Below are 72,089 nucleotides of genomic sequence, written 5' to 3'. Positions count from 1 at the left end.
ATTGATGATCACAATTTCGTGCACCAAGTTTTTTGGCGCCGTTGCCGGGGATTGTTCGAGTTTGGACAACTGACGGTTCATCTTGTTGCTCAGATTAGGTAATTTTATTTTATTTTTAAGCTTGTTATTCTTTTAATTTTCGAAAAAAAAAATATACAAAAAAAATTTATTATTTTGTTCTTCAGAATTTTTAAGAATGAATTCTAGAGTTTCATGATGATTTGTTGAAGTCTGGCTGGCTGTGAAGCCATGTCTAATCTTTTGGACCGAGGTTTCAACTTATCATCACAAGGGCTTATTGATTTCTATCAATCTTGCTGTTGAACGTAATGATCTGCTAAAGCTTGGCTGGCCATTGGCCATGTCTATTGTTTTGGACTGAAGCTTTCACTGAAAGCTTGGCTGGCTAGTAAGCCATGTCTAATTCCTGGACCGGAGTTTTAGACTAACATTGCATGATTCCGTGGAATTCTCATTAAAAATTTTGAATCTCTTTATTTTCTTTTCCATATAATTTTTGAAAAATCACAAAAAAAAATTTATAAAATCTTAAACTCAAAAATATTTTATGTTTCTTGTTTGAGTCTAGTGTCTAATTTTAAGTTTGGTGTCAATTGCATTCTTCTAATTTTCGAAAATTACATGCATTATGTTCTTCATTGATCTCAAGTTATTCTTGATGATTTTCTTGCTCTGATCTTTAAATTCTCTTGTTTTGTGTCTTTTGTTGTTTCTCATATGCATTTTCAAATTGTTATAGTCGTTAGTATACAAACTTCTAAGTTTGGTGTCTTGCATGCATTGTTGATTTAATCTTAGTTTTCCATGATTAGTTGCATTTTGATTATTTTTCATCATTAAAAAAATTTCAAAAATTTTCAAAATTATGTCTTTTCAAGTCAATAATACAGAGAATTGAAGATTCAGAACAGACAGCAGAGGAATTACACAGAAAAAGCTGGGCGTTCAAAACGCCCAGTGAGGAAGGAAAACTGGCGTTTAAACGCCAGCCAGGGTACCTGGCTGGGCGTTTAACGCCAGGATGGCACAAGAGGGAAGGTTTTGTTTTTAAATCAAATCTTTTTCAAATTTTCAAAATTTTTCAAAATTAAATTTTTTCAAATCATATCTTTTCAATCATATCTTTTCAAAATCAATTTCTTTCCATTTTTTTTCATTTTCAAAAATCTTTGCTACAATTAATGATTTAATTCAAAATTTTCAAGTTGTTACTTGCCTATTAAGAAAGGATCAAATTTTAAATTCTAGAATCATATCTTCTAATTTCTTATTAGTCAATTAATCAACTTTAATTTTAAGACATTCTTTTTTTTAATTTGATTTTCAATCATATCTTCTCAATCACATCTTTTTCAACATAATTTTCAATCACATCTTTTTTATTTCTAATTTCAAAATCATCTCAATCACTATTACCTCAATTTCAATTTTCGAAAATTATCAACCATTTTTTTTAAATTTCTTTTAATTATTTCAAAATCTTTTTAATTTGTTTTCGAAAATTCTTCCCCTCTTCTCGCATCTTTCTATTTAAGGACTAACACTCCTCCACTATCAGCAATTCGGACTCTCTCTATATGTTCAAATTGTCTCCTCTCTACCTCATCCTTCCATTCTTCTTTTCCTCTAACACCTCAAGGAATCTCTATACTGTGATATAGAGGATTCCATACTTTCCCCTTCTTTCTTTCATATGAGCAGGAGCAAGGACAAAGGCATTCTTGTTGAAGCTGATCCTGAACCTGAAGGGACCTTGAAGAGAAAGCTAAGAGAAGCTAAAGTACAACTCTCTGTAGAGGACCTAACAGAAATTTTCAAATAAGAAGAAGCCATGGCAGCCAAAAACAACAACAATGCCAATAATGCAAGGAAGGTGCTTGGTGACTTTACTGCACCTACTCCCGACTTCTATGGGAGAAGCATCTCTATCCCTGCCATTGGAGAAAACAACTTTGAGCTTAAGCCTCAATTAGTTTCTCTAATGCAACAGAATTGCAACTTTCATGGACTTCCATTAGAAGATCCTCATCAGTTCTTAGCTGAATTCTTGCAAATCTGTGATACTGTTAAGACCAATGGGGTTGACCCTGAGGTCTACAGACTTATGCTCTTCCCTTTTACTGTAAGAGACAGAGCTAGGATATGGTTGGACTCACAACCTAAAGAAAGCCTGAACTCTTGGGAAAAGCTAGTCAATGCCTTCTTGGCAAAGTTCTTTCCACCTCAAAAATTGAGTAAGCTTAGAGTGGAAGTCCAAACCTTTAGACAGAAGGAAGGTGAATCCATCTATGAAGCTTGGGAAAGATACAAGCAATTGATCAGAAGGTGTCCTTCTGACATGCTTTCAGAATAGAGCGTCATAGGTATCTTCTATGATGGTCTATCCGAACTGTCTAAGATGTCATTGGATAGCTCTGCTGGAGGATCTCTTCATCTGAAGAAGATGCCTGCAGAAGCTCAGGAACTCATTGAAATGGTTGCAAATAACCAATTCATGTACACTTCTGAAAGGAATCCTGTGAATAATGGGACAAATCAAAAGAAAGGGGTTCTTGAGATTGATACTCTGAATGCCATATTGGCTCAGAACAAAATATTGACTCAGCAAGTCAATATAATTTCTCAGAGTCTGTCTGGCATGCAAGCAGCAATAGGCAGTACCAAAGAAGCTTCATCTGAAGAAGAAGCTTATGATCCTGAGAACCCAGCAATGGAAGAGGTAAATTATTTGGGAGAACCCTATGGAAACACCTATAATTCTTCATGGAGAAATCATCCAAATCTCTCATGGAAGGACCAACAGAGGCCCCAACAAGGCTTCAACAACAGTAATGGTGGAAGAAATAGGTTTAGCAATAGCAAGCCTTTTCCATCATCTTCTCAGCAACAGACAGAGAATTCTAAGCAAAGCTACTCTGACTTAACAACCATAGTCTCTGAACAAATTAAAACCACTCAAAGTTTCATGACTGAAACAAGATCCTCCATTAGAAATTTGGAGGCACAGGTGGGTCAGCTGAGTAAGAAGGTTACCGAACTACCTCCTAGTACTCTCCCAAACAATACAGAAGAGAATCCAAAAACAGAGTGCAAGGCCATAACTTTAACCAACATGGCCGAACCTGGAGAGGAGGAAGAGGCAGTGATTTCCACTGAGGAAGACCTCAATGGACATCCACTGGCCTCCAAGGAGTTCCCTAATGAGGAACCATGGGAATTTGAGGCTCATACAGAGACCATAGAGATTCCATTAAACTTACTTCTGCCATTCATGAGCTCTGATGAGTATTCTTCCTCTGAAGAGGATGAAGATGTTACTGAAGAGCAAGTTGCTAAGTACCTTGGAGCAATCATGAAACTAAATGCCAAGTTATTTGGTGATGAGACTTGGGAGGATGAACCCCCCTTGCTCACCAAAGAACTGGATGACTTGACTAGGCAGAGATTACCTTAAAAGAGACAGGATCCTGGAAAGTTCTCAATACATTGTCCCATAGGCATCATGACCTTTGAGAAGGCTCTGTGTGACCTAGTGTCAAGCATAAACATCATGCCTCTCTCTGTAATGGAGAAGCTAGGGATCCTTGAGGTACAAGTTGCAAGAATCTCACTAGAGATGGCAGACAATTCAAGGAAACAGGCTTATGGACTTGTAGAGGATGTCTTGGTAAAGGTTGAAGACCACTACATCCCTATTGATTCCATAATCCTAGACACTGGGAAGTGTATAGATGAATCCATCATCCTTGGCAGACCCTTCCTAGCCACAGCAAAAGCTGTGATTGATGTTGACAAAGGAGAATTGGTCCTTCAAGTGAATGAGGACTCCTTTGTGTTTAAAGCTCAAGGATTTCCTTCTGTAACCATGGAGAAGAAGCATGAAGAGCTTCTCTCAATGCAGAGTCAAATAGAGCCCCCACATTCAAACTCTAAGTTTGGTGTTGGGAGGTCATCATCATGCTCTGAGTATTTGTGAGGCTCCATGAGAGCCCACTGTCAAGCTATTGACATTAAAGAAGCGCTTGTTGGGAGGCAACCCAATTTTATTTAATCATATCTATTTATTTTCCATTGTTATTTCATGTTCTCTGTAGGTTGATGATCATGTGAAGTCACAAAAACAACTGAAAAAGTAAAAACAGAATGAAAAATAGTATTAAAAATAGCATACCCTGGAGGAGAAGCTTGCTGGCGTTTAAACGCCAGTAAGGGTAGCAGAATGGGCGTTAAACGCCTAGTCTGGCACCATTCTGGGCGTTTAACGCCAGAAATGGGCACCAGACTGGCGTTTAACGCCAGAAAGGGGCACTAAGCTGGCGTTTAACGCCAGAAAAGGGCACAGAGCTGGCGTTTAAACGCCAGAAAGGGGAGAAAAGCTGGCGTTAAACGCCAAAAATGGGCAGCAATCTGGCGTTTAACGCCAGGATTGGCACAGGAGGGGGCGTTTACATGCCAACATGGTGCAGGGATAAGAAATCCTTGACACCTCAGGATCTGTGGACCCCACAGGATCCACACCTACCTCATCTCTCTCTCTCTTCTTCATACCTTTCCATAACACCCTTCCCCAAATACCCTTCACCAATCACCTCAATACCTCTTCCCCAAATACCCCTCACCTATCAAATCCTACCCTCTTCTCCATAATCTCTTCACCAATCCACATCCATCCATCATAAAGCCCCACCTACCTCACCATTCAAATTCAAACCAATTTCTCTCCCAAACCCACCCATACATGGCCGAACCCTACCCCTCTCTCCACTCCTATATAAACCTATCTTCACTCCTTCATTTTCACACCTCATACACCCTACTCACCCCCTTGTCCGAAACACTAACCCCCTCCATCTCCTCTATTTCTTCTTCCTCTACTCTCTTCTTTTATCTTTTGCTCGAGGACGAGCAAACCTTCTAAGTTTGGTGTGGTAAAAGCGTTGCTTTTTATTTTTTCATAACCATTTAATGGCACCAAAGGCCAGAGAAACCTCTAGAAAGAGGAAAGGGAAGGCAAAAGCTTCCACCTCCGAGTCATGGGAGATGGAGAGATTCATCTCAAGGATGCATCAAGACCACTTCTATGAAGTTGTGACCAAGAAGAAGGTGATCCCCGAGGTCCCTTTCAAGCTCAAAAAGGGTGAATATCCAGAGATCCGACATGAGATTCGAAGAAGAGGTTGGGAAATTCTCACCTACCCCATTCAACAAGTCGAGATCTTAATAGTTCAAGAGTTCTATGCCAATGCATGGATCACCAAGAACCATGATCAAAGTGTGAACCCGAACCCTAAGAATTGGCTTACAATGGTCCGGGGGAAATGCTTAGATTTCAGTCCGGAAAATGTAAGGTTGGCATTCAACTTGCCCATGATGCAAGGAGATGCACGCCCCTACACTAGAAGGGTCAACTTTGATCAAAGGTTGGACCAAGTCCTCATAGACATTTGTGAAGAGGGCGCTCAATGGAAGAGAGATTCAAGAGGGAAGTCGGTTCAACTAAAAAGGCATGACCTCAAGCCTGTGGCTAGGGGATGGTTGGAGTTCATCCAACGCTCAATCATTCCCACTAGCAACCGGTCTGAAGTTACTATAAACCGGGCTATCATGATTCATAGCATCATGATTGGAGAGGGATTAGAAGTTCATGAGGTTATATCCCTAGAACTCTACAAGGTGGCGGACAAGTCCTCTACTTTGGCAAGGTTAGCCTTCCCTCATCTCATTTGTCACCTCTGCAATTTAGCTGGAATTGACATAGAGGAAGACATCCTCATTGATGAGGACAAGCCCATCACTAAGAAAAGTATGGAGCAAACAAGAGATCCCACTCATGGACAAGAGCATGAGAAAATTCCTCATAATGAAATCCCTGAGATGCCTCAAAGGATGCATTTTCCTCCACAAAACTATTGGGAGCAAATCAACACCTTCCTAGGAGAATTAAGTTCCAATATGGGACAATTAAGGGTGGAGCACCAAGAGCATTCTATCCTCCTCCATGAAATTAGAAAAGACCAAAGAGTCATGAGGGAGGAGCAACAAAGGCAAGGAAGAGACATTCAGGAGCTCAAGCACTCCATAAGATCTTCAAGAGGAAGAACAAGCCGCCATCACTAAGGTGGACTTGTTCTTTAATTTTCTTGTTCTTATTTTTCTGTTTTTCGAAAATTATGCTTTATGTTTTATATATGTTTGTGTCTTATTACATGATCACTAGTGTCTTAATGTCTATGCCTTAAAGCTATGAATATCCTATGAATCCATCACTTTTCTTAAATAAAAAATATTTTTAATTGCAAAAGAAAAAGAAATACATGAATTCTGAATTTTAAAATAGTTTAATTATTTGATGTGGTAGCAATACTTTTTGTTTTCTGAATGAATACTTGAACAGTGCATATTTTTTTGAATTTGTTGTTTATGAATGTTAAAATTGTTGGCTCTTAAAAGAATGATGGAAAAGGAGAAATATTATTGATAATCTGAAAAATCATAAAAATGATTCTTGAAGCAAGAAAAAGCAGTGAAAGGCTTGCAGAAAAAAATATATATGCGAAAAAAAGAGGCAAAAAATAAAGAAAAAAAAAGAGAGAAAAAAGAGAAAGAAAAAGCATGCAGAAAAAGCCAATAGCCCTTTAAACCAAAAGGCAAGGGTAAAAATAAAAAGGATCCAAGGCTTTGAGCATCAGTGGATAGGAGGGCCCACAGGAATAAAATCCTGGCCTAAGCGGCTAAACCAAGTTGTCCCTAACCATGTGCTTGTGGCGTGAAGGTGTCAAGTGAAAAAGCTTGAGACTGAGCGGTTAAAGTCGTGGTCCAAAGCAAAAAGAGTGTGCTTAAGAGCTCTGGACACCTCTAATTGGGGACTCTAGCAAAGCTAAGTCACAATCTGAAAAGGTTCACCTAGTTATGTGTCTGTGGTATTTATGTATCCGGTGGTAATACTGGAAAACAAAATGCTTAGGGTCACGGCCAAGACTCAATAAGTAACTGTGTTCAAGAATCAACATATTGAACTAGGAGAATCAATAATACTATTTGAATTCTGAGTTCCTATAGATGCCAATCATTCTAAACTTCAAAGGATAAAGTGAGATGCCAAAACTGTTCAGAAGCAAAAAGTTAATAGCCCCGCTCATCTAATTAAGACTGGTCTTCATAGATGTTTTTGGAATTCATTGTATATTCTCTTCTTTTTATCCTATTTGATTTTCAGTTGCTTGGGGACAAGCAACAATTTAAGTTTGGTGTTGTGATGAGCAGATAATTTATACGCTTTTTGGCACTGTTTTTAGGTAGTTTTTAGTATGTTTTAGTTACTTTTTATTATATTTTTATTATTTTTTAAATAAAAATCACATTTCTAGACTTTACTATGAGTTTTTGTGTTTTTCTGTGATTTCAGGTATTTTTTGGCTGAAATTGAGGGACCTGAGTGACGAACGAATTTTTTTGCCGGTATAGAAATTATCAAATGATCAATCGTAGTATAATCTAAACCGACGCAAAATCCTTCATCAAACAAATCTACAATCTATATCCGAGAGTACTAGTCTCCCGAGTCGTTCTCCCTTGGAATTGCCAAAGTATGCATCTTATTGATTTAGTAAGCCTTGTTGGAATCCTTTGTAGGTTTTAGCAAGTAATGAGAAACAAACAATCAATTATCAAAAAGACTTGGCTTAGGGTTGGCATTGGAATTTCTATCCTTATAGTCCTTTCAATGTTGATACAATTAGGCTTTGCTTCATTTAGTTATCCCCTAGGTATGGAGGAAAGTCAAATGAAAGCAATCAACTTGAGTCACAAGTCCTAGCTTCACCTTATGGGAATCTAGCTTTAGTGCACTCCAAGCCAACTAGCAATCCCTAATTCTAGATCAACTATTGATACAACTATTCAACTTCTTCCAAGGACCAAACCCTATGCCAAGTGTGAAAATTCTACTCCATGACTAGTGTTGTCATTTTATCAAACATGTGATGAGCAAGAAGGAAAGTCATAGTAAAATGAGAAGAAAAGTTGAATTGAAAGTATTGCAACACAAAGATCTAACAACAAGTCTCAAAGAGTAGCAATGAAAATCCAAAATAGAGATGAAATCCAAAATTACAAAGTTGAATTCTAGATCTATGAGAATTGATCAATTGTATCTACTACTTGAAATTGGAGAAGGAAATCTATGACATGAACAAAGTGGAGTGAGAATTGTAATGGATCTCACCAAAAAGTCATTGAAAATTCAGAAATTAGAAGAGGATGAACCCTAGTGAAGCTTAGAATCTCCCTCTTCTTCTCCAAAAAAGTGTAACTAACTCTCTCTTCTCCAAAAAAAGGAAAATATCTAAGTTTAGGAAAAATGAACCCTTGCTCCTTTGGTCTTCTTAAGCTTTTCCCGCCAAGGTGCTTCTCCAAAAGTGGGATCCTTAACTGCCTCCATGCCTAAGTCACGTGACTTCTTAAAAATCATGTTCGCAAATCGGCGCGCACGCGCAAGGTACGCGCACGCGCCGTTGAGACGTCTTGCAATGTGCGCGGAGACGTGATGTACGCGTACGCGCCCATGAAGATCCTGGCTTAGCCGCTTCTCAAGCCGGCTCTTGGCTTCGGCTCCACGTAGCCCTATCCGCGCGGGCGCGCAAGGTGCGCGCACGCGCCCATGCAGAAATTCCCAAGGCTCAATCCTCATGCTTCCTTTCTTCGTACCCGTCTTCTTTCTCTCTTTCGGTCCATTCCTACTCTATATCCTGAAACCACTTAGCACACAAGTCACGGTATCGAATGGCACTAAGAGAAGATTAGAAATGTATCTGTTTTAGTGCGAAATAAGCATGTTTTCATTCATGAGGCGAAACTAAGAGAGGAATGCAAAATCTTGTATTTTCATATAGAAAGTGTGTGGAATCATTGATAAAACCCCTGAAATCAGCACAAGATAAACCCTCAAATTGGGGTTTGTCAACCTCCCCACACTTAGATTCTAGCATGTCCTCATGCTTAGAGAAATGCAAGGAAACACAGAAGACCGAGGGATTGCAAGAGTATAAGACTCACGAAGTGCAACCTACTTATATGCATGCAACTATGACTAGTGCCACTATCCACTTGGTTGGGAGCAAATTAGCCTTCTTAGGGCATATGCGAGCACATGGGGTACAATGATGGTCAAATCGTAGGACTTGCCACTTTCCAAACATCAAATGCAATATGTGCAACTTTGCATGAGGAATGCTCGCGAGAGCCGGGAATCAAAGGATTGAGCATCGAACCCTCGTCGGAAGTGTTTGCACTCTACTCACTCGGTGTTTGGGGTTTATTCTCTCAATTCTCCCCTAATCATGCTTTCCAAGAATTGTTTTTCATCTAACAATCAACAATTATTCAATGCATGCATACAATTATCATGAGGTCTTTTCCTTAGGTTGTAATGGGGCTAGGGTCAAGGCAGGGTCATATATGGCTAGTGGACTTAGGATTTGAATCTTTGATTAACTTAAACTTTTCCCACCTAACCTATATAATGACCTATACAATTAAGTACTAACCTAACTACCCATTCCTCACTTTTCCGCATACTCATGCATTTTCTTTTCGTTTCACAATACTTATGCATTGATTCCTCTCGAGCTTCACTTTGGGGTATTTTGTCCCCTTTTTATTATTTTTTTTCTTCCCCTTTTTTTTTCTCTTTTTCTATTTTTTTTTCTTTTCTTTTCCATATTGTTCTTCTTTTTCTTTTGTTCTTTTGTTTTTCTCATCATTTTTTTTTCTATATACAAGAGCGTCAATGCATAAGGTTTTACATTTGATCAATTCATGAGTATGTACCCAATTCCCAATATTCTCGATAATAATACAAAATACCCTTTTATTCACCCAATGTCCCAAGGTTCCCACACTTGAATGATACTCACACACACTAGCCTAAGCTAATCAAAGATCCAAATAAGGACTTTTATTGTTTTCCGCTTTAAGGCTTGTAATGTGCTAAATTAAGAACAAAGTGGGTTAATCGTAGGCTCAAATTTGGCTAACAAAGGAAGATAGAAGGTAAGGCCGTTTGGGTGAGTGAGCTAATGGAATGATGGCCTCAATCATATAAATGCATGAATACACCAAATAATGGACATAAAGAGTCAAACAAATCAAAGATCACAATCATAGAAGGAGAATAATGCACACAAGAAGGAAAAATAAGTGGTTATAAGACGTAACCACACCATTAGGCTCAAATCTCACAAGCTTGTGTTCTTAGCTCAAAACCATGTTCCAAAATATAATTCTTCATGCAACTTTGGCATCAAAGCATTTAAAATTTTGCAATGCCATGGTTGCCCCAAAGTGTTGGTTTTCCTAAGAAAGAATTTCATTGTTCCAACCAAGCGGACTTATCATGCGAATGGTGCTAACTAAAACCTAATCATGCAACCTATCCTAATTTATTCAGATTTATTTAGATGTTACCTACGGAGATCGGTCGGCCGACCTCCCCACACTTAAAACTTAGCACGGTCCTCCGTGCTAGAGGTTAGGTGCAGTGGTTGATTGAGCTCCGAGTGTGCCACATCTCCAATGCCATTGCTATCACCGCTTGAAGTTGCGGTGGAGGTGGAGATATCGGGTTCCTCCATAGGTGGGGTGATTATGCCTAGAAGCCTCTTCACATGAGCATAGCAGCGTTGGTTGCGCCTCTCATAACGGTCTAATTTGTTGTGAAGGTCTTCAAGGCGTTGGGCGGCCGATTTTTGTGATGTAGATGAAGTGGTAGCGTGGCCAGTTGGTGTGGGCAGTTCAATGTCCTTGGTGACTTCCGGAGGCTTGAGGCATCTCTTGGTCGGAATGATATCGCCATCGACCGGTATTGAGGTTCGCCTATCTTTAGTCTCCCGGTTGACGCTGGCTTTCGCAACTAATGCCGTCACTAAAGCGGGGAATGGTAGATTTCCCTTGGCATGAATGCGCCCCATGGATTGGCGGATGGCATGCGGAACGTCGACCGGTTTCTCGGTCAAGATGCACCATATCAATAAGGCAAGCTCGGCGGTGATGGATGACCCATGTGTGCTTGGGAGCACGTAGTGAGCTAGAATTTGGGCCCATGCCGTGGCTTCTTGAGTGAGGTGGCGGACATCTAAACCCTTGGGTCTTCGCTTTATGGTCCCCCGAATCCAATATGCGTCGGGTAAAGCAATGACGCGGAGGATTGCGCTCCAATCGAATGCGCGGTCAACGCATGTAGCCAAGACTTCTTGGTAGGCGTCATATGCATCCGTTGACGGTGCAATTCCAAGGACTTCACGGATGATTTCCACGGTGACCGACACTTGTTTTCGGCGCACAAATATTGATGTGAGATGAGGTGAGTGGAAGTTGGAGTAGAATTCCACCACCCATGAGAGATTGGCCTCCGTTGGTTGCCTCAAGAGGAATCTCCAATGCCTCCGGTCAATATGTGGCATCACAATCGGACTGAGGTGAGCCGGTAAGACTAGGAGGGGTTCCGGATGGTAATTCCTTTCAATCATTCTGGAGTAAACAAGTTCGCAGTAACGGTTGGGAAACTTGTTTGAATCCTTAGGAGGGTTGTCCTTCTCTAGAACGTCAACGGGGCCCTTAGTCTTCTTCAGGAGGGGCTTGGCCGTTAGTTCTTGGCGCGCTTTATTGGAAGCCGGCTTCTTGGGGCCTTTCCCGTTGTCCCTTTTGATGACCATCCTGTAGAAGCAAGAAAGGAAAATATCAAACCCAAAGAAATGGAGGTACATGAGCTCTATGTAATGAAAGTTATGCCATAGAATATGAGTATCTTTGTTACATGACAGCTGCAACATGTAACTAGGATAATGTGTGAAGAGCAAGGCAAATAATTTTCATGTGGTGCAAGGGTAGTTTAAGCATGCAAGGAAGAGGCATGGGAGGCACATACCCTTAGGGACCATAAGTGGAAGGCAAGCTAAGAAAATGGGGATGAATGGTTTGTGGAAAGTGGGGATGCACTCAAAAGTACTTGGTTGAGAGGCAAGGTAGTCACAATAAGTCTAAAATTCAAGTGTGCCTTTCATCGAACACTTGGTGTGCATCCCTCAAGTAGTATGTGATTATGTGAAAATGAGAGCAATGTAACTTTCCACAATCCATTATTAATGAATGTAATGCATATTGAGTGCAAGAAAAGTAAGTAACACCATTCATCTATGCATGTAAGTTAGTTTGAGACCCAAATGCTCATGAAGAATTGGATTGAGAGAGAAGAGGGAGCAAAGACATCCCAAGGGAGGAACTAGAGAAAGAGGGAAGAGAGAAGAAAAAGAAGAAGGAAGCTACCTAAAAGATGGTGCAATTAAATGACAGATTAATGGACTAAGAGGGGGCCTAGTATAATACCTTGTGAGATGTAGAAAGATATGGAAAAAGAAGAGAGGTGGAATGAGAATGAAAGGGTGAGTGTGTCCCTTTTAATTTTAAGGCGTCGATCACCGGCGCGTGCGCGCGCGGTGCGCGCTCGCGCAGGGAGCGAGGTGGGCTAGGGGTGCGCGCGCGCGCAGGTCGCGTGCGCGCCCATGCGCTTGGGCTGGGGGCACAGGAGAGGCATAGGGGTGGCCTAACTCTCTGGAAGAAGTACCAGAGATGGCATCAGCGCGTTTTGGCGCGCGCGCGCACAGTGTGCGTGCGCGTCCTCGTGGTTGTGCCCCGGGCATGAGAGGGGCCTGGAGGGGGCTCAACTCTCTGTGAAATGGCCCAGAGAGGAGTGCAGAGTGAAAGGGCGCGTGCGCGGCTGTGGCGCGCGCGCGTATTCCGTGCTTGCTTTGGATGGACGCGTGCGCGCCAGGTGCGCGCACGCGGCAAAGGTGTTGGGCTGGTGGCTTAGTGTAGGCTCGAGAAAGGCTTAACTCTCTGTAGAATGTACTAGGGGGGCAGCAAAGCAATCGGCGCGGGCGCGCGCCATGCGCTTGCGCGTCGATTGGCGGATTTTGCTCATGTGCGCGGACGCGCCATGTGCGCGCACGCGCAGAGGGGTGGTTTTTCTAAATTTGCAAGTGGTTACACCATTTTCAACATTTCAAACCCCCCTTTCCATACAGCCACTTAAGCACTACAGCAAATGAAGTCAACAAATGAAGGGGAGTTGTCATTAAAATCTAGCTAACAAACATGAGGTCAAGTGTCTATGTACAAGTCTCAAAGGAAGATCTTACCATGGTGGGGTGTCTCCCACCTAGCACTTTTGTTTAATGTCCTTAAGTTGGACTTTCAGCAGCTTATAGTGTTTATTCAAGAGTTGCATCCCTCAAGAGGAACACTTCAAATTCCTTGGCGTTCTTTCTTTGCTCACCATGATGCAATTTGAGACGGTGCCCGTTTACCTTGAAGATGTCCGGGCTTGATGGGTGGCGCAAGTGATAGACTCCATAAGGTTCTACTTTCTCCACTTGGTAGGGCCCATCCCACCTTGATCTAAGCTTTCCGGGTAGTAGTCTCAACCTTGAATTGTAGAGAAGGACTAGGTCACCGGGTCGGAATTCTCTTCTCCTAATGTTCTTGTCATGGATGGCTTTCAACTTTTCCTTATAAAGTCTGGAGTTGTCGTAAGCTTCCAATCTCATACATTCTAATTCAGCCAATTGAAGCTTTCTCTCTACTCCGGCCCCACCCAAGCTCATATTACACTCCTTTACGGCCCAATAAGCTTTATGTTCGATCTCTACCGGTAGGTGACATGCTTTGCCATATACAAGCCGGAAGGGGCTCATGCCAATGGGTGTCTTGTAAGCCGTTCGATAGGCCCACAATGCATCGGAGAGTTTAATGCTCCAATCTTTCCTATTCGGCTTTACAATCCTTTCCAATACATGCTTGATTTCCCGGTTAGAGACTTCGGCTTGGCCGTTTGTCTGAGGGTGGTAAGCCGTGGCGACTTTGTGGATGATGCCATATTTTCTCATGAGGCCGTCTATTCTTTTGTTACAAAAGTGGGATCCTTGGTCACTTATGATTGCTCTTGGGGCGCCAAAGCAACAAATGATGTTGTTCCTCACAAAAGAATACACAACATTAGCGTCATCCGTTCGGGTGGGGATTGCCTCAACCCATTTTGACACATAATCGATGGCTAATAAGATGTAGAGAAAACCATTGGAGTTTGGAAATGGTCCCATGAAGTCGATTCCCTATACGTCAAAGATTTCGCAAAAAAGCATATTTTGTTGGGGAATTTCGTCCTTCTTGGAAATATCTCCAAACCTAATACATTGGGGACAAGATTTGCAATAGAGAGAAGCATCTTTGAGAAGAGTTGGCCACCAAAATCCGCAATCAAGGATTTTTCTTGCCGTTCTTTGGGGCCCATAGTGACCACCTCCTTCGGAAGCATGGCAAGCGTCCAAGATTGCTTGGAATTCGGTTTGAGGTATGCACCGTCGCACTATTTGGTCCGCTCCACACCTCCACAAATAGGGATCATCCCAAATATAGTATTTGGATTCGCTTTTCAGCTTATCCTTTTGGTGTTTGTTGAGATTGGGAGGGGAAGTGCGTGAAACCAAATAGTTTGCTATTGGGGCATACCAAGGAACCACTTCCGAGATTGCATGCAAAGCATCTAAAGGAAAGGAATCATTGATAGGAGTGGTGTCGCCTTTTGTGTGTTCGAGGCGACTTAAATGGTCCGCCACTAGGTTTTGGGCACCGCTCCTATCTTTGATTTCCAAATCAAATTCTTGTAATAAGAGCACCCAACGAATTAATCTCGGTTTGGATTCCTTTTTTGCCAACAAGTACTTTAGTGCCGCGTGATCCGAGTACACTACTACCTTGGAACCAAGAAGATAGGCTCGGAACTTGTCCAAAGCAAAAACAATAGCTAGAAGTTCCTTTTCGGTAGTGGTGTAGTTGGATTGGGCTCCGTCTAATGTTTTGGAAGCATAAGCTATGACATAGGGAATCTTACCTTCGCGTTGTGCTAACGCGGCTCCTATCGCATAATTCGAAGCATCACACATGATTTCAAAGGGTTGAGTCCAATTGGGTCCTCGTACAATAGGGGCTTGTGTCAATGCTACCTTGAGTTTGTCATATGCTTCCATACATTCCTTGCTCATCTCAAATTCGGTGTCTTTTTGTAGTAATCGAGAAAGAGGTAAGGCCACCTTGCTAAAGTCCTTGATGAATCTCCGGTAGAATCCTGCATGTCCAAGAAAAGAACGGACTTCCCTCTCGGAGGAGGGGTAAGGTAAACTAGATATGACATTTATTTTTGCCGGATCTACGGAGATGCCTTCCTTTGATACTATGTGTCCCAAAACAATGCCTTGTTTGACCATGAAATGACATTTTTCAAAATTTAAGACAAGGTTTGTTTTGGTGCATCTTTCTAAGACTTTTTCAAGGTTACCTAAGCAATGCTCAAATGACTCACCATACACGCTAAAATCATCCATGAAAACTTCCATCGATTGCTCTAGAAAGTCCGCAAATAGGCTCATCATGCATCTTTGAAATGTTGCCGGTGCATTGCATAGGCCAAATGGCATACGCTTGTAAGCATACGTTCCAAAGGGGCAAGTAAATGTGGTTTTTCCTTGGTCTTCTAGAGCAATATGAATTTGGAAGTATCCGGAGTAGCCATCAAGAAAACAATAGTATGATTTACCGGCTAACCGATCAAGCATTTGATCGATAAATGGTAGTGGAAAATGGTCTTTTCTTGTGGCCGCATTCAATCTTCGGTAGTCTATGCATACTCTCCAAGAATTCTGCACTCTTGTTGCTATAAGTTCACCACTTTCGTTTTTGATTGTTGTCACTCCGGACTTCTTTGGCACTACTTGGACCGGGCTTACCCATTCACTATCCGAGATAGGATAGATGATGTCCGCCTCAAGTAGCTTAGTGACTTCTTTCTTTACCACCTCAAGAATAGTTGGGTTGAGTCTCCTTTGAGGTTGTCGGACCGGTCTTGCTCCTTCTTCAAGAAATATGCGGTGCTCGCATACTTGGGGGCTTATTCCCACTAGATCCGCCAAACTCCACCCAATTGCCCTTTTGTTTTTCCTCAATACATTCAGCAATTTTTCTTCTTGTTGAGGAGTTAACTCTTGTGCAATTATCACGGGTAGCTTTTGGGCTTCATCAAGGTATGAATACCTTAAGTGAGGTGGTAGTGGCTTCAATTCCATCTTCTTGTCATTCCTTGAAGTTTGAGTCTCCGGATGGCTTGTATGATGTGTGGTATTTAGTTTGCTTGACTCTTCATTTGCCTCTTTGACCATGTACTTCTCATCTAATCTTGCAAGATGCACTTCGGCTACTATGTTATCGATTGGGTCACACCGAAATAGAGAATGGTTCTCCTGTGGATGCTTCATTGCTTCCTCTAGGCTAAAGCTTACAATTCTTCCATCAATTTCAAATGAGTAGTTCCCCGAGTAAGCATCAAGTTTAAATCTAGAAGTTCTCAAGAAGGGCCTTCCAAGTAGGATAGAGGATGCTCTCTCGGTTTCGCTTGACGGCATTTCAAGGACATAGAAGTCAATCGGAAACACCAACCCCTTTATATTCACCAATACATCTTCCGCAACACTCGCTACGGTTATTATGCTTTTATCTGCTAGGACAAATCTTGCCGTCGACCTTTTTAGTGGGGGCAAGTTCAATACCCGATAAACGGAGAGCGGCATGATGCTAACACATGCTCCGAGGTCACACATACAATCTCTAAATTGAACTCCATTGACGGTGCAAGTGACCATACAAGGGCCCGGGTCATCACACTTCTCCGGTAATGTTCCCATCAAAGCGTAAATAGAACTCCCCAATGGGATGGTTTCCAATTCAAGAATTCTATCCTTGTTTATGCATAAATCTTTGAAGAATTTAGCATATCTAGGAACTTGATGGATGGCATCAAAGAGGGGGATGGTTACCTCAACTTTCTTGAACATTTCTACCATTTTGGGGTCGAGTTCCATGCGCTTTTTAGCTTTCTTTGCAAGTGTTGGAAATGGAAGTGGTTGAGCAATTTCTTCTTCCAAGGTTCTTTTGGCCTTGGTTGTCTCCCTTGTTGGTTGGGCTTCATCTTCAACTATGGCTTGTGGTGTCTCCTCTTCCACTACCTCTTCTATATCTATTCTCTCTTCCCCTTGGGCGGTTGTGATAGGACTTGGGTCCTTTGCTTCCTTCTCTTTTAGTTGTGTACCGGATCTAAGGGTGATGGCATTGATGCCCCCCTTTGGGTTTGGTTGAGGTTGAGAGGGAATGACACTTTGGATTGGGGGTTGAGGAGTGGGGGTCGATGGTGTGTCCATGCGTGCAAGAAGAGCTTGTAGTGTAGAGGTGAGGCCGGTAAGGCCGGAAGCAAGTGTGTTTTGTAATTCCTTTTGGCCTTGGATAATGGTCCGGAGTGTTTTGTCTTGGTTGGGGGGGTGGTTGCATATGTGAGTTGAGGAGCTTGTGATTGATTGGGTGGTGGTCTTTGATGTGGCGGTTGATATGTTTGGTAGTTTCTTTGTGGGTTTTGTTGATTGTATGGTCGATTTTGTAAGTTGTATGGTCGGTTTTGTGAGAGATTTTGCGAGTTGTTGTTCCATCTTTGACCTCCTCCATTGTTGTTGTTATCCCGATTCCCTTGTTGATGATTGTCTTTCCAATTTTGATTATTGTGTCCACTACCTTGGTTGTAGCCTCCGCCTTGATAAGGGTGTCCTTGGTTATGATTACCTCCTTGGTAGTACCCTTGATTAGGGCGGTCATAGAAATTATGGGTGGCCGCCAAAGTGTTGTCTTCTTGAAGGTTTGGTGATGAGCGGATATTTTATACGCTTTTTGGGGATAATTTCATATAGTTTAGAGTATGTTTTAGTTAGTTTTTAGTCTATTTCTAGTAGTTTTTAGGAAAAATTCATATTTCTGGACTTTACTATGAGTTGTGTGTTTTTCTGTAATTTCAGGTATTTTTCTGGCTGAAATTGAAGGAGCTGAGCAATAATCTGATTCAGGCTGAAAAAGGACTGCTGATGCTGTTAGATTCTGACCTCCCTGCATTCAAATTGAATTTTCTGGAGCTACAGAACTCGAAATGGCATGCTTCCAATTGCATTGGAAAGTAGACATCCAGGGATTTCCAGCAATATATAATAGTCCATACTTTGCACAAGGATAGACGACGTAAACTGGCGTTCAACACCAGTCCTCTGCCCAATTCTGGCGTTCAGCGCCAGAAAAGGATAAAAAACTGGAGTTGAACGCCCAAACTGGCACAAAAACTGGCGTTCAACTCCACAATTGGCCTCTGCACGTGAATTGCTTAAAGTCTCAGCCCCAGCACACACCAAGTGGGCCCCAGCACACCAAATGGGCCCCAGAAGTGGATCTCTGCATCATCCATCATAGTCCACTCATATTTTGTAACCCTAGGCTACTAGTTTAGTATTTAAACAACTTTTAGAGACTTATTCTGTATCTCATGACATTTCAGATCAAAACTTTGTATTCTCTGACGGTATGAGTCTCTAAACCCCATTGTTGGGGGTGAGGAGCTCTGCTGTGTCTCAATGAATTAATGCAAGTATTTCTGTTTTCCATTCAAACACGCTTGTTCCTATCTAAGATGTTCATTCGCGCTTAACTGTGATGAAGGTGAGGATCCATGACATTCATCACCTTCCTCAACCCATGAACGCGTGCCTGACAACCACCTCCGTTCTATATCCGATTGAATGAGTATCTCTTAGATTCCTTAATCAGAATCTCCGTGGTATAAGCTAGAACTGATGGCGGCATTCATGAGAATCCGGAAAGTCTAAACCTTGTCTGTGGTATTCCGAGTAGGATTCAAGGATTGAATGACTGTGACGAGCTTCAAACTCCTGAAGGCTGGGCGTTAGTGACAGACGCAAAAGGATAGTAAATCCTATTCCAACCAGATCGAGAACCAACCGGTGATTAGCCGTGCTGTGACAGAGCGCGTGAGCGTAGTTTTCACTGGAAGGATGGACGGTAGCCATTGACAACGGTGATCCACCAACACACAGCTTGCCATAGGAGGACGGGCGTGCGTGAACAGGAAGACAGAGGAAAGCAGAGATTCAGAAGACAAAGCATCTCCAAAACTCCAACACATTCTCCATTACTGCACAACAAGTAACTTTTAATTTATGCTCTACTGGTTATTCACAATTCAACTGATAAACATAATTGACTTCCTGACTAAGATTTACAAGATAACCATAGATTGCTTCAAACCAACAATCTCTGTGGGATTCGACCCTTACTCACGTAAGGTATTACTTGGACGACCCAGTGCACTTGCTGGTCATATGTGTGAAATTGTAAGAGAGTCACAATTCGTGCACCAAGTTTTTGGCGCCGTTGCCGGGGATTGTTCGTGTTTGAACAACTGACGGATTATTTTGTTGCTTAGATTAGGAAAAATTTTCTCTTTTTGGTTTAGAGTCTTTTATTATTTATCCCTTGTTAAAACACTTTAAATTTATAGCTCAGTTATTTAGAACGTGGTGTTTATGTTCATGATAATTGGCTATCATATTTTTTAAAACCTTTTTCAAAAATAATTTTTCTATTAAATCCTGTGCCAAACTTTAAGTTTGGTGTTTTCAAAAATAATCTTTCTTAAAATTTCTTTTTAAGGTCCCATAACTCATTTGGCTAGAGCGTTAATCTGTGTTTTTGGTAATTGGGTTAGAATCTTTTATACTCTTTTCAAAACCTTCTTTTTCAAAAATATTTTTTTTCTATTAAATCTTGTGCCAAACTTTAAGTTTGGTGTTTTCTTGTTGATTTCCCTTTGATTTTCGAAAATTTTGGTTTGGTTTTCTAAAAATTTTAAGTTTGGTGTTCTTCCTTCATGTTCTTGTGTTCTTGTGAGTCTTCAAAGTATTCTTGAGTTTCCTTGTGTCTTGATCTTAAAATTTTTAAGTTTGGTGTTCCTTGGTGTTTTCCCTCAAAAATCTTCAAAAACAAGGAGCATTAGATCTAAAAATTTTAAATCTTGTACTATCTTATTGTTTTTCTCTCTCCTCACTAAATTCAAAAATATCTTTTCAAAATATCTCTTCTAACTTCCTAACCTCTTATCTTTTCAAAATTTGTTTCAACTAACTAACTAACTTTTTGTTTGTTTCTTAACTTTTTCAAAACTACCTAACTAACTCTCTCTCTCTCTAATTTTCGAAAATATCTTCCCTCTTTTTCAAAAATTTCTTTTTTTTTTCTTTTCTAATTAATTTTTATTTTTTTTTTTTACGAAAAAAAATTTTAAAATAAAAATATTTTTTAAAATTCAAATTCTTTTTAGTTATTTTATTTTATTTAAGTATTTACTTCTTATAAAATAAAATAAATAAAAAGATAAATCAGTCCAAGTTATATCCATAGATCCATCATGGACATAAGTGGAGATGGACAGTCCAGGAGGACTTTGGGGTCATATTCTAACCCCTCTACTGCTTCATATGGGAGTAGCATCTGCATACCCTCCATTGGAGTTAGTAGCTTTGAGTTGAATCCTCAGCTCATTATCATGGTGCAGCAAAATTGCCAGTATTCCGGTCTTCCACAGGAAGAACCTACAGAGTTTCTGGCACAATTTTTACAAATTGCTGACACAGTACATGATAAGGAAATAGATCAGGATGTCTACAGACTATTACTGTTTCCATTTGCTGTAAAAGATCAAGCCAAGAGGTGGTTAAATAACCAACCTAAGGCCAGCATAAGAACATGGAAACAGCTGACAGAAAAATTCCTGAATCAATATTTCCCTCCAAAAAGGATGACACAGCTAAGGCTGGACATCCAAGGCTTTAAACAAGGAGATAATGAATCTCTTTATGACGCCTGGGAGAGATACAGAGAGATGCTACGAAAATGCCCCTCTGAAATGTTTTCAGAGTGGGTTCAGTTAGACATCTTCTACTACGGGCTTGCAGAAGGAGCTCAGATGTCTTTAGATTACTCAGCTGGTGGATCTATCCATATGAGAAAGACAATTGAAGAAGCTCAAGAGCTCATTGATACAGTTGCCAGGAATCAGCATCTGTATCTAAGCAGCAACCCTTCCATGAATGAAGAGGTTAAAACAGTAACTGCTGAATTCAGTACTGTAAAACAAGCTGCTGAATTCAATCAGCAATTAGATTTTCTAACAAAGCAGCTAGCTGAATTCAAAGACAGGTTACAGGAGACAAGGATAGCTAATATAAATATGGACGAACAGTTTAAACAAACAAAGCAGCAGCTATCAAGGCAAATAGCAGAAGAATGCCAAGCAGTTCAATTAAGAAGTGGGAAAACATTAAATACCCCACCTCAAGGCATCAAAAATTCAAGAAATGAGCGACCCACCAAAGATTCACCTGAGGACAGTAAGAGCCCAAGAAAAAATAATTCTGGCACTAAAACGCCAGAAAATAGGTGGAAGGCTGGCGCTGAACGCCCAGACCATGCCCAAAACTGGCGTTCAGCGCCAGAAACAAGGCAGGATTGGCGTTCAACGCCAGAAATGGGCAAGAATCTGGCGTTGAACGCCCAATTGGTGCAAAATCTAGCGTTGAACGCCCAAAATGGGCACATTTCTGGCGTTCAGGCGCCAGGAACAGACAGTGATTTGGCGTCTAACGTCACTCCAGCTTCTGACTCTGGTACGCAATTGCCAGTGAGGGATCAGACACACATAAGTGCTGATAACAACCCCTCTAAAAAGGCTTCTTTAACCACTAAGGTTGAGGAATATAAAGCCAAGATACCTTATCCTCAAAAACTCCGGAAAGAGGAGCAGGATAAGCAATTTGCTCGCTTTGCAGATTATCTAAGGACTCTTGAAATAAAGATTCCTTTTGCAGAGGCACTTGAGCAAATACCTTCTTATGCCAAGTTCATGAAAGAGATCTTGAGTCATAAAAAGGAGTGGAGAGAAACAGAAAGAGTTCTCCTCACTGAAGAATGCAGTGCAGTCATTCTGAAAAGCTTTCCTGAAAAGCTTAAAGACCCTGGGAGTTTTCTGATACCATGCATATTAGAAGGTGATTGCACCAAGATAGCTTTATGTGATCTTGGGGCAAGCATCAACCTGATACCTGCATCCACTATCAGGAAGCTTGGCTTAACTGAAGAAGTTAAACCAACCCGGATATGTCTCCAACTTGCTGATGGTTCCACTAAATACCCATCAGGAGTGATTGAGGACATGATTGTCAGAGTTGGGCCATTCGCCTTTCCCACTGACTTTGTTGTGCTGGAAATAGAGGAGCACAAGAGTGCTACTCTCATTCTAGGAAGACCCTTCCTAGCAACTGGACGATCCCTCATTGACGTCCAGCAGGGGGAAATAACCCTGAGAGTCAACGATGACGAGTTCAAGTTGAACGCTGTCAAAGCCATGCAGCATCCAGACACATCAACAGACTGCATGAAAGTTGACCTTATTGACTCTTTGGTAGAAGAGATCAACATGGCTGAGAGTCTCGAATCAGAGTTGGAAAACATCTTTAAAGATGTTCAGCCTGATTTGGAGGATTCAGGGGACATGAAAAAGCCTCTGAACTTTCTTCTGAAAGAGGAAAAACCTCCTAAACCAGAGCTCAAGCCACTGCCACCATCCTTGAAATATGCATTTCTAGGAGAAGGTGACACTTTTCCAGTGATCATAAGCTCTGCTTTAAATTCACAGGAAGAGGAAGCACTTATTCAAGTGCTAAGGACATACAAGACAGCTCTTGGGTGGTCCATAGGTGACCTTAAGGGCATAAGTCCAGCTAGATGCATGCACAAAATTCTATTGGAGGATAATGCCAAACCAGTGGTTCAACCACAGAGGCGGCTAAATCCAGCCATGAAGGAAGTGGTGCAGAAAGAGGTCACCAAATTACTAGAGGCTGGGATTATTTATCCCATTTCTGATAGCCCCTGGGTGAGCCCTGTTCAAGTCGTCCCAAAAAAGGGAGGCATGACAGTGATTCATAATGAAAAAAATGAACTGGTTCCTACAAGAACAGTTACAGGGTGGCGCATGTGTATTGACTACAGAAGGCTCAATACAGCCACCAGAAAGGATCATTTTCCTTTACCATTCATAGACCAGATGCTAGAGAGACTAGCAGGTCATGATTATTACTGCTTTTTGGATGGCTACTCAGGCTATAACCAGATTGCAGTAGATCCCCAGGATCAAGAGAAAACAGCATTCACATGTCCATCCGGAGTGTTTGCTTATAGAAGGATGCCCTTTGGGCTATGCAATGCACCTGCAACCTTCCAGAGATGCATGCTCTCTATTTTCTCTGATATGGTGGAAAAATTTCTGGAAGTCTTCATGGATGACTTCTCAGTATATGGAGACTCATTCAGCTCCTGTCTTGATCACCTGAAACTTGTTCTGAAAAGATGCCAAGAAACCAACCTAGTTTTAAACTGGGAAAAGTGTCACTTCATGGTGACTGAAGGAATTGTTCTTGGGCATAAAATCTCAAACAAGGGAATAGAGGTGGATCAAGCAAAAATAGAGGTAATTGAAAAATTACCACCACCTGCCAATGTTAAGGCAATCAGAAGCTTTCTGGGGCATGCAGGATTCTATAGGAGGTTTATAAAGGATTTCTCAAAAATCGCAAAACCTCTAAGCAATCTGCTAGCTACTGACACGCCATTTGTGTTTGACACAGCATGCCTGCAGGCGTTTGAAACGCTAAAAGCTAAGCTGGTCACAGCACCAGTCATTTCTGCACCAGACTGGACATTGCCATTTGAGTTAATGTGTGATGCCAGTGATCATGCCATTGGTGCAGTATTGGGACAGAGGCATGACAAGCTTCTGCATGTCATTTATTATGCCAGTCGCGTTCTAAATGATGCCCAGAAAAATTACACAACCACAGAAAAAGAACTACTTGCAGTGGTTTACGCCATTGACAAGTTCAGATCATACTTAGTAGGATCAAAAGTGATTGTGTATACTGACCATGCTGCTCTTAAATATCTACTCACAAAGCAGGATTCAAAACCCAGGCTCATCAGATGGGTATTGCTTCTGCAAGAGTTTGATATAGAAATAAGAGACAGAAAAGGGACAGAGAACCAAGTGGCTGGTCATCTGTCCCGGATAGAGCCAGTGAAAGGGACGTCCCTCCCCTTTCTTGAGATCTCTGAGACGTTCCCTGATGAGCATCTATTTGCCATTCAGGAAGCACCATGGTTTGCCGATATTGCAAACTATAAAGCTGCAAGGTTCATACCCAAGGAGTACAATAGAATACAAAAGAAGAAATTAGTTACTGATGCAAAGTACTACTTGTGGGATGAACCCTATCTCTTTAAGAGATGTGCAGACGGAATTATCCGTAGGTGTGTCCCTAGAGAGGAAGCACAAAGAATCCTATGGCATTGCCACGGATCTCAATATGGAGGCCATTTCGGAGGTGAGCGAACAGCCACCAAGGTCCTCCAATGTGGCTTCTATTGGCCCACACTCTATAAAGATTCCCGAGAGTTTGTACATAATTGTGACAGTTGCCAAAGAGCTGGTAATCTGCCTCATGGTTACGCCATGCCTCAACAAGGAATCTTGGAAATAGAGTTATTTGATGTATGGGGAATTGACTTCATGGGACCTTTCCCACCATCATACTCAAACACTTATATTCTGGTGGCAGTTGACTATGTATCAAAATGGGTTGAGGCTATTGCCACACCCACCAATGATACTAAAACAGTGCTGAAGTTCCTCCAGAAACATATCTTTAGCAGGTTTGGTGTCCCTAGAGTGTTAATCAGTGACGGGGGCACTCACTTCTGCAATAAACAGCTTTACTCTGCCATGGTTCGGTATGGAATTCGCCACAAGGTGGCCACTCCATATCATCCACAAACCAATGGGCAGGCTGAAGTCTCTAACAGAGAATTAAAGAGAATCCTGGAACGGACAGTAAATACCCGTAGAAAGGATTGGGCAAGGAGCTTGGATGATGCTCTGTGGGCTTACAGAACAGCATTCAAGACCCCTATAGGGACCTCTCCATACCAACTCGTGTATGGTAAGGCATGCCACTTGCCCGTGGAACTGGAACATAAGGCCTACTGGGCAACCAGATTCCTAAACTTAGATGCCAAATTAGCAGGAGAAAAACGATTGCTCCAGCTAAATGAGCTAGAGGAATTCAGATTCACAGCTTTCGAAAATGCCAAGCTTTATAAAGAAAAATAAAAAAAATGGCATGACAAAAAGCTGTCATCTAGAATCTTTGAACCAGGACAAAAGGTCCTGTTGTTTAACTCTAGACTCAGGCTATTCCCCGGGAAACTGAAATCCCGGTGGAGGGGACCATACGTGATTACAAGTGTGTCACCATATGGTTATGTGGAGCTTCAAGATATTGATTCTGATAAGAAGTTCATTGTCAATGGACAGAGAATCAAGCATTATCTTGAAGGCAACACTGAGCAAGAATGCTCAAGGCTGAAGCTAGATTAAAAGCTCAGCAAGGTCCAGCTAAAGACAATAAAGAAGCGCTTGCTGGGAGGCAACCCAGCCATGGGGCAACAATCCTCTAAGCCTTTTGCCCTATTTTTATTTTTATTTTTATTTGTTTATATAGAGTTCATTGACAACAAGGTAAATAATCATTTACAGAAGACCTCGTCACACAAAACAGAGTAAAAGAGCTCAATGGCAAGAAAACGCCAGTAAAGGGGCATTTTGGGCGTTCAGCGCCCAAAATGGGCATCCACTGGGCGCTGAACGCTAGTAATGGCAGCATTTGGGCGTTGAACGCCAGAAATGGCCACCCACTGGGCGTTGAATGCCAGGAATGGCAGCAACTGGGCGCTGAACGCCCAGGAGATCAGCATTTGGGCGCTGAACGCCCAAAACAGGCAGTGTTTGGGCGTTCAAACGCCAGAAGGACAGGGAGGAGCCAAATCCAAGTAATCCCACACGTATTTCCATTTTAATTTCAAAATTTATGCTTCAATGCATGATTTTTACATGAACATATCAAGAACCCTGATTTCTAAAATCCTTAATTTCTAAAAATCCATCTTTCCAAATTCAATCCGACTCTTTTCAAAATCTATCTTTTTCACTCAAAAATCTTTTTAACTAATCCATATCTTTTTCAATATCTTTTTCATATTATCTTTTTCAAAATCCAGAATTATCTTTTTCAAAAATCTATCCTATCTTTTCAAAATTCAACTATATCTTCTATCTTATCTTTTTCAACTCAATCTTTTTATCTTATCTCCTCCAATTTTTCGAAAATCCACCCCTCCCCCCCCTTTAAATTGGGTTCGGCCTCCCCCCTCCTTCATCAACAAGTGCTACTCAATCTCCTTCTATCCCTCTCCTTTCTTTTCTTTTGCTTGAGGACAAGCAAACCTCTAAGTTTGGTGTGTTTTTCCGAGATCACTAAGATCATGGCTCCCAAAGGGAAACAATACACTCCTAGAGGCAAGAAAGAGAGCGTTCCAAAACCACTTTGGAATCAAGGGAAGTTCTTATCTAAAGAACATTCAGACCATTATCTTAAAGTAATGGGTTTGAGATCAGTGATCCCGGAAGTTAGATTCGATCTGAAAGAAGACGAATATCCGGAGATCCAGGAGCAAATTCGAATCAGGAACTGGGAAGTCCTAGCTAATCCTGAAACGAAAGTAGGAAGGAACATGGTCCAGGAGTTCTATGCTAATATGTGGCAGACTGACAAGCAAAGACTATCTGGAACAGCCTGCTACGAATTTCGGACCATGGTCAGGGGAAAGATTGTTCATACCACCCCTGACAAGATCAGAGAAATATTAAAGCTACCTCAACTAAAGGATGATCCAGACTCCTTCAACAGGAGGATGATGAGAGTAGACATTGGTCTGGATAAGATTCTAGAGGACATATGTATCCCTGGAGCCAGGTGGACCACCAACACAAAGGGCGCCCCAAATCAACTCAAGAGGGAGGATCTCAAACCAGTTGCCAGAGGATGGCTGGACTTCATTGGGCGTTCTCTGTTGCCCACCAGCAACCGTTCTGAAGTCACAGTTAAAAGAGCAGTGATGCTTCATTGCATCATGATGGGAAAGGAAGTGGAGGTTCATCAGCTGATTTCAACAGAGCTCTATAAGATCGCTAACAAAAATTCAAGAGAGGCCAGGTTGGCTTATCCAAGCGTGATTTCTCTACTCTGCAAGGACGCTGGAGTCAAGATGGGAATAACTGAATATATCCTAATTGAAAAGTCAATCACCAAAGCATCAATGGAGAGACAACAAGCACAGGAGGATCCTATCAAGAAGAGAGCACAGGAATTCCTCCCAGAGATTCCTCAAGCAGAATATTGGGAACATCTTGAGACGTCTGTCACCAAGCTACAGGAAGCTATGGAGCAAATAATAAAACAACAGAAGGAACACAGTCAAATGCTGACCCATATGCTTAAAGAACAAGAGGAGCAGGGACGTGACTTAAGGGAACTGAAGCGCCAAAAATCTTCTGTGATACCAAGTCTCCCAAGGATCAGAGGAACCCCCATACCCCCAGAATAAAGGTTGTTAATTTCCAATTTCTGCCTTAACTCTGTGACAGTGTCCTTATAAAAGTACCTTAGAAGTCATATAATAGTAGTTAGTATCTATTTTGATTTTATCTCCAATTAAGCTTTGGTTTATTTTTCTCATCATCATTAAACATGAATAAAATAGTAGATCTTTTGAATAAGAAGCAATAAAATCTCGAGTTTAAATAAAACAAATTCTAATTGGTTAAATGTGGTGGCAATGCTTTCTGTCTTCTGAATGAATGCTTGAACAGTGCATATGTCTTTTGAATTTGTTGTTTAAGACTGCTATATATGTTGGTTCTTGAAAGAATAATGAACATGAGACATGTTATTGATAATCTGAAAAATCATAAAAATGATTCTTGAAGCAAGAAAAAGCAGCAAAGAACAAAGCTTGCAAAAAAAAAAAAAGCAAGCAGAAAAAGCCAATAACCCTTAAAACCAAAAGGCAAGGGCAAATAAAAAGGATCCCAAGGCTTTGAGCATCAGTGCATAGGAGGGCCTAAAGGACTAAAATCCTGGTCTAAGCGGCTAAACCAAGCTGTCCCTAACCATGTGCTTGTGGCGTGAAGGTGTCAAGTGAAAACTTGAGACTGAGCGGTTAAAGTCAAGGTCCAAAGCAAAAAGAAGAGTGTGCTTAAGAACTCTGGACACCTCTAATTGGGGACTTTAGCAAAGCTGAGTTACAATCTGAAAAGGTTCACCCAGTTATGTGTCTGTGGCATTTATGTATCCGGTAGTAATACTGGAAAACAAAGTGCTTAGAGCCACGGCCAAGACTCATAAAGAAGCTGTGTTCAAGAATCATCACACTGAACTAAGAGAATCAATAACACTATCTGAATTCTGAGTTCCTATAGATGCCAATCACTCTGAGCTTTAATGGATAAAGTGAGATGCCAAAATTGTTCAGAAGCAAAAAGCTACTAGTCCCGCTCATCTAATTAGAATCTGAGCTTCAATAAAAAAAAAAAAAAAAAAAAACTCTGAGATATTATTGCTTCTCAACCTATTAGTCTTCTATTTTATTTATCTAGTTGCTTGAGGACAAGCAACAGTTTAAGTTTGGTGTTGTGATGAGCGGATATTTTATACGCTTTTTGGGGATAATTTCATATAGTTTAGAGTATGTTTTAGTTAGTTTTTAGTCTATTTCTAGTAGTTTTTAGGAAAAATTCATATTTCTGGACTTTACTATGAGTTGTGTGTTTTTCTGTAATTTCAGGTATTTTTCTGGCTGAAATTGAAGGAGCTGAGCAATAATCTGATTCAGGCTGAAAAAGGACTGCTGATGCTGTTAGATTCTGACCTCCCTGCATTCAAATTGAATTTTCTGGAGCTACAGAACTCGAAATGGCATGCTTCCAATTGCATTGGAAAGTAGACATCCAGGGCTTTCCAGCAATATATAATAGTCCATACTTTGCACAAGGATAGACGATTTAAACTGGCGTTCAACGCCAGTCCTCTGCCCAATTCTGGCGTTCAGCGCCAGAAAAGGATCAAAAACTGGAGTTGAACGCCCAAACTGGCACAAAAACTGGCGTTCAACTCCACAATTGGTCTCTGCACGTGAATTGCTTAAAGTCTCAGCCCAGCACACACCAAGTGGGCCCCAGCACACCAAGTGGGCCCCAGAAGTGGATCTCTGCATCATCCATCATAGTCCACTCATATTTTGTAACCCTAGGCTACTAGTTTAGTATTTAAACAACTTTTAGAGACTTATTCTGTATCTCATGACATTTCAGATCAAAACTTTGTATTCTCTGACGGTATGAGTCTCTAAACCCCATTGTTGGGGGTGAGGAGCTCTGCTGTGTCTCAATGAATTAATGCAAGTATTTCTGTTTTCCATTCAAACACGCTTGTTCCTATCTAAGATGTTCATTCGCGCTTAACTGTGATGAAGGTGAGGATCCATGACATTCATCACCTTCCTCAACCCATGAACGCGTGCCTGACAACCACCTCCGTTCTATATCCGATTGAATGAGTATCTCTTAGATTCCTTAATCAGAATCTCCGTGGTATAAGCTAGAACTGATGGCGGCATTCATGAGAATCCGGAAAGTCTAAACCTTGTCTGTGGTATTCCGAGTAGGATTCAAGTATTGAATGACTGTGACAAGCTTCAAACTCCTGAAGGCTGGGCGTTAGTGACAGACGCAAAAGGATAGTAAATCCTATTCCAACCAGATCGAGAACCAACCGGTGATTAGCCGTGCTGTGACAGAGCGCGTGAGCGTAGTTTTCACTGGAAGGATGGACGGTAGCCATTGACAACGGTGATCCACCAACACACAGCTTGCCATAGGAGGATGGGCGTGCGTGAACAGGAAGACAGAGGAAAGCAGAGATTCAGAAGACAAAGCATCTCCAAAACTCCAACACATTCTCCATTACTGCACAACAAGTAACTTTTAATTTATGCTCTACTGGTTATTCACAATTCAACTGATAAACATAATTGACTTCCTGACTAAGATTTACAAGATAACCATAGATTGCTTCAAACCAACAATCTCTGTGGGATTCGACCCTTACTCACGTAAGGTATTACTTGGACGACCCAGTGCACTTGCTGGTCATATGTGCGAAATTGTAAGAGAGTCACAATTCGTGCACCATTTGGGCACTCATCCGTGTAGTGAGAGTAGCAAGAGCAAATACCACATACTCTTTGAGGGACCAATTGTTGTTGGTTGTGTTGTTGAGATGGTGGGGGTTGTTGTTGATATGATTGAGGTTGTTGTGGTTGTTGTTGATTCAATTGGAGTTGCCTCAAGACGGATGTCATCTCATTCAAGGATTGAGTTAGAGCGGTGGCTTCACTACTAGTTGATACCTCGTTCACGATCCTTGGACGGTTGACTCTTCGCCTCATATGTTGATTGGATTCGGCTAAGTCAATAATAAGTTGCCATGCCTCCTCCGCGGTTTTATATTTGGACAAAGAACCATTGCTAGAAGTGTCCAAGAGGATTCTATCTTGCTCTCGCATCCCTTGACATATGTATCCAAGCAATACTTGAGTGTCGAGCATGTGATTAGGGCACGCATCTAGTAGTTTGCGAAACCGTTCCCAATACTCATATAGTGGTTCCGTCTCACCTTGCACAATACAAGACATTTCTTTCCTTAGCCTATCCATCTTTTCCGGGGGCAAGAATTTATCCAAGAACCCCCTTCTAAGTAGGTCCCAATCGGAGGTAACTTCACTAGAGAGAGTGTAGAACCATTCTTTGGCCTTGTCCTCAAGAGAGAAAGGGAAAGCAAACAACCATATAGCAACTTCATCGGAACCTTCCCGTCTAGTAGTTGAGCATATGCGATGAAAGTCCTTGAGATGTTGAATAGGGTCTTGTGCGGGAAGTCCGTGAAACTTGGGTAGGAGATTGATCAAAGCGGTCTTCAATTCAAAGTTCGCATTCAAATTGGGGTGAGTTACATGAAGGGGTTGAAGGACATAATCCGGTGCACCCGCTTCCTTGATAGTAACTCTCCTTGGAGCGTCCATGGTATTAGTACCTAAAACAAAAGAAGAGTTGTTAGTGATATTGGTGGGAGTATGATTAATGCCTTCTTTGAGTGACGGTTCAATGTTCACTTGTAGTAAGGTGGTTGAGGTGGTGAAGACCTCTTCACCTTTTCCAAATCTTAGCCGCCTCCGAGCTTGTCTAATATGAAACAAAGTTCGTTCTATTTCCGAATCAAAAGGGGCTAAGCTCGGATTCGGTTGTGAACGCGTCATTCAATGAAGGGGAAATGGAATTCATTGTAACGATGAGAAGTTAATCAATTGAGCAATTTACAATGAAGTGCAACTATGTACATATATACACACTTAATCCAAAATAATAACATGGCACACTAAGCAAACTCCCCGGCAACGGCGCCATTTTGACGAACGAATTTTTTTGCCGGTATAGAAATTATCAAATGATCAATCGTAGTATAGTCTAAACCGACGCAAAATCCTTCATAAAAAAAATGTACAATCTATATCCGAGAGTACTAGTCTCCCGAGTCGTTCTCCCTTGGAATTGCCAAAGTATGCATCTTATTGATTTAGTAAGCCTTGTTGGAATCCTTTGTAGGTTTTAGCAAGTAATGAGAAACAAACAATCAATTATCAAAAAGACTTGGCTTAGGGTTGGCATTGGAATTTCTATCCTTATAGTCCTTTCAATGTTGATACAATTAGGCTTTGCTTCATTTAGTTATCCCCTAGGTATGGAGGAAAGTCAAATGAAAGCAATCAACTTGAGTCACAAGTCCTAGCTTCACCTTATGGGAATCTAGCTTTAGTGCACTCCAAGCCAACTAGCAATCCCTAATTCTAGATCAACTATTGATACAACTATTCAACTTCTTCCAAGGACCAAACCCTATGCCAAGTGTGAAAATTCTACTCCATGACTAGTGTTGTCATTTTATCAAACATGTGATGAGCAAGAAGGAAAGTCATAGTAAAATGAGAAGAAAAGTTGAATTGAAAGTATTGCAACACAAAGATCTAACAAGAAGTCTCAAAGAGTAGCAATGAAAATCCAAAATAGAGATGAAATCCAAAATTACAAAGTTGAATTCTAGATCTATGAGAATTGATCAATTGTATCTACTACTTGAAATTGGAGAAGGAAATCTATGACATGAACAAAGTGGAGTGAGAATTGTAATGGATCTCACCAAAAAGTCATTGAAAATTCAGAAATTAGAAGAGGATGAACCCTAGTGAAGCTTAGAATCTCCCTCTTCTTCTCCAAAAAAGTGTAACTAACTCTCTCTTCTCCAAAAAAAGGAAAATATCTAGGTCTAGGAAAAATGAACTAAAAATCCCCTTAACCCTTGCTCCTTTGGTCTTCTTAAGCTTTTCCCGCCAAGGTGCTTCTCCAAAAGTGGGATCCTTAACTGCCTCCATGCCTAAGTCACGTGACTTCTTAAAAATCATGTTCGCAAATCGGCGCGCACGCGCAAGGTACGCGCACGCGCCGTTGAGACGTCTTGCAATGTGCGCGGAGACGTGATGTATGCGTACGCGCCCATGAAGATCCTGGCTTAGCCGCTTCTCAAGCCGGCTCTTGGCTTCGGCTCCACGTAGCCCTATCGTGCGGGCGCGCAAGGTGCGCGCACGCGCCCATGCAGAAATTCCCAAGGCTTAATCCTCATGCTTCCTTTCTTCGTACCCGTCTTCTTTCTCTCTTTCGGTCCATTCCTACTCTATATCCTGAAACCACTTAGCACACAAGTCACGGTATCGAATGGCACTAAGAGAAGATTAGAAATGTATCTGTTTTAGTGCGAAATAAGCATGTTTTCATTCACGAGGCGAAACTAAGAGAGGAATGCAAAATCTTGTATTTTCATATAGAAAGTGTGTGGAATCATTGATAAAACCCCTGAAATCAGCACAAGATAAACCCTCAAATTGGGGTTTGTCACTGAGCAAAAATCTGATTCAGAGGCTGAAAAAGGACTACAGATGCTGTTAGATTCTGACCTCCCTGCACTCGAAGTAGATTTTCTGGAGCTACAGAAATCCAATTGGTGCACTCTAAATTGCGTTGGAAATTAGACATCCTGGGCTTTTCAGCAATATATAATAGTCCATACTTTTCCCGAGATTTGATGGCCCAAACTGGCGTTCCAATTCAGCATAAAAATTCTGGCGTCAAAACGCCAGAACTGGCATAAAAGCTGGAGTTAAATGCCCAAACTGGCATAAAAGCTGGCGTTTAACTCTAAGAAAAGTCTCTACATGTGAAAGCTTCAATGCTCAGCCCAAGCACACACCAAGTGGGCCCGGAAGAAGATTTCTGCATTAATTACTTATTTCTGTAACCCTAGGCTACTGGTTCTCTATAAATAGGACCTTTTACTATTGTATTTTCATCTTTTGATCATCTTGGAATCTTTAGTTCATCTTTTGATCTCTTGATCATGTTTTGGGGGCTGGCCATTCGGCCATGCCTAGACCTTTTGTTCTTATGTATTTTCAACGGTGGAGTTTCTACACCCCATAGATTAAGGTGTGGAGCTCTGCTGTTCCTCATGAATTAATGCAAAGTACTATTGTTTTTCTATTCAAATCAAGCCTATTTCTTCTCTAAGATATACACTCGTTCTTCAACTTGATGAATGTGATGATCCGTGACACTCATCATCATTCTCACCTATGAACGCGTGCCTGACAACCACTTCCGTTCTACATGCAAACAAGCTTGAATGTGTATCTCTTAGGTTTCTAATCTAAGATTGGAACCTTCGTGGTATAGGCTAGAATTATTGGCGGCCATTCTTGAGATCCGGAAAGTCTAAACCTTGTCTGTGGTATTCCGAGTAGGATTTGGGAAGGGATGACTGTGACGAGCTTCAAACTCGCGAGTGTTGAGCATAGTGACAGACGTAAAAGGATCAATGGATCCTATTCCAATATGATCAAGAACTGACAGATGATTAGCCGTGCGGTGACAGCGCATTTGGACTATTTTCACTGAGAGGTCGGGAAGTAGCCATTGACAACGGTGATGCCCAACATACAGCTTGCCATGGAAATGAGTATGAATGATTGGAAGAAGGAAATAGGAAAGCAGAGGTTTAGAAGGAACAAAGCATCTTCATACGCTTATCTGAAATTCTCACCAATGAATTACATAAGTATCTCTATCTTATTTTATGTTTTATTCATATTTCAATTATCTTAAACTCCATAACCATTTGAATCCGCCTGACTGAGATTTACAAGATGACCATAGCTTGCTTCAAGACGACAATCTCCGTGGGATCGACCCTTACTCACGTAAGGTTTATTACGTGGACGACCCAGTGCACTTGCTGGTTAGTTGTGCGGAGTTGTGACAAAGAGTTAAAATTACAATTGTGCGTACCAAGTTGTTGGTGCCATTGATGATCATAATTTCGTGCACCAAAGACACAGAGCCATTCGGGATGGCATTGAACCACTTAATTGCTGGGCCAGCTAGGGTTGCCGGAAAAGCCCTACACCAAACAGCGTCGACCACCCCTTTTAGGTTCATTCTGGTCTCGAAGGCCGTTAGGTGTTCTTGCAGGTCCTTGGTACCATCGTACTTTATGTCAATCGATTTGTGGAAGCCCTTTGGTAGCTTGCCCTTCAGGATTCTCTCGGTGAATGGGATAGCTCCCATTATCATGTGTTCGCTCTTTCTTCGCTTGAGATCTCTCCGGTATCTCCTTTCCTCATTGTCATGATGACATTCGGGTTCCCGGGACTTTCTGCGGTTTCGGTGCCTGCCGTGTTGTTGATTTGGTGACCTATCGTGCCTTGTATCTCTCCACAACATGGTCCATAAAATTGCCTCGCTGGTACATTCTGGTTGGTACCATTCTTTAGAGGTGGCCTGGCCTTCCAAATTATGTACTCGCTGGTGTAGCTCTTGGATAATCTGGTATGCTTGTTCTCCCAGGCTGTCCGTTGCCCTTGGTTCGCCAGATCAGTGTTCGTCTACTCATGGTTTCTGATCGTGGGTTGCCTGTGCGTGGATGACGCTGGTTATCCTTCCGTGGATGGCGGGGTAACTGGGGTTCTGCAGTTTGTAAGTGGGGGGAATTCGGCGGATTTGGTTCGTGGTGATGGTTTGAGAACCACTCTTTGAGTTCATCCATCATTATGCCAAGGCTTGGCCTGTCCTAACAGACGGTGCCAATGTATGAGACTTCGCTGGTACGGGTTGAAGGAAGGATCGGGGACTTGCCGACCTTGGTGATGATGCGATTGGACTTTTGGAGCAATGGGAGGTGGTACCTGTAAAGACACTCCGACGTTCAAGTCAGAATGGATCTAAGAGGTATGGGTGAAAGTTAAGAATATGTAACGTACCTAAGGGAGCCCTTGGCTCTTCTTATATAGTTCTGTCTTTGTTATCTTATCTTCTCTTTGTTGGCTAAGATAAGAGAGGTATTTGAATTTGAATGTTAGTTAGAGATTTGCGATCTCTTGGCTAGTTTGAGCCGTATAGAGGCCCTCGACCTAGAAAACTGGGTCGTTACTTGGCCATTTTGGGAGACCCGGGGATCGGGTCTGGAGCAGTCCCTATACCATTTATTTTTTTAATTAAGTCTCTGCTAACATTAAACATAAAAAAAACGTTAGTAAAATGTGGATTTACTTATTTACCCATATCCTATACTTATAATTTCCACCCTCATCGCCCTCTACCACTCCCCCCACCTCGTTCACCATCTTCTTACCTTCTTCCTCCATCACCACTCTCTGTTCTCCAACTAGCTCCATTTCTACCATAGTAGAATTTTTGGAATAATCAACACAAATTCAGAACTAGCATGATCAAAAACAGAATTTTTGTCATAACATAATCAGTTAGTTATATGCAAAACATATAATTAGAATTTTTTAGCACAATCAAAATTTTCTTTTGGCATAACCAGTGAACTTCGTAAAACCAATTCAAAAGTAAAAGTAAAAGAAGAATGAAGCAGAAGTGGAATGAAGCAAAAGTAGAATAAAGCAAAAGCAAATGCAAATGCAAAAGCAGAATGAGGCCGAATCTAATACCGAATCTGGAGCAGCAAGCAACGAACATCGACAACGGACAGGAAGGGAGCAAGTCGTCGGCAACAACATATTCATATTTAAAAAAATCATCAACAAAATTACATACAGTCAACAATTCCTGATCCAGAATCAACAACTCAATTCTACAAATTTCAATTTCTAGGTTCAACAACAAAACCATGAGAAATTCAAATCACAACAACAATTCTAAATTTGTAATTGGAGTTTCTGATTCAGGAACCAACCTAACTGAATGTGGAACATGAGCTCTAAATGCCGACGATTGTACGTGGGGGAAAATAGAACTGGCTAAGAAAGACGACAATGTCCACAACGGCGAAAACCACCCAACACGACAATGGCGCGCGACGCAAGCCAGAAACGACGTCATTGTGAAGGAGAAGGTGGAGACAAAGGTGCGCAAGACGGCTGGTGTGGCGATAGCAAGCGGCATCAACAAAAATGCAGAACTATGCAGAGGGAACAACACCTCCACAAAAAAAATACGGACAATCTCGGCGGTGGAGGGTGGAACCGTGACACTAACAACGGAGGGCAGAACAATGATGGAGGCGAAGAAGAAGAAGCACCACTCACTACCGAGAGAAGAAGCACTGAAGAAGCATTGAAATGAAAAGGATGATTTTGAAATTTAGAAAATATTGAGGTGTCCTCAATTAAGTCTAATATCCTTAATTTTAGAATATTCAAATTTTTTAATAGAATATTCTGATATTTTTAGACATTTTTGTAATAGTAGGGACTTGATTAAAAAAATTAAATGATATAGGAATCTAATTAAAAAAATATATAAAAATTTAATTAAAAATTCGATAAAATTATAGAGACCTGCAGAATAATTAAACTTTTTTTAAAAGATAAAAAAAGAACTTAAATTCACATATAAAAACAAACTAGATAGAAACTAATTAAGATAGCTCCTCTCTCGTTTCGTTGAATACTAGCTACTTTCAAAAAAAAATTATCTCGTAACAAAATATTTCAATATTTATTTTTTTATTAAACAATTAGCACATTTATTATCCTCTTTATAAATCTATACAAAAATAACATTTTATCTATACATAAAAAATATTTATTAATATAAAATATATATTAAAATATAAAATACATATTAAAATAAATAAAATAATATATATATATATATATATATATATATATATATATTAATATACAAATACATAATGATTAATTTTTAGTATTTATATAATATTTTTTTATTTTTGATGACAAAATGTATTCCATCTTATTAAATTAAATTCAGTGTGTGCATTAGGGCCAGAGTGTGGTGGTTGTAGAGGCATAGATCTGACATTTTTAATGCTAAAAATTATTAGACAAATCACAAGGTGGTTATTCTCATCAAAAGTACGGTCATGGATCTAAGGTTATATATGAATATGTGTACTTTTTTTAGTACCTTCAAGATCGTTTGTCCTGAAAACTTCCTGTAGGTAATAATTTAAAGTTAATTGTGATGCTAATTTGTTTACTGATTTGAACTTGACTGGATTTGGTTGTCTTATTAAAAATTCTAATGGGATTGGATTGCAGGTTATTCTGGTAGCTCTTCTCCCTGATTTATCATCCGATGTGGGTTTTTTGTAATTTAGAAGAGTCTTGTTTTAGCTTGCAATTGCAGATTGAGAGACATAGTGAGTGAAACGAATTGTCTAGACATTCTTTATCTTTTGTATGACTCTTCTGATAGGTGTAAATCTAAAGTTATTGATTTAGTTGACAAGATTCAAGAGCTGTGTTTAAGACCCTGATACATGCAATTTGATTGGATATGTAAGGAAATAAATAAAATGCGAATTGAATGATTAGAAATAAAATTAAAAGTAATTCCAATCATGTTATTTAGTCTGAACTTTGTGAAGCTCTCCAATAAATCATTATGCCTGATTTAGGATATGTGTGTTTTACGTTGTTTTTCTTTGTTGTTTAGACACCAAAAAATTCAGGGTGTGCGAATTTTTTTGGGTCTTGTGTGTGGATTCATTTACTTAGTAAGTTTTTGGTCAGAAGATTTGTCTTAAATATTAGGAAAAATTATTGTAAAGGACCATTAGAAAGATTTAATTATTAAAAAGGACCTTTAATATTAAAATTATTAAGAAGGATAAAATCTTTTTATAATATTTAAGAAGAAGAACCAAATCTTTTTATAAAGAGACAAATATATCTTTAATTATTTTTTTTATTTTTTATAATTTTTCCTTAAATAATAAAAATTACTAAAATAATAATAAAAAATAAAATTTTAATAACAATTTTACTAAATATTATTTTTTAAAATTGGTCATCTAAAATTTTAAATTAATAATTATTCTTCAAATACTTATACAATAATACTTATTTTGTGTTATGTATTATAGTAAATTGAGTTTATGAACTGATTCAATTTATCATGTATTTTTTATAATAATAAATTGAATTGGATTGATTAGATTTATTAAAGAATTTAGTGCAGATATAATTTTTCACTTGTTTTAATAAATTGAAATGGCCTAATTCAATTTATTTATATATTTTATCTTATTAATAAATTAAATTGATCTAATTTAATTTATATAGATATATTTAAAACAGATGTGTAATCAAACAATTTTATGTAGAATATTTCTATAATTTTAATCTCTATTTATTAACGTAAATTACCTTTGAATTTATATAATGTTTTATTATTATAATTCAATGGCTAAATTAACATGAATGTTTTTTTTTTTTTTACCAAAGATAAGAATCAAATTTTTCTATAAAGAAATAAATATATCTTTAATTATTTTTTATTTTTTTTTATAATTTTTATATTAACAATTTTTTTTCTTAAATTTTAGTAATTTTTATTAATTATTTTTATTTATTTTTGTTATTTTTGTGATCTTTACCCAACGAAAAAAATAAAGCTAAAAGATCAGAAAAGTAAAAAAATTAATAAATAAATAATAAAAATTACTAAATTTTTAGAAAAAAATTATTAATATAAAAATTATAAAAATAAATAAAAAATAATTAAAGATATATTTATCTTTTTATAGAAAGATTTGGTTGTTCTTCTTTAATATTATAAAAAAATTTAATCCTTCTTAATAATTTTAATATTAAAATTTTTTTTTAATAATTAAATCTTCCTAACTGTTCTTTATAATAATTTTCTCTAAATATTACATAGATAAATGAAAACAGGCCATGGGCTGGAGGTACTAGACCCTTTGAGTTTCGGGTTAAGGCCCATTAGAGAGAGATGCGTTTTATTAGTACACAGAAGACGGTAAGTAGAGTTTCATTTGCGTCTGCGCTGCAAAAAAACTAAAACTAGGATTTGTTGCAGCAAGCCCGAGTGGGAGTGGAGCAGCAATGGCGCCGAAGCAGAGAACAGCGAGGAAGGTGAGCCGGAACCCCGAACTGATTAGGGGAATCGGAAAGTACTCGAGGTCCAAGATGTACCACAAGAGGGGACTCTGGGCCATCAAGGCCAAAAACGGCGGCGTTTTGCCTCGCCACGATCCCAAACCTAAGCCTCAAGCACCTTCTCAGAAGCCTCCCAAATTTTATCCTGCTGATGACGTCAAGAAACCCCTTGTCAACAAGCACAAGCCCAAACCTACCAAGCTCAGGTACCTTTTCCGCTATCAATTTCGTTTGGATATGATTTCGTTTACTTTTCTTTGTTTCGTTCATTTTCGGGTTTTGTTTATTAATTAATTAGGATCTGGATTAAGCTTTAGCCATTTTATTTTCATGAGTAGTGTACAATTTAGATTGCTCGTGTACAATGCACTCTTATATTACATGTTCTAATTTATTATTAGCTTTTTTTTATATATAAAACTATTTTGGAGCTTGTGACAATACAAATTTTTTTTTTTTTGGGTATTGTTTTTGTGTGTCAGGGCTAGCATTACTCCTGGAACAGTGCTGATTCTTCTAGCTGGCAGATTTAAGGGAAAGAGAGTAGTGTTCCTGAAGCAGCTTCCTTCGGGCTTGCTTCTTGTTACTGGTTAGTTATGTATTAATCTTTTTTTATTTTCTCTTTGCATGATATGCTTTTGTTAATTGCAATGCTTCATATCTTGTGGTCATTAGTTGGTACTATATTCCGTTTTATTTCTCTGTTATTTATTGGGATTTTACTGAGTGATAAATAATTGGTTTATGAGGGCTTCTTTGTTTTCCGACATTTACATGCTTCAGTTTAAAAATTGGTCTAACTGTTGTCATTTATCATTTTCGCTTTTCTTTTTATTTTTTAAATCCCTGCATTTGGACTTGTATGTTGGTGCAAATGCTGTTTGTTATATAGTGTGTGCTTTGGCTTCAGGCTTTTGATGCCTACTGATGTCAAAATTGAAGGGCACATGGGTGTACTGATTAGGTTCTAGGTTGTAGTTCACTATCTTATGTTTTTCTGCTTGTCCCTTCAGGCCCTTTCAAAATCAATGGAGTGCCTTTGAGACGTGTGAACCAATCCTACGTCATTGGTACATCAACCAAAGTAGATGTCTCTGGTGTTAATGTGGATAAATTTGATGACAAATATTTTGCAAAGGAAGCTGAGAAGAAGAAGAAAAAGGAAGAGGGAGAGTTCTTTGAATCAGAGAAAGAGGTTGGATTGCTTGCTGACTTTTCACATGTTATTCTCATTTCTCAATTGATTGTATGCGCTGATTCTGCTATTCTTTTTGGTGATTCAGGAGAAGAAAGTGCTGCCCCAGGAGAAGAAAGATGATCAGAAAACGGTGGACTCTGCTTTGTTAAAATCCATTGAAAGCGTTCTAGATTTGAAGGCATATATTGGTGCTAGGTTTTCCCTCAAGCAAGGCATGAAGCCTCATGAGCTAGTTTTTTAAAAGGGTTTTACACTTGTTTTTATCATATTCTGTTTTTTATTGAATTTTTGAACTAATAGTTGTGCTGCTATAATTTTCTTTCTGGTAGACAAATGAAGAACACGGTTATTTTTGTTAGGCAAAATATTTCAGGAATGTTCAAGTATTCAACCAATTTTACTCTTGCGTATAAACTTAATTTAAGTGGAACTATTAATTAGGATCTTAAAAGTTGTGATTTTTATATCTGAATTAGTTGTCATAATGAGTTTTGGTTATGATACTGTTCGACTTTAAGATTGGACCAATTTTATATTGGACCAATTTTATGTGACGATATTTTTAAATCTAATTCGTCTATCAAACATTAGCATTGACGGATAAGATTAAATTATTAATAATTTATAAATAATTATAGGTGAATTCTATCATGTAGAAGAAAGATTCTTTCTATATGTGTAGAAATTTGTTGTTCTTCTTCTAGTAGGACAAGTGTCTAGAAAGAGAATATAATTAAAGCTATAGTGGAAGACAAAAATTGATTTTGATGCAGAGTGTGGATCCCATTGTATTAGATAAATTAAAATATTTAATGATGTAAAGTTGATTAAATTTCTATATGTGTAGAAATTTCTGGCCCAAGCCATTTTTTTTTTGGATTTGGGTCTTAATTAAATTTCTTTTAATAAAAAGCAAAAATAATAAACATAATATCTTATGGATTTGGGGTTATTTGAATTTTTTTTGTTTGGGTCTTAATTGATTTTTTTTTGTGTAAATGTAGGTGTTGATTGATTTTTTTTTTATGAAAAGTGGACAATTTTTTTTTGTCATGAAAGATGTATTTTTGTGTTCTTGAAAATATTAATTTAGTCTTATTTTTACATGTTATTTTTATTCTAATACTCTCAACAATTTTATTCTTAATAATGTTTTAGACTATAATCATTCATTAATTATGGTTTAATTATTAGTTATATAGTTAATTTTTACGTTATAAAAAAATTATAATAGTGCACAAGAATAAAATGCTTTAGCATTTAGAATTTAATTTTAGTTCGTTTAGGGTTTATTTTGATGATAATATTTTTTGTACGTGATAAAATTTTTGTATTGTAACATTTTTTTAAACAAAAATATCTACCAAAGTCATTTAATTTAATTTATATTACCTTTTACATATGTATAAATATTTTATATTTTTAATTATTAGTATAAATATGTCTATCTACATATTATTAAGTGATCACTTACATGTTAATATATATATAGTTTAGCCACCTATACGATACTTTTTTATTTTTTTGGTGACTTACGATACTTTTTAATTGATGCCTAATTTTGTTTGATTTATTTTTGCTAATAATTTTTAAATTATTATAATTATTTTACTTTTATATTTTTAAATTTAAAATAAACCATTTAATTTTTTTTTTTTGACAATTTGACTAAAAATTTTAGACACCATAACAAATATCTACATAATTATATATAATAAAATACTCAAATATTTATACATTATTAAATTAACCTTAAATGTATCGAATATAAATTATTAATTAAAACATATCTTCTTTTATTAATTCAACTACCTCTTGCGTAACGAGAATTACTTTCAGTATTTCTTCGTCAACAACACTCAACCGTCAACATGTTACTATCATTATAATTTGTCACATCCCAACAACAATCCTCCATCAAAGCAAAAATAAAATTTTGACAAGTAATAAGCATACCTTTGTCACGTCCCAACAACAATCCTCCATCAAAGCAAAAATAAAATTTTGACAAGTAATAAGCATACCTATCATCAAAGATTAACTGCTTTAAATTTAACTAACACACAAAAAATTAAATTCTAAATTCAAATAACCATTCTAACCAATAAAATAATAATTTTTTATAAATTCAGTTATTCACCGTATCTTTATTTTAAAAATAATTTACTAGCAAGTAAAAATTTAAATAACAATTACTTAAATATTTTTGTTCACATTAATCATTAACCTACACATAATTTACGTTATTATTAAATTAACCTACACATAAATGATTTAACAACTAAATTAACATTGTTAAGTATAAAAAATCTAGTCATCAATACTGTATCTAATTTTTAAATTTTATCGAAAATGTGAATCTAAATACTAAATCCCTTATCATTAAATAGTAAAATACTTAGCAATCTAATTTTAAAATGAAAAACTTAAACGATCTAATTTTAATCTCTAAACACCACAAACCCTGATTTCTTAATCATAAAACTTAAACTATCCAATCCTGAACTCTAAACCATCCAACCCTAAATTCTAAACAATATATTTTTAAATTCTAAATTCTAATAAAATTTTTTACACTAAAACCTAAATCCTAAAGCATCTTACACTAAACCCTAAATCAAGTAACAATAAATTTGAATAACTAAATCATTTTATTCACAAGTTTAAAAATAATGAAACAACAAAAACAATTTAAATGGCTTTTAATCCAATTTTAATATGTTAGACTTTATTTAAATATTATGAATGCAAAGTAAATAATTATTTTTTAAAAATTTTTTATAAGGCTCATTTTTAAAATGATTCATTTTTATACCAATACTTATCATTTCATAATTTTAGAACAAATTAAATATAAAAAGAAAGAGTAATAAAAGAAATAGGCAAGTAGCAATAAAATTCACCTAAATAAATCATGAAGAAATTATATCATATCATATTCGATAATAGATAATACTCTAGTTAATCTTTATATTAACTAATTGAATGTATAAAAGTGGTAACATTCATTTTAAAGATAAATCACATAAATAAACGGAATGAGTTTCAAATTTACATAAATGTCCTAAATGCAAACTGATTATATGAATATTTCAATTACATATGATTCGAAGTAGTAGGTGTACTAGTAAATTTACATAAATGTCCTAAATGCAAACTGATTATATGAATGTTTCAATTACATATGATTCGAATTAGTAGGTGTACTAGTAAATCGAATTCATTGGAATCGGTTTACTATGAAAAAACATTTTAGTGAAGACTATTTCATGTAAATCGAATCTATTGGATTTAATTTAAAACCTATAAAAATCCAATAGCTTCGATTTAATAGGAGCAACTTCCATGGAGATAAATCGAAACTATAAAAATAGAATCACACTCAAGGTAAAACAAATTCATAGGTTTCGATTTAATAGTTTTGACAAAAACATTTTATTCTTGTGCACTATTATAATTTTTTTATAACGTAAATTATTTATTCTGCTACAAAAATTTACCATATAACTAATAATAAAATCATAACTAATAAATGATTATAGTCTAAAATATTATTAAGAATAAGATTGTTGAGAGTATTAGAATAAAAATAACATGTGAAAATAAGACTAAACTAATATTTTCAAAAACACAAAAATACATCGTTTATGACAAAAAAAATTGTCCACTTTTCATAAAAAAAAATCAATCAACACTTACATCTACACAGAAAAAATAAATTAAGACTCAAACAAAAAAAATTCAAATAACCCCCAAATTCATAAGATATTATGTTTATTATTTTCGTTTTTCATAAAAAAAATCAATTAAAACCCAAATTCAGGAAAAAAAATTGCCTGGCCCAGAAACTTAAATCCATTAAAGAAAAAAAAAAAACCAGCCCATCATTATCATTCATAATTAATAACTAATCAACTTTACATCATTAAATATTTTAATTCATTTACTGCAGTGGGATTTACACCAAGATCAGCTTTTGTCTTCTACTATAACTTTAAGTGCACTCTCTTTCTACACACTTGTTCCACTAGGAGAAGGACAATAAATTTCTACACATATAAAAAGAATCTCTCTTCTACATGATAGAATTCACCATAATTATAATTAGACCATAATAGAGGTTCAAATTACAATAAATTTTCAACATTCTTCCACTTGGCTTAAGTGTAATCACATTTTCACACGTTACATAATTGTTTTAATATGGTAAAATATTTTCTGAATTATGGTAGTAATGTATTAAATATGAATTGTATTTCCTTTCATATACTACAACCACCACTATTATAAAGTTTCTAGATCATTATGTTATAATTCAAAATAATATTATTTTAACTAAAAACAATAAACTATTAATGTTCAAAAAACACAAATAAATATAATGAATTCGAAATATTAGCATCATTCAAAAGAATCAAGACTTATTCTATGTACATGTTTTTTAAATGTCTTTGGATGCAATCCTTTAATCAATGGATCAGCAATAATAAATTTTGTTCTAACATGTTCTATGGACATTTTTTGTTTCCAAACTTCCTCCTTAACGTCAAAGTACTTTATTTTCATTTACTTGACACCTTTAGAGTATCTATCATTTTTGGAAAAAAATACTGCTACAACATTATCATAATAAATTTTCAATGGCCTAGAAATTAAGTCTATAATGCTAAGTTCTAAAATAAAATTTCGCAGCCATAAAGCTTGATTTGTAACTTCAAAACATGCTATAAATTCTACCTCCATAGTAGATGTTACCACAACACTTTGCCTGTAGCTTTTTCATGATATGACAGCTTCTCCAAATAAGAATAAGTAGCCAAATGTAGATTTCTTTGTGTCAACACTTCCACCAAAATCTAAATTTGAATAACCAATTACTTCTAATTGGCTAGACCTTTGGTACATGAGCATATAATTCTTTGTACATTGAAGATACCTTAAAACCTTCTTTGCAGGTTTTCAATGATCTATTCTAGGATTACTTTGATATCTTCCTAGCATTTCTACTGCAAAACTAATGTCTAGTCTTGTGCAGGTCTGCACATACATAAGACTACCCACTATAGAACTATATGGAATTACTTCCATTTGTTTTTGTTCTATATCATTTTCTGGGCATTGCATAAGACTAAATTTGTCTCCTTTTTGAATTGGTACAATTTCTGCAGAACACTTTTTCATATTAAACCTCTCTAGAACCTCATTTATACAGACATTTTGAGACAATTCTAACAATCCTTGTGATTTATAACAAAAAATTTCAATTCCTATCACATAGGATGTCTCTCCCATATCTTTCATTTCAAAGTTCCTAGAAAGATATTCTTTAGTCTCACGCAACATTTCCAAATCATTTGTTGGAAGCAAAATACCATCAACATATAAGACTAGAAAAATGAACTTACTCCCACTGACCTTTCGGTATATGCATACATCAACCACATTTTCTTCAAAATCGAAAGATAGAATGGTATTATTAAACTTAATATACAATTGTCGTGAGGCTTGTTCCAATCCATATGTTGATTTCTTAAGTTTACACATCATATGACTTTTTCTTTCATTTGGAAAACTTTTAAGTTGATCCATATAAACTTCTTCATCAAGATCATTATTCAAAAAGGCAGTTTTTACATCTATTTGATGTAGCTACGTAATGAATCTTTCTTAAAAACATGTGAAAATATTTTTTTTATAATCAACACCATTCTTTTGAGTAAATCTTTTAGCAACAAGTCTAGCTTTATATCGTTCAATATTGTCGTTTGACTTTTGCTTAATTTTGAAGACCCATTTCCAACCAACATATTTAGCACCTTGTGACAATTCAACAATATTTCAAACTCTATTATCTTCCAAAAATTTTAACTCTTCTTTCATGTTATCAATCCATTTTTTTGAATCATCACTATTTTTGACTTGTGTAAATAAAAATGGATATTTAAATATTCCAATATCTTCTTCTTGTAAATAAGTCTCATAATAGTTTAGAATAGCTGACTTTCTTTTTCTTTGAGATCTCCTCAATGGTACTTCTAGAGACCCGTTTCTTTTTTATATTTGTGAGTTAGTTTTTTCATTGGGAGTATCATCATTCAAATTTTGTTCATCACTACTAATATGTTCAATAATAGTTGGAACAACTCTTTAAGTAAGTGTGGATAAAAGAACACTAACATGTATATGAATATTAACTTTAATTTTTTTTATTTTCACATTTTGATGATTTTCACTCCCACTAACTTCACAATTTTCAAAGAATTTGGCATTACCAGTTTCTACAATCCTTAGACTATAATTTGGACAATAAAAAATATATTCTTTAGACTTCTCTGGATATCCAATAAAATAGTCACTCATTGATTGAGAATTTAATTTTTTTTCTTATGGATTAAATATTCTTACTTCTGTTGGACAACCTTAAACGTGCAAATGCCGTAAATTAGGTTTCTTATTAGTCCATAATTCAAAAGTAGTATTTGGAATAGCTTTATTAGAAATTTTATTTAGCAAATATACGGCAGTCTTTAATGCATACATCCACAAGAATTTGGGTAAAAAAAATTGCTCATCATACTTCTAACCATATCCATTAATGTTCGATTATGCCTTTTTGTCATACCATTTTGTTGCGGTGTGTATGTCATTGTGTATTGTGCACATATGCTAGTTTTTCTAGAAATTTTACAAATGGATCAGGATATTATCCTGTTTCATTATGTTTTCTATAATATTCACCACCTCTATTTGACTTAACAACTTTTACCTTTTTGTCTAATTATCTTTTAACTTCTTTAATATAATTCTCAATAGCATCAACTGCTTGAGACTTTTCTTTAATCAAATAAACATATCCATAACGTGAAAAATCATCAATAAAAGTGAGGAAATATTTTTCTCCACCAATAGATGGAGCATCAATAGATCCACATACAGCAGTGAGTATCATTTCAAGAAGCTGTCTTGTTGCACCTTTCTTATTTTGTTTGGTTTATTTTTCCTTAATACAATCCACACATAAACCAAGATCAGTAAACTTTAGAATTTGTAAAATCTCATTCTTTACTAATCTTTCCATTTTTTTCTTGGATATATGACCCAAGCATTTATATCACAAAAATACAAAATTTTCTTTAGGCGTATTTGGCCTAACTATATTATTCTGGTAATCAATAAGCAAAATTGATCAAGAAATTTTAATCTATATAATCCATCGATTAAAACACCATAACCAACAATATCAGAATTTTTAAATAAATTAAAACAACCATATCCACCGTTAAAAGAAAAACCACAATTATCCAACTTTAAAACAGGAATTAAATTCTTAGACATTAAAGGTACATAAAGAACATAAAGAGTCATCTGAATTTAAACAAAAACTTGTATCCAACACCAAGCGATAAGTTTCTATTCCTTCAATTATTTCACACGGTTTTTCATGTAGAGGAACATCTTACTTTGACTTGTGATTTGGATCGTAAGGATTCCCTGCATTACATTAGATACATGAGTTGTAGCACAATCAAGCCACCAAGAATTATGAGAAATATCAATTAAATTTAATTCATAAGTACATACATATGTTTCAAATATACCTTTCTTTTCGAACCATGTCTTACAATTAGGATCATCTTTTTGAAAATGTCCTTCCTTCTTACAGAAATGACACTTTTGTATTAACATATCATTTCTTCTTAAAATTTTTGGGCTTTGTCTTTAATTTTTTTTCTTATTTGCCAGCTCCTTGAACCAAATTGACAGAATGACCACCACAATTTTTAAGTCTATTTTCTTTCTGTATAAGCTTTCCAATCAATTCATCAACGTCCCATTTTTTCTTCATAATATTATAATTAATTTGAAAAGCTCCATATTCAGAAGGTAGTGAATTCAGAATGAACTACATCATAAAAGGGTAATCAACTGTCATATCCAATAACTTTAATTTTGCAGCAATATTAGTCAATTTCAATAGTATGCTCTTGCATACTCTTAGACCCATCAAACTTCATGGCCGTGAGATGTGACATTAATGTACTAGCGAGTGATCTATCAGCAGAACGGAAACGATCTTCCATAAACGCAAGATATTCTTTAGCACTTTCTTTATCTGTTAAAACGCTTCATGTCTTAAGTGCATACTTCTCATTCTCATCATTATCATCAGTCACAATGGATTTTTTCTCCAAAAGTGAAAGTCAAGCTTCAAAAGACCTAAATAGAACTTCACTTGCTCAGTCCATTAAGAGAAATTTAAGCCATTAACAATGGTAACAGATGAAACTTGCAAATGAATTAAAATACCTGTAATTTAATCATACAATGCTCATATTAATTTTAATTTTATCATCTACTCAAATTACAGAACATAACAAAGTATATTATAATTCATCTTTTTGTAAAATTCTACAATATACTAACATACAAATAAATGTCATATTTATCATACTTGAAGATCAAAATTCTTTGCTAAATACATATATCTTCTTTGGACAATACATATGTCTGACTAAAGAATAATAAATTTTTTCTTTCAAGTCTATTAATAATAGAAAAGATTTTTGTTTGGGTAAATCTAATTCTAAAATTAATTAACACATTATTAATTATATTGCCATTTTATATTATAACTTGATCACTCTGATATACACAAATAATAAATAATCAAAATAAACTTAATATTATAAATAAAATATTTATAGATTTTCATAAAATTAGAGTACATTACGTATTCAAAATAAATTCATATTAAAATTTTCAAAAAAAAATTATATAGGAACATATACGACCACAAATATCCAATTTTGATGGCCTGAAAATTTGAAACCCACTTAATTAAAATTTTACTATAAATAATTAATCAGAAAACGCAGTAGACATCATAATTAGACTAGGAAAAATCACATACTTTCAAAACCTAGCTCTAATACCACATGTAAACTTAATTTAAGCAGAAATATTAATTAGAAACTGAAAAGCTGTTATTTTTATACCTGAATTAGTTACTATAATGAATTTTGGTTATGAACTTATGATAGAGTTGGACTTTAAGATTGATTTCTCTCTTTTTCCCTTTCTTTTCCTTTCTTTTGGACTTTCTTTTGGACGTTCATCATGATGACAGATTTTTTAGTATTTTCAATAAAATAGAAAAGTAAAATCTTGTGTATATTGTACAGAGAAAAAACCATTTTATATGTATAGTTATATTTAAATAATGTATTCATTAAATATTAGCATTAATGAATAAAATTAAATCATTAATAATTTATAAATAATTATAATTAAACTACAATAAAAATTAAATTACAATAAACTTCCAATGATGCGAATGCGTAATTGATTTTATAAATTTTAGCTACTTATGCGAATATTTCATGTTGACATTCAAAATTAAGAATGCTAGAAACAAAAAAAGGATGTCGGCAGAGCCTGCAAAATGATTTTCTTTTCCATGCTTGGTAAAGGGTATAAAGAATTTGTTTTAGTGTTTCGTCGGGTTGATAAAAAAATTATCGAACTCGATACATCAAATTTACAGAAATGAACAAGGGTTAATTATTAATGCGCTTCCGTTGAAGTTTTGGCTTTTGAAGATTAATATGAATACTTAGTTTAATGAGCTGATCATTTGAATATTTGCCCACTTAAATTGCGAGCGCAATTGTATCATACTTTGATGTATGCATAAAGATTTTGAGGAGTAATTTTGACGCTACAAGTCTACTTTCTTATTATTTTTTTGAGATGCTCCGACAAAGACGCTTTTTAAAATTATTTTTTAATAATTAAAATTTAATATATATAATTATTTAAATTATGTTATTTTTGTCAAAATTAAGTCAGATAAATTAATTTAATCGAAAAATAGTGAATTAAATTTTGAATTCGTCTAAATTAATATTATTTTTTATGAAAAATGACTACAATACATCTATTATATAAAATGACTAAAATACTCTTATTATATATATTAATTTTGAAAATCCTAAATTCTAGCTCTTTTTTTCTCTATCGTTATAGGGTTAGAATTTAAAGTTTTTAATATATATATATAAAATAGGGATATTTTAGTTGTGTTTTTATAATAGGAATATTGTAGTAATTTTTTATAAAAAATATTAATTTATATCGGTTCAAAATTTAATTTATTAATTTTTTTGCTAAACTGATTTATCCGATCTAATTTTAATAAAAATAATACAATTTAATTAATTATATGTGTTAAATTTTAATTTTTAAAAAACATCTTTAAAAAAAAGACGTTTTACATCTTTATCTAAGTAGCTCCCTATTTTTTTTACCAACATTTCTACTAAACTTTTTTTGGTATTGACATTTCTACTAATTTTATTCCGAATCTGAGTGAATAACTATTCTTCTTAGTTTTTACTTTTTAGTCAAAGTAGGTTTTCTATTTGAGCATTTAGCTCGGGATCCAACTACTTTCTAGCCGGATTGGAGATAGTTTGTAACTAATTAGCCTCAATGACCAAGCTACTTTTTGAACTCCCCCTCCTTTCGTTTCCTAAAAGAAAAGAACACAAACCTAGGCGCATGCAAGGTTGATTCTATAAACACACTGATATGAACAAGTAAAAGTCGGTTACGAGTTATAGCTCGGCAACGTACGATTTACAATTGTAACTGCATATTCCAGATAAATCAGCATTTATGTTCTTCCTATAACGTCGGATACACAGTTAATGCTCGGACGTTACACAAAAACGGTAAGCTTCGACCAGCCAGATATAAGGAGAAGAGCAGAAGCCAAAGAGGTAAGCCATCTTTTTCCAAAAGGCATACACATATATATTCTCTTACTAACTTGAGCGTCGGAGGATCTTTGCAGGTTCCCACCACCTCGGTTTCAACCACCGCCGTGTTTCGTGTTCTACCTCAAGAGTTTACCGACCTTTTCTGGGGAACGAGCTATATCTCAGTGTCAACATGTCAGAACATTTGGCGCTAGAAGAAGGGCAAATTTGAGATATCATTCGTTGTAAGCCCCAAATCCCTTATGGCTGATGCTCCTCCCCCTACCCCATCCGAGCTTCTGAAGATGGTGACCGAGCTTCAACAAGCGAACCAACGGATGGCGGAGGACAATCAGCGAATGCAAAATCAAATTGCGCAACTGGTGAATGCTCGTCTGGAGCATAATAATAATGATCACGAACAACACGGGAATGATGAACGACAATCACTACCAACTCATGTCTCTGATACACCACAGAATAGGAATGACGAGGAGCAACAGAATGAAGAGGCCCAACCCGAAGATGAGGGAGAAAACCCTGACAACTCTGTGGGACCGTTCACAGCTGACATAATGAACTTCCAGCTCCCCAGACAGTTCACTCTACCGACCACATTAACCCCATATGACGGACTGGGAGACCCAAAGCAACATGTTAAAAAATTCCGATCAATCATGATTGTTAACGGTGCCTCTGATCCTATTTTATGCCGATGTTTTCCTTCTTTTTTAGACGGTCCTGCACTTGACTGGTTTTGCTCTTTGCCTGCAGATTCTATATCACGTTTTCAGGAGCTAGCCAAACAGTTTGAGGATCATTTTGCAGCCTCGGCGATATATCTCCACGACTTTGACTACTTAACGACCATCAAACAGGGTCCACAAGAAAGTCTAAAAGATTATATAACTCGGTTCACTAAGGTCGCCATGAGTATTCCGGATCTCCATCCGGAGGTTCACCTTCATGCCATTAAAAGTGGTCTTCGTCCAGGGAAATTCCAGGAGACCATCGCTGTGGCCAAACCGAAAACTTTGGCTGAATTCCACGAAAAAGCTAAGGGGCAGATAGATATCGAAGAACTTCACCAAGCGCGGAAGTCAGATAAGTCGGCCACTAAAGACGACGAAAGAACTCATGATACCAAGAAGGGTTTCAAACCAGTCCCCCGTTACGAATCATACACCCAGTTCAATACCAAAAGGGATGATATCATTAAGGAAATTTTGAATTCAAAACTGATTAAACCTCCTCGCAAGGCAGGGAATTACCCTGAGCCAAAAAACGTCGACAAATCAAAATACTGCACCTTTCACCAGAAGCATGGCCACACAACTGATGAGTGTGTAATTGCTAAAGATCTCCTGGAACGGTTGGCACGACAAGGCCATCTCGATAAATTCATTGCAGGACATATGCAAAAGAGAACGGCATCCAGCTCCGAGCAACCCTCAACAGGTCAATCGTCAAAGGAAAAAGATAAAGCCCCGGCTCAACCACGGGAAGTAATCAATTGTATTTCAGGAGGCTATGCCGGTGGAGGGAGTACAAGCTCGGCCAGAAAATGAACTTACCGAGCTATGTTAGCGGTCAGAGACACTGACTATAATTCCGCACCAATCCCAGACATCCCCGAGCTGACTTTCCGTCCCACTGACGTCAATTGCAGACACACAAACTACGACGACCCCGTGGTCGTCTCTATCCAACTGGGAGACCTTATTGTTCGGAAGGCATTGCTTGATCCAGGGAGTAGTGCTGATGTACTTTTTTTTGCAACATTTCAAAAAATGAAATTGAGCACTAACATTTTGCAGCCATATTCGGGAGACTTGGTTGGATTCTCAGGAGAGCGAGTGCCCGTCCTGGGGTCCGCATGGTTGCAAACTACACTAGGCGAACAACCATTATCCAGAACACAGGATATTCAATATCTCATCGTAGACTGTTTTAGCCCTTATAATCTTATCTTAGGGAGACCTTTTTTAAACAGATTTGCTGCTATTGTTTCTACATATCACCTCTGTGTCAAGTTCCCTGTGCAGGATAATATCGTTGCAACCATACATGGCGATCTGCAAGAAGCTCGGCAATGCTACAACGTAAGTTTGAAACCCATCAGAAAGAAAACTGAAGCTCGGGTCAACTCAATACAATCCAAACAACCAATCTTGGCAGAATTAGACCCAAGAGCTGACTTCCAGGAACGTCCCACGCCTAATGAAGATCTTCACAAGGTCGTCTTAACCGAAGATCCAGCAAAATTCACATTCATCGGAACATCAATGGACGACGAGGTCAGAATAAAGCTAATTAATTTCTTGTGTGCGAACGCCGACCTTTTTGCATGGACTTCCGGAGACATGCCAGGGATTATTCCGTTAGTAATTACACACAAATTGGCTGTCAGTCCGGCAGCCCGACCAGTTTCCCAGAAAAAGAGAAACCTCGGCGCAGAAAAGCGATCAGCATCCATGACAGAAGTCAACAAACTCCTCGAAGCAAAATTCATCCACGAAATCAGGTTCACCACGTGGTTGGCCAACGTCGTTATGGTAAAAAAGAATAACGGTAAATGGCGCATGTGCGTCGACTTTACTGATTTAAATAAAGCATGCCCAAAGGATGCTTATCCTCTACCTTGCATAGACACTTTAGTAGATAACTCCTGTGGTTATGACACTTTGAGTTTCATGGATGCATATGCTGGTTATAATCAGATCCTTATGCATCCATCAGACCAAGAAAAAATAGCTTTCATAACTGAATATGGTAATTACTGCTATAATGTTATGCCTTTCGGTTTAAAGAATGCAGGGGCGACGTACCAACGACTGATGAACAGGATTTTCGAACACCAAATAGGTAGAAATATCGAGGTATACGTGGACGACATGGTCGCCAAGACAAAGATCGGCCAATCCCACATACAGGATCTTGAAGAAATATTTGCTCAAATCAGAAAATATAATATGCGGCTAAACCCTGAGAAGTGTGCCTTTGGTGTAAAAGGCAGAAAATTTCTCGGATTTATTCTGACAAGTCGGGGTATCGAGGCAAATCCAGAAAAATGTCAAGCAATACTTGATATGTGCAGTCCAAAGACAACAAAAGATGTTCAAAGGTTAACAGGCATATTAGCGGCATTGTCAAGATTCTTGCCATGCTTGGCCTTCAAATCTTTCAACTTTTTCCAATGTTTAAAGAAAAGTGCGAAGAGCTTTTTCTGGGATGAGAAATGTGAAGAAGCATTTTTGAGCTTGAAACAGTTCCTCTCCAACCACCTGTTTTGCAGAAACCTAAGCTCGGCGACCCATTATACCTATATTTGTCTGTCACTGAGATGACCATTAGTTCCGCTCTTGTTACAGAAAACAACAAAGACCAGCAGCCAGTCTATTTCGTGAGCAAGACACTACAAAATGCGGAACTTAGATATCCAAAGCTTGAAAAGCTTGTCCTGGCACTTATGTTCTCTGCAAGACGACTCCGACCTTATTTTCAAAGTCATACAGTTATAGTCCGAACAGAACATCCACTTCGACAGATACTTTCTAAGCCTGAATTAGCAGGACGACTGACTAAATGGTCTATTGAACTCTCCGAGTTCGACATACAATTCCAACCTAGAGGATCTGTTAAATCGCAATGCCTGGCTGACTTTGTGGCCGAGTTTACTAGCACTTCATCCGATGAAAGAAGTCGACTCTGGACATTGTTTGTAGATGGAGCTTCAAACCCTCAAGGGGCGGGAGCAGGAGTACTGTTAGAAAGCTCGGATGGTATAGTCCTCGAACACTCTCTCATATTTTCATTCAAAGCAAGCAATAACCAGGCAGAATACGAAGCCCTCATAGCTGGGCTCAGGTTAGCTACTGATTTACATATTGCTAATTTAAAGGTTTACTGCGATTCATTATTAGTCGTCCAACAAGTAAATCAAAGTTTCCAAACAAAAGATCCAACTCTTTTAAAGTATTTGAATATTGTTCAGAGCTTGTTAAATAAGTTTTCTAAAGTGGAAATTGTCCATATACCTAGAGAACAAAACCATAGAGCCGATGTTTTATCAAATCTAGCAACAACGCAAGCACACACTGCTACACTTTTACAATCAACTTTAGACAAACCGAGTATTGAATCAGCCAAAATTTTAAACACCTTGAGTAAAAATAGTTGGCAGGAACCTTACATTCAATACCTCCGCAATGGTTCCATCCCGGAGGAAATTGAAGACAAGGGTAAATTCAGAAGACAAGCTTCTTTTTTCACCTTGTTAAATAACACTCTGTATAGGCGAGGTTATTCTCGACCATTGTTGAAATGCTTGGATAGGTCGGAAGCCGATCTTCTCTTAGCCGAGGCCCACGAAGGAATCTGTGGCATACACTGTGGAGCTCGAAGCCTGGCACAGAAGGCTCTCCGAGCAGGTTTTTATTGGCCGACAATATGGGAGGACAGTAGGCATAAAGTCAGAACCTACGACAACTGTCAGAAACACTCGCCGATCATTAATATGCCTGCTGAACAACTCCATCACTCAGTGGTAAGCTGGCCGTTCAATCGGTGGGGGATAGATATACTCGGTCCTTTCCCCACTGCTCCAAGACAGGTAAAATTTTTAGTAGTTGCAGTAGATTACTTTTCTAAATGGATTGAGGCGCAGCCGCTCGCAAAAATCACATCCTCACAAATGATAAGTTTTGTGTGGAAACATATAATTTGTAGATTTGGTATACTAGGCCATATCGTAACCGATAATGGTCGGCAGTTCACTGATAGTACTTTTAGGGAATTTTTGCAGAATTTAAAGATAAAGCAACACTTCTCTTCTGTGGAACATCCGCAGTCCAACGGCCTGGCAGAGACAGCCAACAAGGTCATCCTGCAAGCGTTAAAGAAAAAGCTCGACAACGCAAAAGGCTTATGGGCCGAGCTTATTCCTGAAGTTTTATGGGCATACAACACTACAGTCCACTCAACGACCAAGGAAACTCCGTTCAGGCTGGTCTATGGATCTGAAGCAATGATCCCAATGGAGGTGTCCCAAAGCTCTATGCGGACGTTAGCCGAAGATCATGAGCAAGCTCGGCAAGCAGAGCTTGACCTAATTGAAGAAATTAGGGAAACAGCAGCTATTCGGCACAGAGCCTTGCAGCAACAAGTGGGCCGACGATATTCTCGGAAGGTAGTTCCAAGATCGTTCAGCAACGGAGACTTAGTACTTCGCAAGACTGAGCAAGCTCGCCGACCTCCTTCTCATGGGAAGCTCGCCGCAACCTGGGACGGCCCGTATCGAGTATCTGAGGTGCTAGGCCAAGGAGCATATAAGTTAGAACAGCTAGATGGCACGCAAATTCCCAGTACATGGAACATTAACTCTTTGAAGCAATATTACAGTTAACAATAAGCAGCTTACCAGTACTCTTTTTCCTACCTTGAGAATTTTTTCCCAAAAGGGGTTTTTTGCTCATAGAGGGTTTTAATGAGGCTGGTTCACCTGAAATAAACTTGTACAGGTACTGCTATTAATAACATTCATTTTCTTTTGCATTTTTATGGCATATCTCCCACCAAAAGAGGGGAACTACTCTAAATTTTCAGATATCATATTCTTTCAAAAAAGAGTTACCAATAAAACGATAAGTCGCATTATCATAATACGGATGCGCAAAAATTACAGTCATCAGGCCTTAAAACGGCTACATCAAAAAACTGATTAGGAAACAGCGAAACCTAATCTACCAGCTTATAACAAAAGTACTTAAGTACACAAATCAAAACATGGAAAGATATCCAGCAAAATACACAGAAATGTTTTCCTTAAACAGAACTAAAAGGTAAACATGTGCAGAATTAGTCGGCAAGGTTGTCATCTCCCTCCTCAGTAGCCTCCTCATCATCTACGAGCTTACCACCTCGGATGACTTTACCAGGATCCATGGCGCCGAATTCTCCATCAGGAACAAGGAACTTTGCCTGATTAACAGCTCGCTCGAAGCCTTCTGCAAAGGCATCCAGAATATCACCTTCCTTGTTACTCTCAAATTCCTTCAACTTCGCAGATAACTCGATCATTCGATCATTTACGGTCGACAAGTCATTTTCCTTCTCTTTCAATAATGCAGAAATCCTTTCATGACACTCCTTTTCAACTTTAAGCTTGGTCTCGGCCTCAAATAACTTTTTCTTCAATTCCTTAATACTCGCCTCACTCAGCGCTAATTGCTCCTTTAACTCAGCAATCTTGGAAGCCTCAGACAATTCCTTCTTGTGTTTTTTCTCTTGACTACGGCCAATACTGGCCAATCGAAATCCTAATACCTAAAATCATTAAACCAACATCATATTAGAAGAGACAGCAAAGAAAAACACACAAACCATCCTATATTTTAGAAACACATTACCTGCAAGTATTGATCAACGCCTACGTCCCCAACCTCCTCTACCCGACTTCCATCTGCCTTAGACTGCACAACCTCATCCGACACAACGCTAAAGGGAAATTTCTTGTTCCATACCGAGTAATTCTCCTCCTCCTCGTCAAATGAGTGTAATTTCTCTTGCCTTAAAGTAAAGTTCGGCAATTCATCGAGTTGCAACTTCTCACCTTCAACTCGTACCTCATCTTCGGTGACTGCATCCGATTTTCTTTTTTTGAATACAATACCCTTCTTCTTCGGTGGGGGCTGATTCACCTCAGCCCCACCATTCCGACTATTGATAAGTTCGGGTCCCAGTATATGCTGCGGATGGCAACACCAATAAAGCGAGAATTTTTTCCCCAAATGCTCGTCAAGGTAAAACGGAAACTCTTTATCTACTGATTTCACTTTCAAAAATATTTCTTTGAAATCCTTAAAAGACGATTTATAAAGTTTGAAGATAGAAAACCCAGGGGTGCTGTTTAAATTAATTCATAACCCTTTCCATATCCCTTTAGCTTGGAATAAAGAAAAAAACAGTTCTAAATCTGCTTTAACTTCAAGAAAATCCATTAAAGCTTCAAAACATCTGATAAAAGCCCACCTGTTTGGGTGTATTTGAGATGGAGCACAGTTCAGTTGTTTCATCACATCACATTCAAAACCAGAAAAGGGGAGTTTAACTCGTAGTTCCTCAATCATGCAACTATAAACATAAAAATATTCAAAATCTTTTTTTCTATGGAAAACACGATCCGCTCGGCTGCATGGCAACAGTTCTATGTGAAAACCAGCCCTGACTACCCTACCCATGTTTACCCGCTTCACACTCTCAATATCAGAAAACAATGAAGCCTGTATATGGACATCATTGTCAACCCAATCATATTTCTCATCATCCTTAACTTGGGGAAGCAATTTTTTCTTCTTCTCACTCATTGTTAACAGGTATGACAGAAAGAATTAATAAGAACAGAAGGGGGTGAAGAAAACTTACTAACCTCTTCTACTCATTGTCACTTAAAAGCTTCTGACTCCAACTTAAACGCAGTGGGTGTGAAAACTTGAAACTCCACCACTAATTGAATTAACTTTTCAGTTCCATAATCAAATCTCATCCACACAAACCAAAGTCACTTTAACGGTCTAAGAGTGACATTGGAAGTTGAACCAGACAAACATTAAATAAACACAATGGCCAATAAAAGTAAATGATTCAAATTTATTTCACACAACCCTTTCATATGCCAAGATTAGGATCTGGTAAGACACGTTGACCTGGGGCTAGATATGCCGAGCTATAACTCGCTAAGTCAGTAAAAAGCTCAACCTGTCTCCTTCAGATCAGGCCAAGCTTGGGGGCTGTGATATGGACAAGTAAAAGTCGGTTACGAGTTATAGCTCGGCAACGTACGATTTACAATTGTAACTGCATATTCCAGATAAATCAGCATTTATGTTCTTCCTATAACGTCGGATACACAGTTAATGCTCGGACGTTACACAAAAACGGTTAGCTTCGACTAGCCAGATATAAGGAGAAGAGCAGAAGCCAAAGAGGTAAGCCATCTTTTTCCAAAAGGCATACACATATATATTCTCTTACTGACTTGAACGTCGGAGGACCTTTGCAGGTTCCACCACCTCGGTTTCAACCACCGCCGTGTTTCGTGTTCTACCTCAAGAGTTTACCGACCTTTTCTGGGGAACGAGCTATATCTCGGTGTCAACAGGTTAGAACACACACTATTTTCATAAAATGTTAATTCCTCCTTCCTCGTGATGATATTATCCGTATCTACTTGTTGAAGCTGTCATGTACTAACAGGAATATGTTGCTTGTCGTGATCTAGAAGCACGAGCTTCCTCATCAATATATCATATCTTGAAAATAACTGTTGAAAGGAACCCTCGATCATAACTTTCCATTACTAACTGATCAAAGAGCATATTAGATCAAACTTCAATATCACTTGTAAATCCAATTGAGTGTTGGTTGTAGGGTGATTACAACATTAAATGGGTTAGTTATTACAATTAAGGTACTTAAGTAATTGGGACTGCCTAAGTTAGGCATTCTGAAGCTGCCGACTTTGGTGAGAGCTAATTAAAAATGCTTTTCTTTTTCATTTTCCCCCCTGTTAACTAGCATTTCCTGCAAGGCAGATGGTGGCCCATCATAATCAGTATACTTGTTTTTTTGGGGCGGTTCACATTTTGTCACACTCACGTGGTATGGTAGAACACAATGTTAGGATCAATCATTGTTGCAAAATTGAGTTTGAAGTTGTAAAGCCCTCTAACATTGATTTAGTTGTCTTCACGAAAATGGAACTGTTCAGGCTCCACTCACTTGAATGTTTGAGATTTGCCATACGACAGCTACAATATTAAATATCAGTAACATGCAGCTGAGATGTGTTCCTCTTGAATCCTCCATCTTATGAATAAAATTTTCCAATGATTAATAGCATTTTTTTTCTTTGAAGTCCTGGTAGGAACTTTAAAACTATGATCTCATGAAAAATCTTGAGGAGCGAAATTAAAAGGAAAATTGTTAAGGTCGAGACTCGAAGAGTATACGAGTTTGTTTATCATATGGAGGCCACTCAGATAAACACGCCTAAAATGTCTTTTTTTAAAGATGTTTTCATATTGTGTTTTAATTAGTTTCTGTATAATTTATTCGGTGTTTCTCATCACATATTATTAAATTCCTCAAAAGATTTTCTTTCCAAAAACACTAAAAAATATTTAATTTGGACTAAAACAAAAAAAAGTAATAGATTAACTATTAGATTTTTTTAAAAGATTATTTACATAAAAAATATATCACATTCATAAATATATATATATATATATATATATATAAAACAAGCTCAAGCGTTTAAAAATTTTTATAAATAAAAAAATAATTAATTTATATTCGTACAATATATAAAATAATTACTATATTATTATTATTATATTATAGATTAAGATTCACTAATTTAATTTTTTTTTATTTTTAATATAAGTATTAGAAATAAATAAAATTTTTATAATTAAATGTAGTGTAACAAAATATATATAATATTAATTAGTTCTTAAAAATTTTAAAAAAATAGTTTCTCATTTTAGTAAAATAACTATTTATTAAAGTAGACAAATTAATTATTTTTTTCTCATATACGGTTTTTTTAAGACATAAAAGCAATTAATTAGGACATTGGTTAAGATAATTAAAGTCACTATTTCATTAAATTTTTAATTTAAAGAAAAATCCTAGTTAATTTTGGTATAGAAATTTCGAATTTAAAAACATTGATAAAAATTATGTTGAATTTTGATTTATTTGATTTTCATTTAAATTAATCACTACATAAGTTAAAGTTCTGTTTTGAAGTTATATTCGAGCTTTAATCTGATTTTTAAAGTTTTAATTTACTTAGTTTGATTTTTTAACTTAGGTATCCGTGACTCATATTAGGGTTTTAAGTGTTTAGTTGAAAATAAAAAATAAGGTAAAAAAATTTCAATTGTCACATCAAATAGTCGCTAGAATGTATAATGTAGCAGTCGTTAGTCCATTTCAGTATGTTGTTAACGATTTTGTGAGACAGTGACAAAAATAAGATTAGGAACCAATGTGAGTCATAACTATTAAGTTGGGAGACATAATTGTTAGAACTGATTAGGAACCAATTGGGAGACATAATTTGTTGTTGCTTGATTAGGAACCAATTGTGAGTCATAACTATTAAATTGAGTAAATCGAAATTTTTGAAATTAGATTGAAATATAATTGTTAGAACTGAACCAGCAGTGATCGAACCGATCAAGCTACTGGTTCACTGGTTTATTGGTTCAACTGATAAATCACTGGTTGAACCGATAAAACTGGTCTCACGTAAATATAAAATATAAAATAGTTAAAAACTTAAAATTAAAATTTGAAATGCATATCTTCACTAACATTTTATGAAGAATCAAGTCTCAACTTCTAAAAATAACTAATATAAAAAAAACCATAAAATTTTAATACTACAATAGTATCTTATTTTGACACAATAAAAAAATAATTAATTCACAAAGCCTATCATCTAACTATAATATCAGTAGATTTTAACACTAACATCAAAACAAATAACCTTAATCACAATACTAGCAATAAAATAGATCAAGTAAATTAATAAATTTTTAGTGAAATTTATATTTATATTAATAATGGTATATAATTAAAATATAATTAATTTTAAAAATAGAAAAAACAAAAATTAAATTAAATTAGATATTTATGTATACTATATAATTAGTATTTGTCAAATATAATACTTAGAAGTGCAATGGCTAAGTGGCAAGTAGAGGTTACTTTTGCTCCAAGGTTCTTGGTTCGAGACCTTGTGGAGACATTTTAAAATTTTTTTCAAGCAGACCAGTTTGGTTAGACCAGTTTGCACCGGTTCTTACCAGTTCACACCGATTTTATTCCTTAAACGGTCCAAAGAGTAAACCGAACTGGACTATAATCCAGTTCTAGTCCGGTTCACTAGTTTTTTGGTCGAACCAACCGATCCAGTTCGGTTTTTACAACTATGGATATAATAATGGTAATTAAGTTGACCATTCAGTTGTTTTAATGGTAATTAAAATCTAATAATAGTTTATAATAAAAGAAACATTCTTTTGCAACAATGAACCTATAGTAATAGTTAGGGGTGTTCATAGATTAGATCATATCCATATAAATCCACAGTATTTATCCGTATCTGATCTGTAATTTGAGAATATGATCTGATCTGTAAGATGATCGGATTGGATCGAATCGGATCCACACTCTAATCAGATAGAAGTAAATATGTTTAAAAAAGTAAACAAAAAAAATTATTGACTTTTTTTTATAAAAATAAATTTTTTTATATTTTTTATTTTATGGATATATTTGATATCTGATCCAAACATAAAAAGTGCGAATATCGAATTTGATCTAATGAGTTTAGTGCGGATTGGATCGAAATTTCAGCCGTATCCCATCTGTAAACACCCCTAGCAATAATAACTAAAAAAATATAATGATTATATTTTTAACTAAGAGGAAGTGCAAAAAAAAGTACTAAATACAAGAACATTTAATCAAATATTAAAAAAAAATTTACTTTAAAACATACAGTTGGACTTTTTTTGCTCATATAATAATAATAATAATAATAATAATAATAATAATAATAATAATAATAATATGATAATTGCTTTGTATATCACACAAATATAAACGTTTTTTTTCTATGATCTTAAGAAAGGTTTTGTAAGTCTCTAACTTTGTTGTCGATTTTTGTAGTGTTAACTCTCATATTATCAATTTGATTCATATATAATTCGGATGATAAATTATTTGGTGACGTGCTTTCTTTTTTACTGTGATATACTTGTTTTATTATTATTATTATTATTATTATTATTATTATTATTATTATTATTATTATTATTATTATGTACATTAAAAAATAACAGGCCAAATTATTGCCATAACATAATAAAAGTATGGAAGTTTATCATTCTTCTCTAATGGAGGAAACAAAATTCTTTTCAATAATTTATTTAACGTTTAGTAGAATAAAAATAAATTTTATTAGAATAAATTTTAGTATGAGTTTAATATTTTTATTCATCATAAAATATTTATAGAATTACTCGTAGATAAATTTTGGAAAAAAAAAAAAACCATGATTTTTAATTTTATTTTTAAATAAACTTTATTTTTAATTTTAAAATAAATTTTATTTTTATTTTTTAATAATATTAATTTTTTACCGTATATAATTATTCAATTATTTTTTAATCATATATAAATAAATTACTCTTAATAAGACTTTTTCGTGTTATTCAATTATCTTTTTTTTTTTAAATAATTAATTATTAAAATAATTAAATTTTTCACAACAAAAATAATAAAAAATTATGAATGAAAAAAATTAACCATCCTAATACTTTTTTGTATTTTTATTCATATTTTAATTATAAACATAAATATAATTTAATTATATTATTTATGAAATGTGACTATAGATGTAGATAAAATTTAGTTATATTACTTATATATAGTTTCATTGTATTGTATTGCTTATAAAGTTAGATTATAATTATGACAATAGAATTGTTCTTGTATTTTTATATGTGTGACTAATTGGTGGTGTTAAAACATTACTCTTAATTATAAATAAGGTTTATAATTTAAAAAATCAAAACTCAATTAAAAAGATACGAAAAAAATGATGTTAAAATATTCTAACTCTTTAAAATAAAAATATTCAAAATTTAATTAAAAATTATTTAAAATTTAAACTCAATAAAAATTTATATTCAATGTATTTTGTATTAAATATATTTAATAACCTATTATATCATATTATATCATATTGGTTGAAATTAGTTTTTATAATGTTAATTTTTTAATAACACTTTATTAGAAAAAATCATCTTTTCAGAATTTTTTAAAAACTAATTAATATTATATATATTTTATTACAATATATCTTGTTATAAAAAAATTATTTATTTTTAATGCTTATATTAAAAATAAAAACAAAATTTAAATTAGTAAATTTTAATCTATAATATAATAATAATATAGTAATTATTTTATATATTATACGAATAAAAATTAATTATTTTTTTATTTATAAAATTTTTTAAGAGCTTATATATATAAAATAATTAATTAATTGTTATATATATATATATATATATATTTTGATGAATGTGATATATTTTTTTATGTAAATAATCTTTTAAAAAAAATCTAATAGTTAATCTATTACCTTTTTTGTTTTAGTCCAAATTAAATATTTTTTATTGTTTTTGGAAAGAAAATCTTTTGAGGAATTTAATAATATGTGATGAGGAACACCGAATAAATTATACCAAAACCAATTAAAACACAATATAAAGACATCTTTAAAAAAAGACGTTTTAGGCGTGTTTATCTGAGTGGCCTCCTTATCATATTTTAATATTGTGCTTTTCATCATGGGAATCTTAACATGCTTATTATCTTAATCTCTGATTATATTAACTACCGTAGGCTGAAAAGGAAAGATTTTATTTTTCTAAAATCAAGTACAATGGCCAAATAATTATCACCAAACTAAGCAGAAGAATAACCCATGCCTGTTCAGAAAATCTTCAGAAAGCAAGAGCAAAGGTTGTACACGCTAAGCCTTCACACAACAGTTGAAGTAGCTAAGGAAGCTTCTCCTTGTCTGTCACCAAAAGAAAAAGACGTTAAGAGATTACATTATGTAGCACTTAATAAGCAAGACTTTAGAAACACATATATCACAGATCATTTAACACATCCGCCAAAGACATTTTATAAACGATCAATCCATCACAGTATACATTTTATAATTTAATGGACTCTTACCCATGAAAACTGCCCCAAACATTCACTGCATGTGCAGCAACTCGAATCGCGCGATGCTTAGGTATCCTACATCTACATCTATATATAATTTATATACATCCTTCACTTTACACATCTATCATAACACATAATTATGGGTCCCACGTAATATTCCCTTCATTTAATAACATAAATAATATAAACTCTGCTTTCATTGGCTGGAAAGATATTTCTCTTCTTCACCACATTATTATTCACTACTTTCCGCCCTATTTGTCATTTGCGTTCATTATTTGAATTCAATCAATTTCCTGATTCCGTCGTAAAGCATTTTTTTTATGATATACTGTATCTACCAATACCAGTTCCAAACATAAATCAGTCTTGATGATTGGAGGTACCGCTAGGTTCATACTTACACAGTAAGCAATAAAAGGAGCATAGAAAGCATCAATTTGATTTTTCAATAAAGGAAAAATATAAATTCATGTATTTCGGTAAAGACACCAATGTCAACTCATGTATCAACCAAACGTGTATTAAAATCCAAATAGAAAACTGGCTTATTCTTATCATGGTTAACTTAATTAGAAAATTAATTACCTTCATCAGGATATATCCAAAGTATAATCTTTCCTCTCAGAATATAAAATAAACTTAACAAGCTAATGTATGTATGTATTAATGTATGTATGTAATGTAACCATCAATTTTAACAATATCTAATAGTAATTTCATCTACACTTGCCATAGCTACAAATTCAGAAATACTTTAAGGATTAAGAGATTAAGAGGGGAAGAATCTTACAGTTGGAGAGTGAGAACTGTTTTGATGGTAGTGAGGGTGCTGATGCTCGTTGCGGCTATGGCCAGTAGTGTTTTCTACGGTGGCAGTGGTGGTGTTTGGGTTAATGAACTCGTCTTCGTTACCAAGACTTGCCCTTGAAATGTTAGTCTTGTTCTGCTTCCTTGTTTCTCTGATCTTTGAGAAATCTAGTGAGTAATCGGGAACTTGCCCCTTCTGATCCCAGTCCCCAAATTGCGGCACTGATATCCATGCCGCATTTTTCTAACATTCACAAATCACAACCATCTTAGTCAAAATCACAATGATATTTAATAATATATTAAGAGGTTTTAACAGCAAGGTTCTAGTTATTTAGCTTGCACAGTCAAATTTCAATCAGCTAAGAACAATACAAATATCGTCGTCATAAATTGCGGGCGAAGAACGAATCCTAGCGACAAATTTGACTGTTTCTTCTTTATATATTTTTCATTACTTGTACGGCTAAAACACCAATATCGTCATTCCACAGTTTGAAGAAACAGAACAAAATTGATTTATTATTGCTCTGAGCTGGAAAGGAAATATGAAATTCTATAGTAATCGAACTCCTGTCCACCTTTACCAACGGTTTAAAGCGGTCAACCAAATATTCTAAAAAAAATCTTGAAAAATAAACAGCAGAAAGCAACAAAGAATATAGAATTACGATGCCTTAGGTAATTAATCTTTTTTTTTTTCCTTTCAAAAAATTAAAAAATCTTGTTTCTGGTATTGCCTAGCTAACAAGTAACAATTTTCTCTGAAATAGTTATTGATATTAAGCTTTTAAAAAACAATATATTCATGAATTTGTGAATTAGGAGAAGAAAAAAAAAAAGAAGTCTGTTCCTTCTGGTTCTCGTTCATGTAATACTTTGTTTCATGAATAAACGAAGCACGAAAGAAAAGAAACTCCTGCTATATAATCAGCAGATTCCATATGCATATATGCAGAGAGAAAAATCAGTTTCAAGTGAACACAGTATATACGTAGTTCATGCAAATCTCGGAGAGAGAGAGAGAGAGGCAAACCTCTTTACGAGTATCCATAAGAGTGGATTTCAGATCTTGAATTAGATAGAGCGACTAGTTTGGAACCAAGAAATTAAGAGCAGTAATATGAATATATGTAGTTAGTTACAGAGGGAAGTAGCTTGTGACGCAGCTATAATGTAATAGGAAACCAAGAAGGAAATAGAAACTACAATTCTACAAAGAGAGGTCCCCGGGTTGGGTTCGGGTTTGGGCGATGGTGACTTGTGAATTATGATGTGATGCTGCAGCAGCGAAGAAGACCTATTCTGATCCTTACTGCACTGTCTTTCTGTTATTATACCCAACTTTATATGAGATTAACCCATCTTAAACTTATTAAGTCTTAATATAGGAAAATTATCAGGTGTTCCAAGTACTTTTATGGAACATGGCTGTTCCAATAAGCAAAAGGTTCCCATATTAATTTTGTCGTTTAGCAACTTTTTAAAAGACTCTAAAATCCTCTAAATTAGATATTAAATGACATAAATGGACAGCTATAAGAGGTTTGCTGCCCCTTGGATTGCTGGCTTTCAATAACTGACTTTATTGTTTTGAAAAGTTATCAATAATTTTTTATAAATAATAACTTTATAATTTTTTAAGACAATAAATAAATAAATAAATTTCAACCTAGTAATGATTTAAAAAATATAAATTCTAATATTTAAAACATTTGTATCTATTTATGAGTATCATTTATCATCAATAGTTTTAAAATTTAAATCCGTTATAATATACCACTAATCAATTAAATTTCATATTTATCATTCAATTGAATTAAAATATGATAGTTAAATATAATTAATATTTAATTAAAATAGCTATAATAACAACTTTTAATTATAAATATTCAGAATATATAACGTTAGATTTACTTACACATATTTAATAACACTTGTATCAATATTACTCTATTTTATATCTTCTGGATCAAATAAATTATTTAAAATATCTCTAAGTATGTTTAGCTTTAACACAACAACAAATACTTATTTAATATACATTTTAATATATTATGATTAATAAAGTTTATTTATACTTCTATATTATATTTTTTGTATTTTTATTCTCAATCATTTTTTCTTAACCCTTTTCTTTAATTATTTTCAAACATAAACTAAAAAAATTATATTTAAAATTTAAAATTACACCATAGAATATCATCTTAAAAAAACATTCACACCAACAAATAAAAATAAATTTATCTGTTTATAATTGAGTATACTAGATAATTATATTATGTATTACATAAAAATACTAAAAAATACACATAAATTAATATGAAAAAAAATAAAATTATGGGCAAAAATACTAATTTTGTAATTAAGTCTCTACCATGATAAAAATGTTAAAATTAATAGAATATTCTGTTAAATTATACAAAATTTTAAGTCAAATATTAGGCATATTCGTTCTATTTAACGGAATATTATGTTAATTCTAGTATTTTTGTCACGGCAGGGACTTAACTATAAAATTTGATATGGTATAATGACTCAATCATAAAGAAAAAACAGTATATGGACTTAATTGAAAATTCAAACTATAAGGATCGACAAAATAATTAAACAAAAAAAATATAGAGTTTAATTTTTGATGCTCGGACAGTGTAAAATGTTTTACACATTCGTGTAACCACATCTATTTTTTTGAATAACCATTCACAATGAAAATAATAATTATTTTTTATGACGTGGTATTTATGATTAAATGTACACGTAAAATTTTTTACGGTTAAATTCTAAAATATATCCATGATTTAAAGTTATCTTTTTATATTTAAATATAAAAATTATTTATTACATTATACACAAATTAACGTAAACAAATATGTAAATATTTTTTATTTGAATTTAAATAAAATACTAATAATACTTTTATAATGTAAAATTTAGAAAAAAAACATATGAAATCTTAAGTTCAAATTTCACCATTATTAGAGTCTTGTTCTAATGGTTATTTATTACGTTATTTTTAGAAATTATACAAAAACTAAATGAAGCAAAATATATATGTTTAAATTACTATATTTTAATTTTACGCGATTTCACAATCTTTTATATTAATATTTTATTTGAGTCAAACAGTATATATTATTACTAATATTGTAAAAGCTTCAAGACCTGTTTAAAAAAAGATTACATGATACGCAGCTTTGGCTCGCATAATTTATTTAGCTATGACTGGACTCATAAAAAAATCTTAAAAATCTTTTTACATAAAATTGGATAAGGAAATTATCAGTTAAAGACTACCTATAAACTACTCAAATTACACATTCATCACAACATGTTTTCCATATCAATCTTGATCGTTAATATTTTTTATATTAAATCTGAATGATTAAATAAGTTGGAACGAAAAAATTCCAGATTCGATGGAATAGGTGATAAGCTTCCCTTAACATAACAACGTAAGGTTTCTTCTGCCGCTTTGTCACTGCATTTTGCCCACTGCCACTCATCAACACGCTATGCTTACCAAGCAGGCAAGCACACGCCACTTTCCTACTTTATTCTACTACTCTCATTTACATAAATCATATAACAAAGTAATAGACACAAATAATAAAAAATGTTAGGGTGCATGGTATCATCAGTGGACTTTGTTCTTGTTATTGGGTTCCCTTTCGGCGTGTTGCCTTTATTGCTCGGATACCCTGAATCACCCATTCATGCTCACTGCGCTGGCTTAACACTTCTGAATATTCTCCCTACTTTTAAATTTGTGTTTTAGCTTTATGATTTATATATGTCAGCAACGCTTTATTTGTTTGAGTGGAAAAGGAAAAATATATGGAACCAAAATGTGACCAGTCAAAAAGTAAACAAAATCGTTTAATTAAAATCACTTTTTGAATAATATGTTTGAAAACCGTTGCTGAGATCACGGAGCACAAACTAAAACCCGATTTTTCATAGAACCCAAACACATTTTGACTGATTTTTGGCTGATATGCTTTTGGTTCCCTAGTTGTTGTCAGTGGAAAATAGATGAAAAAAAAAGGAGAGAAAGAAATTAAAAAAAAATAATTATTTTTTATTGTTTAATTAAATAAAAAACTCAAAAGAAAAAAGTGAATAATGTAAAAAATAGGTAACATCTATTGAAATTTTTTTCTCCCAATATTAGATAAAAAATAAAAGAAAAATATAATTAATATTAATATTATAATATTATCTTCTTATTTGTTAATATATTTTAAAATATATAAAAATAAAATTATCTTTTTATAATATTATATATTATTTTTTCTTATTTTTTATTTAAATATATTAAAAAAAATAAAAATTTATTTAATTTTTTTTTACTTCCTTTCTCTTTATGTTTTTTCTATCAATCACTAAAAAAATAAAAATTTATTTTATTTTTTTTATTTTTTTTCTATTTCTTTTCTGCCAACCACTCCTTGAATTGATTATTGATCATCAATATATTTCTTTAGTATTACTGATCAGTGAATAAAATTTGATCAAATATGACATGCTTGACTAGTTGACTATTATATCAGGATCATGATGGAATTGATATAGGATGTATTCTGATCTATAACAACAAAACTGAAAAGTCATGCCCACACATTGACAAATTAAAAGAGGATAACCTAAAATTTGTTTACGTGAGTTTTTCCAGAAAAAAATAAAATAAGTAATTTTCTTAAAAAAAATTTAAAAAAGTAAAAGTAATTTTATATTTAAATATTTTATATAAAAATATTTTTTTATCTAATAATTATGTTTTGATACTGTTCTTGCAAGGATATTCTGTCCGATCTATACGTCAGTTCTCTGTTAATCTCATTATGCCTGGTGGCTTTGGCTGAGTCGATGATATCCTTGTGAACCTGGACCTAAGCGTGATACCTACAAAAGGGACTCCGACGCTCAAGTCAGTAAAGAGATAAAATAAATAGAGTGTATATGATTGGTGATATAGCTCTGAAGTATGTTGTTTTCGGGACGAAGTATTTTTGTCTTGTCCTTCCATTGATGGCTCAACCTACTTTATAGATCAGTTTGTAGCTTAGTAGTAAGCTTTTTCCGAGATTTTGGTAACTGATCTTCGTCCAAGATTGTGGGGACTGATCTTCATCCGAGATTGTGGGGAGTGTTCTGTTGGGATAGAGCCGTTACGCCGAGGTATGACTTGGTTTTATCCGAGATATTAGGGGTACAATACACAGCCCCCAAGCTTGACTTAGTGTGGTTGCATCAAGTTGAGCTTTTTGCTGGAGTTATACCTTGGTGCTTTGAGGTAAAATATTGGAGCCCCAAGCTCAACGCGCGTTTCAAGCTTGGGCTAAAAATAAGTGGGTAAAAAAATAAAATTAAAAATGTTTTTTCAAAAAAGAAAGGTTTTTGCTTTGTAAACTGGGTTGCAATAAATTTCACGCTTAGCTATGGTGAAACCGGACCGTTTTGCATTTGGGCGCGTAATTGTTGCTGTTTCAACTTCCCACTAAAATAGTGGGTTTGTAATTAAACCTGTGCCGTTTACGAAACAAGACTTCAGTTTGCAAAAAGGTTTTGATAAGTGAGTAGACATGTCTTCCAGAGGTTAGTCTTCTCATCTTGTATCTGTCTTTTCTTCTCCTCAGTGTTCTTTCGAATTCTTCTCCTCTTTTATTATCTGAAAAATGGTTAAAGAGAAAGAGAAAGAAAAGGTGAAAGCTGTCGAAGTGAATAAGGAGAACCCCTATCATTGGGTTCATGAGGACATGAAAACTCGTGCTTCGTCGTATTGTGATCAGGAGTCACTTCATGCTTTAGAGGCCCCCAGGTTTGTTAGGGATGGTTCTGGTGTTCGTATTGAGTTTCTCCCTTGTTCTAGTGAGGAGAGGGTTTGTGAGAGGAGGGAGGATTGGGGTTATTTTTATATGTACCGT

General features: G+C 35.9%; 4 protein-coding genes and 1 non-coding gene across 6 annotated transcripts; 2 read left to right on the top strand and 3 right to left on the bottom strand.

Annotated features, from left to right (window-relative positions):
* Positions 1 to 2,257: 2,257 nt before the first annotated feature.
* On the bottom strand, positions 2,258 to 2,365 carry LOC148572429 (small nucleolar RNA R71). The gene has a single exon (XR_015908003.1). It is a non-coding gene; the product is annotated as a small nucleolar RNA R71 (small nucleolar RNA).
* Positions 2,366 to 39,435: 37,070 nt separating this feature from the next.
* LOC148572428 (large ribosomal subunit protein eL6z-like) lies at positions 39,436 to 41,166 on the top strand. Its single transcript, XM_088509782.1, has 4 exons — positions 39,436 to 39,779; positions 40,056 to 40,162; positions 40,587 to 40,768; positions 40,857 to 41,166. Exons 1-4 carry the CDS (start codon positions 39,520 to 39,522, stop codon positions 41,010 to 41,012), a joined length of 705 nt encoding a protein of 234 aa, XP_088365908.1. The 5' UTR covers positions 39,436 to 39,519; the 3' UTR covers positions 41,013 to 41,166.
* A 6,953-nt stretch (positions 41,167 to 48,119) lies between these two features.
* Positions 48,120 to 67,484, bottom strand: LOC107631134 (uncharacterized). 2 transcript variants are annotated; one of them, XM_088507743.1, is made up of 4 exons: positions 67,199 to 67,484; positions 66,146 to 66,406; positions 65,103 to 65,194; positions 48,120 to 48,262 (listed from the first exon to the last, which is right to left on the bottom strand). In XM_088507743.1, exons 1-3 carry the CDS (start codon positions 67,214 to 67,216, stop codon positions 65,147 to 65,149), a joined length of 327 nt encoding a protein of 108 aa, XP_088363869.1. In that variant the 5' UTR covers positions 67,217 to 67,484; the 3' UTR covers positions 48,120 to 48,262; positions 65,103 to 65,146. The 2 variants fall into 2 exon arrangements, with proteins under 2 accessions (XP_088363869.1, XP_016189964.1); XM_016334478.3 differs by lacking the exon at positions 48,120 to 48,262 and having other exon boundaries at positions 65,019 to 65,194; positions 67,199 to 67,483.
* Positions 51,741 to 56,935, top strand: LOC107633687 (uncharacterized). The gene is made up of 2 exons (XM_016337290.2): positions 51,741 to 52,797; positions 55,293 to 56,935. The coding sequence occupies exons 1-2, from the start codon at positions 51,795 to 51,797 to the stop codon at positions 56,933 to 56,935; spliced, it is 2,646 nt and encodes an 881-aa protein (XP_016192776.2). The 5' UTR covers positions 51,741 to 51,794.
* LOC148572427 (uncharacterized) lies at positions 57,209 to 58,895 on the bottom strand. Its single transcript, XM_088507490.1, has 3 exons — positions 58,561 to 58,895; positions 57,939 to 58,434; positions 57,209 to 57,855 (listed from the first exon to the last, which is right to left on the bottom strand). Exons 1-3 carry the CDS (start codon positions 58,893 to 58,895, stop codon positions 57,388 to 57,390), a joined length of 1,299 nt encoding a protein of 432 aa, XP_088363616.1. The 3' UTR covers positions 57,209 to 57,387.
* Positions 67,485 to 72,089: the final 4,605 nt, after the last annotated feature.

Source organism: Arachis ipaensis, chromosome B3, assembly GCF_059453495.1.
Source record: "Arachis ipaensis isolate K30076 ecotype BB chromosome B3, ASM5945349v1, whole genome shotgun sequence".
NCBI classification, from domain to species: domain Eukaryota; kingdom Viridiplantae; phylum Streptophyta; class Magnoliopsida; order Fabales; family Fabaceae; genus Arachis; species Arachis ipaensis.
The sequence above is the reverse complement of the archived record's forward strand: the minus strand, read 5'-3'. Positions and strand labels throughout refer to the sequence as shown.

What these genes read in the sequence shown, in the direction of transcription:
- LOC148572427 (XM_088507490.1), bottom strand. Translation starts at nt 58,895, where the DNA reads ATGAGTGAGAAGAAGAAAAAATTGCTTCCCCAAGTTAAGGATGATGAG. An exon ending in TCTCAAATACACCCAAACAG is followed by an intron (nt 58,435 to 58,560) that starts GTGGGCTTTTAT and finishes TAATTTAAACAG; the next exon opens with CACCCCTGGGTTTTCTATCT. An exon ending in GCGTTGATCAATACTTGCAG is followed by an intron (nt 57,856 to 57,938) that starts GTAATGTGTTTC and finishes TAATGATTTTAG; the next exon opens with GTATTAGGATTTCGATTGGC.
- LOC107633687 (XM_016337290.2), top strand. Translation starts at nt 51,795, where the DNA reads ATGGCTGATGCTCCTCCCCCTACCCCATCCGAGCTTCTGAAGATGGTG. An exon ending in ACCTCCTCGCAAGGCAGGGA is followed by an intron (nt 52,798 to 55,292) that starts ATTACCCTGAGC and finishes CGGGAGCAGGAG; the next exon opens with TACTGTTAGAAAGCTCGGAT.
- LOC107631134 (XM_088507743.1), bottom strand. An exon ending in ACAGTTCTCACTCTCCAACT is followed by an intron (nt 65,195 to 66,145) that starts GTAAGATTCTTC and finishes TTTTGGTGACAG; the next exon opens with ACAAGGAGAAGCTTCCTTAG.
- LOC148572428 (XM_088509782.1), top strand. Translation starts at nt 39,520, where the DNA reads ATGGCGCCGAAGCAGAGAACAGCGAGGAAGGTGAGCCGGAACCCCGAA. An exon ending in CCCAAACCTACCAAGCTCAG is followed by an intron (nt 39,780 to 40,055) that starts GTACCTTTTCCG and finishes TTTGTGTGTCAG; the next exon opens with GGCTAGCATTACTCCTGGAA. An exon ending in GGGCTTGCTTCTTGTTACTG is followed by an intron (nt 40,163 to 40,586) that starts GTTAGTTATGTA and finishes TTGTCCCTTCAG; the next exon opens with GCCCTTTCAAAATCAATGGA.